This window comes from Procambarus clarkii, chromosome 78 (assembly GCF_040958095.1).
Source record: "Procambarus clarkii isolate CNS0578487 chromosome 78, FALCON_Pclarkii_2.0, whole genome shotgun sequence".
Taxonomy (NCBI): Eukaryota; Metazoa; Arthropoda; class Malacostraca; order Decapoda; family Cambaridae; genus Procambarus; species Procambarus clarkii.
Genome location: NC_091227.1, coordinates 16,484,637 through 16,556,725, shown reverse-complemented (window position 1 = coordinate 16,556,725; position 72,089 = coordinate 16,484,637). Strand labels below are relative to the sequence as shown.

The 72,089-nt window shown below is 43.4% G+C and overlaps 1 protein-coding gene, 1 long non-coding RNA gene and 1 pseudogene across 3 annotated transcripts in view; all 3 read left to right on the top strand.

Moving 5' to 3' along the window:
• The window catches only part of LOC123746120 (salivary peroxidase/catechol oxidase), a 22,126-nt gene extending 6,846 nt beyond the window's left edge, over positions 1 to 15,280 (top strand). The window contains exons 6-16 of the mRNA XM_045727400.2: positions 345 to 556; positions 2,450 to 2,626; positions 4,774 to 4,970; positions 6,748 to 6,934; positions 7,261 to 7,458; positions 7,653 to 7,800; positions 9,878 to 10,052; positions 10,301 to 10,453; positions 11,771 to 11,969; positions 12,791 to 12,896; positions 13,474 to 15,280. Of these exons, the coding sequence (XP_045583356.1) occupies positions 345 to 556; positions 2,450 to 2,626; positions 4,774 to 4,970; positions 6,748 to 6,934; positions 7,261 to 7,458; positions 7,653 to 7,800; positions 9,878 to 10,052; positions 10,301 to 10,453; positions 11,771 to 11,969; positions 12,791 to 12,896; positions 13,474 to 13,555 (1,834 nt within the window). The 3' untranslated portion in view covers positions 13,556 to 15,280. The remainder of the gene's footprint in view (positions 1 to 344; positions 557 to 2,449; positions 2,627 to 4,773; positions 4,971 to 6,747; positions 6,935 to 7,260; positions 7,459 to 7,652; positions 7,801 to 9,877; positions 10,053 to 10,300; positions 10,454 to 11,770; positions 11,970 to 12,790; positions 12,897 to 13,473) is intronic.
• A 5,929-nt stretch (positions 15,281 to 21,209) lies between these two features.
• LOC123745930 (uncharacterized) lies at positions 21,210 to 47,695 on the top strand. 2 transcript variants are annotated; one of them, XR_011224960.1, is made up of 3 exons: positions 21,210 to 22,313; positions 34,059 to 34,151; positions 44,928 to 47,695. It is a non-coding gene; the product is annotated as an uncharacterized lncRNA (long non-coding RNA). The 2 variants fall into 2 exon arrangements; XR_011224959.1 differs by having other exon boundaries at positions 34,056 to 34,151.
• A 320-nt stretch (positions 47,696 to 48,015) lies between these two features.
• Positions 48,016 to 70,650, top strand: LOC123746119 (uncharacterized; annotated as a pseudogene).
• The last annotated feature ends 1,439 nt before the right edge of the window (positions 70,651 to 72,089 follow it).

Sequence of the window (72,089 nt, the reverse complement as noted above, 5' to 3'; positions counted from 1 at the left end):
CTGATTAAATTATTCCATCTTTATAAGGAAAGTCATGTCTGCTTAACAATGTAAGCAGTTGTACTCGTGTAATTGTACTCATCTTTTGTACTCATGTAATCATTTGTATTAATTTAATTGTACTCATGTAATTTTACTCATCACTTGTATTAATCTAGTTTTACTTATGCTTTTCGAGTTCTACTCATCTAGTTTTATCCATTAAGTTAGGCTCATCAAATTGAACTCATACCAATCACACCTCTATTTGAACCCATGCAATTGTAGTCATCTAGCAAGTCTCGTCGAGTGGTACTTGAGTAGATTGAGTGAGTAATCCCCTGACCCCTTCCTGACATCCCCAGCTTCAACCTAACCCCACAGCAAGGGGGCTTCGGTCTGAGGGGCCTGCAGGTGGGCGGCACCAGCCTCGCCCACACCTGCCCCCGGACCCCCACCTGTGACCCCAACAGCAAATACCGTACAGCTGATGGCTCCTGCAACAACCTCAAACACCCGACCTGGGGCCAGAGCAACACGCCATGCCAGAGAATTATGGCTCCCACCTACGCTGATGGTGAGTGAGTGAGTGAGTGAGTGAGTGAGAGAGAGAGAGAGAGAGAGAGAGAGAGAGAGAGAGAGAGAGAGAGAGAGAGAGAGAGAGAGAGAGAGAGAGAGAGTGAGAGAAAGAGTGAGAGATTTACCAATAAATATGGCATTTGTGACTATTAAATGTTAACACAGTATAAGTACTGTTTTAATAACAATTATAATTATTATTTTTATTAATGTTATAATAATAACATTTATTATTATATTATAAAAATATAATATAATAGTAATATAATATTATTATAATTAATCATAATAATAATTAGTTACATTATATGGAAGTACTAGACGGGGAGGTACCCGGCGGTGCCTGGGTCTGTATGTCTGTCTCCCATCTGTCCATCTATCAATCTATTTAATTATCCATCTATCAATCTATTTAATTATCCATCTATCAATCCATTTATCTATCCTTACCTCAGTCCTTATATTTTTCATTCGTCTGTCTATCCACCCATCCATCTAACCTTCTATCTATCCATCTATCCGTACATCTATCCGTCCTTCTATCTGTCCATTTATCTTTATCGCCATCCATCTATCCACTTATCTAAACAGCTATCACTATCAATATACCTATCCGTCTACCCATCAATCTATCCTATTCATCTTTAAAGCTACAAAGCCATCTTTCCATCTACCAATATATCTACTCATCTGTCTATCCATCTATCTATATATATATTCATCCATCTATCCATCTACCAATATATCTACTCATCTGTCTATCCATCTATCTATATATATATTCATCCATCTATCCATCTACCAATATATCTACTCATCTGTCTATCCATCTATCTATATATATATTCATCCATCTATCCATCATCTATCCATTTATATATCCATCAGCTATCCATCTATTTATCTATCAATCCTTCTATCTATCAATCCTTCTATCTATCAATCCTTCTATCTATCAATCCTTCTATCAATCCTTCTATCAATCCTTCTATCAATCCTTCTATCTATCAATCCTTCTATCTATCAACCCGTCTATCTATGAACCCTTCTATCTATCAACCCTTCTATCTATCTACCCTTCTATCTATCAACCCTTCTATCTATCAACCCTTCTATCTATCAACCCTTCTATCTATCAACCCTTCTATCTATCAACCCTTCTATCTATCAACCCTTCTATCTATCAACCCTTCTATCTATCAACCCTTCTATCTATCAACCCTTCTCTCTTATATCATACATTTGTTATAATAGGGCATCCAAATTTACCTCACAGTACCTCGCCACCGGTATGTACCTCACTGTACCATCACCCCAGATGTGCATCTCACTGTTGCCTCCCCCACAGATGTGTGTGTACCTGAATGAACCCCTCACCACAAGTGTGTGTACCTCATTGTCCCCTCACCACAGGTGTGTGTGTGTACCTCACTGTACCCTCCCTACAGGTGTGTGTGTGTGTGTGTCTCACTGTACCGTCCCCACAGGTGTGTGTGTGTCTCACTGTACCGTCCCCACAGGTGTGTGTGTACCTCACTGTACCGTCCCCACAGGTGTGTGTGTACCTCACTGTACCGTCCCCACAGGTGTGTGTGTACCTCACTGTACCGTCCCCACAGGTGTGTGTGTACCTCACTGTACCGTCCCCACAGGTGTGTGTGTACCGCACTGTACCGTCCCCACAGGTGTGTGTGTGTACCTCACTGTACCGTCCCCACAGGTGTGTGTGTACCTCACTGTACCGTCCCTACAGGTGTGTGTGTGTACCTCACTGTACCGTCCCCACAGGTGTGTGTGTACCTCACTGTACCGTCCCTACAGGTGTGTGTGTGTACCTCACTGTACCGTCCCTACAGGTGTGTGTGTGTACCTCACTGTACCGTCCCCACAGGTGTGTCAGCGCCACGCACCAGGTCAAGCGACGGATCACCGCTGCCCAACGAGCGACTCATCTCAAACGCTGTCATTCTGGACCTGGACAACCCCGACCAGACCTTTACACTCTCAGTGATGCAGTGGGCGCAGCTCATAGACCATGACGTGGCCCACGTTCCCTTCCCTTCCATGGGTAAGTTATTCACGTTCCTTTCGTTGCTATGGGTAAGTTACTCACGTTCTTTTCTCTTCCATTGGTAAGTTACTCACGTTCCTTTCCCTGCCATGCGTAAGTTACTCACGTTCATTTCCCATCCATGAGCAAATTACTCACGTTTCCTTCCTTCCCATGGGTAAGGTGAGGCAAATATCAGGAGAAAATGCCAAGTCCTAACTCTATAGCATTAATATAGACGCCAAGACTATAACACTTGGAAGGGGTCAGGATAAGGATTTGAGAAGTGAAAGGAAGGAATGATGAGATTGATCGCCGACCAGCATGAAGCCAGCCCGAGAGGTTGGGCACGTTCTGGACCTTCCTATGGATAGGATGCCAACGTTCTGTTAAATGTGACGGATAAGTTGCCCCACGACTCGTTCTCAAAAATGAGTAGGTTGGCAATGTGTCTTTACTTGCTAGGGATAAGTTGCCAACCTTCCTGTTCCCTGGTATGGGTAAGCTTCTTCCTTCCCCTCTCTCTTCCTTATCTCAGGCTACTCCCAAGGTTGGCTTTTGTGGTAGATTTTAGGGAACGTTCCAGTGGTAGCCTTGAGGAGTGGCTGGGGGAGGCGGAATATGCTCAAGGTGTTGCTGAGGAATGAAAGAGAAAGTCACCCTTACAGTCTCTTCAAGGTTACTGTGTCACCGAGGTTACTGAGTCCCCCAGGTCACTGTGTGTCTCCCCCCAGGTCACTGTGTGTCTCCCCCCCCAGGTCACTGTGTGTCTCCCCCCCCCAGGTCACTGTGTGTCTCCCCCGCAGGTCACTGTGTGTCTCCCCCCCCAGGTCACTGTGTGTCTTCCCCCCCCCAGGTCACTGTGTGTCTCCCCCCCCAGGTCACTGTGTGTCTCCCCCCCCCAGGTCACTGTGTGTCTCCCCCGCAGGTCACTGTGTGTCTCCCCAACAGGTCACTGTGTGTCTCCCCAACAGGTCACTGTGTGTCTCCCCCCCCAGGTCACTGTGTGTCTCCCCCCCCCCAGGTCACTGTGTGTCTCCCCCTAGGTCACTGTGTGTCTCCCCCCCCAGGTCACTGTGTGTCTTCCCCCCCCCCAGGTCACTGTGTGTCTCCCCCCCCCCAGGTCACTGTGTGTCTCCCCCCCCCAGGTCACTGTGTGTCTCCCCCCCCTGGTCACTGTGTGTCTCCCCCCCCCCTGGTCACTGTGTGTCTCCCCCCCAGGTCACTGTGTCTCCCCCCCTGGTCACTGTGTCTCCCCCCAGGTCACTGTGTGTCTCCCCCCCAGGTCACTGTGTGTCTCCCCCCCAGGTCACTGTGTGTCTCCCCCCCCAGGTCACTGTGTGTCTCCCCCCCCAGGTCACTGTGTGTCTCCCCCCAGGTCACTGTGTCTCGACCCCCCAGGTCACTGTGTCTCGACCCCCCAGGTCACTGTGTCTCGACCCCCCAGGTCACTGTGTCTCGACCCCCAGGTCACTGTGTCTCGACCCCCCAGGTCACTGTGTCTCGACCCCCCAGGTGACTGTCTCGACCCCCCAGGTGACTGTCTCGACCCCCCAGGTCACTGTGTGTCTTCCCCCCAGGTCACTGTGTGTCTCCCCCAGGTCACTGTGTCTCCCCCCCAGGTCACTGTGTCTCCCCCCAGGTCACTGTGTGTCTCCCCCCTCAGGTCACTGTGTGTCTCCCCCCCAGGTCACTGTGTGTGTCTCTCCCAGGTCACTGTGTGTCTCCCCCCAGGTCACTGTGTGTCTCCCCCCCCCCAGGTCACTGTGTCTTCCCCCCAGGTCACTGTGTGTCTCCCCCCAGGTCACTGTGTGTCTCCCCCCCAGGTCACTGTGTGTCTCCCCCCCAGGTCACTGTGTGTCTTCCCCCCAGGTCACTGTGTGTCTTCCCCCCAGGTCACTGTGTGTCTTCCCCCCAGGTCACTGTGTGTCTTCCCCCCAGGTCACTGTGTCTTCCCCCCCCCAGGTCACTGTGTCTTCCCCCCGGTCACTGTGTCTCCCCCCCAGGTCACTGTGTCTCCCCCCAGGTCACTGTGTCTCCCCCCAGGTCACTGTCTCCCCCAGGTCACTGTCTCCCCCAGGTTACTGTGTCCCCCAGGTCACTGTGTTCGAGGCCTGAGCTATACCAGGCTTTTCCTAACTTGCCGGATTGCTTTCACATTGCAGAGAACGGTGATGGGATTCAGTGCTGCGTCAACGGGCAGGAGGTGACGGGTCCTCTCCGTCACCCACGCTGCTGGCCCATCGACACCAGAGGAGACCCCTTAATGGGCTCTCAGGGAGGTGGAGGCTGCATGAACTTCGTCAGGAGTATGGTCGGTGTGGGCGCCGGCTCCGACTGCACCTTTGGCTACGCAGAACAGGTCCGTGGCGTCCAGAGAATTATTTAGACTTGAGTGTGATATTCGTTGATACACATGTAAACTTCAGTGTGATATTCGTTGATACACATGTAAACATATGCATTTTGGTCATGCATCTACTTGACCAAAATCGACCAAAATCAACCAAAATCAAGCAAGCAAAAGCATATACTTTTACGAGATGCGCCATGATATAACACGTTTCGGTAACTTACAAAAATACACTAACAAATATTAATGGAAATATACGGACGAAGTTAGTGATATCGGTGTAATCGTCGTTATGATGCTTTCATGGCATATTTACTTAATGCAAAAAAATGCTTGGTAATTTGCGCATGTGCAGAGCTGTTATAGAGGTATGTCCAGTCCAGGGACATGCGAGGTTATAAAAGGCAACTGCAGCAGGGACATACAGTCATTACAGTAAACCACATGGGACACAAGATATACGAGACTACTACAGTGACATGCAAGAGCCCAATGTCACGCAGAGCTATTATAGAGAACAGCCGGGACCACCAGGCATACAGAGCAATTATAGTGAACAGCAGGGACTTACAGACATGCAAGAAATGCCAATGTTAAATCAGCAATGTTAACGACATTTTACTTGTCTTTCCTTTGCTCGTCTGTCTTGACAAAAGAGCTGGTCAAAGAATGATCTAGAGGAGTAACGTGATTTTCTTGACAAATCTGCTGGGTTCAATGTGACTAAATTTTATTGGTCGGAATATCAGGGACAGGGTGCCAGAACCAATTGGCCGGGAGCCAGCACGCACAGGGACCAAGGATTGGGACACTTGACCAAAGTAAGCATGATAAGATTCTAGCCTAGGAGTCTTTAGGGCAAGAATGATGTAGTCTTCATACATCATGAAGAAAGGTAGAAGATTTCCTTCATGATGTAGCCCATGTTCCTACATCATGAAGGAAGGCTTTCCTGTGTATTAAGGCCAGCGATTCAGCTGAAGTTTTGTAGAAAACTCATCTACTTGAAGCAGACATATGAGGCTGCATTTACCAGAGACAAGCAGAAAGCAGGAATACCAGGGGTGACATGAAGCCATCCACTGCGGGATTCATACAACTGTTTTTCCGTGAATGTAATGTAGAGAATTGCACACTGCATGTTGCACATAAGCGTTGTCTACGACACAACACTGTATTGAAAGAGAAGTTTACTGACATATTAACATGAGAATCAAATAAGTGTGTCCGTAATATACCAAATGATTGTTTGGTAAAAGTAGTAACCTAATTGGTAGTGAACCACACATGATGAATTTACCTACGAGCGTAATATACAGAGTTTACTAGAACATTCCAGGCGGAGCGGAGCCTGCAGTGATTTTTCCGGAAAGCCTAAGCATCTTCAAGCAAGACGGCAACGAGAGCTTAGAGTTTGGGACACAAGTGAGCACATTTCAATGTAATGTGAGGATGTGTGCTTGTAGCAATTGGCACAGATGATACAAGGGATAGGGACCAGGTGGAGTACGAGGCACGAAATTAGGATTTTATGTTATAAAATAATTGTGAGATCGTCCCTGGAGATTATCCTTACAGCTGGCATACATTATGATACATTCTCCTTACAAGTGATACAAGTCAAGATAACATCCTCTTTACAGCTGACAAACATAGTAACACATTTCACTTTCTATCCCCAGACTAACACCTCAAAGATCAAACGACTGACTCGAAATGATCCAATGCTCCCTCATCCTAAACTCCAATGACAAACTCGAGACTCTAAAAATGCTCCCTTTTACAGCTGAACCAGTTAACTCACTGGATAGACGGATCGACGGTGTACGGGTCGGACGTGGACCAGCAGCGGGCGCTGAGGGAGTTCAGGAACGGTCTGCTCAAGACCTCAGGAGACAACCTCCTCCCCATCAACCCTAATCAGGGAGGCAACTGCGAGGGTCGACAGCGAGGCGTCCTCTGCTACCTGGCAGGTTGGTACTGGGCGTTCATCACGCTGGTGTAAAGGCATAGCTAGTGTATGAGTAATGTTGGTGTATACGTAGTGCTGGTGTATGAGTAACTGTGGTATACCTCACTGTTGTGGGTTAGGTTTGGTCGCCAGTAGCACTGTTGTCGTCACATTGCTGACCTAGTCTATCTCTTAGCTGAGTTTCCTATTAAATAATGAGTGAGCAATTATTGTTAACAGATCCCACAGCGACATTCGCATCCCACGGTATTTCCTCTATACGAATCCGCAACACTGATACACATTACTAAAAGGAACCCCAACTGACATGCTTGTGTGTGATGGCAGGTGACTCGCGGGTGAACGAGCAGCCCAGCCTCACTGCCATCCACATCCTCTGGCTGAGGCAACACAATCTGGTGGCCAGGAACCTCCAGAACCTCAACCCGCAGTGGTCGGACGAGGCCGTCTTCCAGGAGACCCGCAGGATCATCATTGCTCAGATCCAGCACATCACCTTCAACGAGTGGCTTCCTATCATTGTCGGTGAGTGTGTAGTTTTTCGTGTGACGGAGATAGAGAGAGACAGAGAAATATGTAAATTGTTGGTTAAACAATTACATCTATCACATTTGTTCCATAAACCACTAGGATTCATCGGTCACAATAATGCAACACTTATACAGTATATAGTTAAAAATCAGTTATAAAAACGGATTAAATTTACTCTATACTTTCAGGGGAGAGTTTCATGAATTCGTTTGGAATCAGATCCTTGCCCTCTGGCTACAGCTTCGACTACAATCCTAACTTCAACCCAAGTATGAACAACGAATTCTCGACGGCTGCCTTCAGGTTCGGACACACCCTGGTGCAAGGGACAATGAGGTGGGTGTACGTTATTAACGACACTGGTTACTGGTATTGACTTGGGCACACAAACACACACACACACACACACACACACACACACACACACACACACACACACACACACACACACACACACAAACACGCAAACACACACACGCGGGTAATTAATGGAAACACAAGCTCCATACTTTGGACTCTTACAGAAGATGGGAAGAAAATTGTATTCTTGATAATCTATAATCACCTGACAAACAGTAAAATATTCTAGAGGGGCATATGATGATATCAAGAAGACATTTATAGATGAGGGCAGATGGCAGAAACAACAGCTCACAGAATGAGAGGGAACCTGTTGGTCATGGGGGACCTTAAACACGGAGAGATCGATTGGGAATCAAGGAATTCCCATGGTGGGGAAGAAACGTGGTGAGCACATTTAGTGGAAGTTATTTACATGAATTTCCTAACACACCATGTGAAGGAAGATGCAAGGGGAAAGAGGAGTGGATTCACCGAGCCTATTTTACCTGATTTTCACCCAGAATGAGGAAGACGCCCAGATTTGCGAATATGGAACATTAAATACCTCTAGGAGCCAGTGACCACTGTTTCATAGTCTTTGACTACTTTAACGAACTTAAAATTGTGACCACGGGATAAGAGGTCTGGGAAAGGAGAGTTGATTTCAGGAAAGGGGACTTCAGGAGAATAAGGGAATATTTGGGAGAAGTACAGTGGGTGAAAGAACTTAGAGGAAAACAAGTACAAGATATGATAGACCTAGGCATGTGGAAATGGAAGGATAACCTAAATCACTACATAGTCATATAATAAGGAAAATGTTCGTGAACGACCAAGTGACAAGACTAAGAAACAACAAAAGGGCCATATACAGAAAGCGACAAGGAAATCTGCGGGGTACTGAATGCCAGTTTCCGTGGAGTGTTCACAACCGAACCTGAGAAGCTCCCATTGTTAGAAGAGATGATGTTAGGAAGAGCACCCCAAGCACTGTGCAGCAGCTCGGTCTACAATGGGGCCATCCCAGTTGGATTGTCTTACGAGCTTGCGGGTGATTGGAGTGAAAGACATGTCCAGCATGATGACACAGACAAGGCAGCGAGAACTGTATGTGATAAGCCTGAAATTGAGTTGGAAAAGGGCATTCTAATCTCAGCTGTAAAAGTCCAATATTTCAGGAAATTGGGGACGACAGATGAGCAGTTACTGACACTCAAAGACCAGAAAGCACGAGTATAAAGAACTATGACCTGTTTAGAACCGAGAATTGTATGTACGGACAGCATAAAACATCCACCAGACAGTGTGACATTGGCATTGCCAGAATTAGGCTGGGATATCGATATCTAAGGCAGGTGGCTGCAGATAATGAATCCCCAATGGGGAACATTCTAATTGTAAACTATGTGAACAAGAGCTAGGACATACTCTCCAACACTTTACCTGTGATTGCCCTGTTATCAGTAATTTCAGACCAAATGGTATAGGGTACTTTGAGCACTGTAATTACTTCATGCACACAGGAATATTGGAAGATATTCTTGTGCTGTACCCAGATTTTGCTAGAGGAGGCAAATAAATTAGCTTGGCATTTGATGTTCTCTCCTGATTCCATGTATGACTAATCATCCTATGAGATGGGGATATTATATGAAACTTATAGCTAGTTTGCCTCTACACTGTGTAATCTTTCATATAGAGTAGGGTAGTAACACATTGCTGTGTATACATACCTAAGCGTGTTAAATAAAAAATTTAGACTCTCCAGTAGTTTTCGGCAGGTGAAGTCCAGATATTTTTTCTTTAACAGCTTCACTCAATCTGTTAAGTTTTGCTTTCAGTTCGGCAGTAGTGTCCCTAGTGATTCTTTAGAATTTAGTTTGATCCGAGAGGATGAGGTTATTTTTTCTCAATATATTCTCTAATTTGTCTATTAGTTTGAAAGTATTGTGATGCCTTAATTTAATATTTTGGTAAGAGCACCCAGTACATTTGTCCTGGTGGCGCTGACAACTGCACGGGAGCACCCAGTACACTTGTCCTAATGAGGCTGACGGCTGATCTTTGGCAGGTTATTTTCGGCGTCAGGCGGCGTCAGCTCGCAAAGGATGCGAGACCACTTCAACTCGCCCCACCTGATCCAGACTCATGGCCTCCTGGACGACATCGTCAGGAGCCTCACTCAGCTCCCCATACAGAGCTTCGACCCCTTCGTCACACATGAACTCTCCAATCATTTGTTCCAGGCGAGTTTATTTTTCTTATTATCTAATCTACCTAATTATTTTTCGTTTAGCTTTCTAATAGCCTGTTCTGGCTATGTATCTCGGTTCGCTATCTCCCTCTTGCTCAGACAGATATTAAATTTCTGATATTCTTACTGATTTTTAACCCGCTTGCCATTCTTGCTAGAAATAATTGTATTGTGTCTCCAACGATCAAATCTGAAACCTTCTATTAGATAATATATTGACACGTCTGAACATACTTGCAGACGCCGAAGTTTCCGTTCGGCATGGACCTGATGAGTCTGAACCTTCATCGAGGGCGGGACCACGGCATCGCCACCTACAACGACATGAGACACGTCTGCGGCCTGCCTCGGGCCCGCACCTTCAACGACATCAGGGACCAGATCAGTCCTGAGGCAAGTCCGGACGGAATGTGGGGGAGTATATAATGAGTGTGGCTTTGATGAGTGTGTCATTGATGAGCGTGGCTTTGATGAGCATGGGTTTGTTGAGTGTGTCTGGGTAAGGCTTTAATTTATTCGTTTTCCATTGAAAATAGTTAGCTATTAAGCTATTTTGATTCAGTTTCTGATTCAGAAGTTGTGAACAAATAAATTGCTCGAGAGGTTCACTAAGAGACGAGAGACAATGAGAGAGATGTTCAAAAGATTCCATAAATATGAAAGGACTTATTCCTAAGTCGCCAAGACATCATAGCCATGCAGAAACCTAATAAACAGAAAACAGACCAATGAGAGGAAAGATCATAGGAAGTCAATGCCAAACAAATGAGGAAGACCCCAGAGCCAGTCTTAGGACCCATGATGATGTGATATTTATCATAGCTTTTTTTGGCTTGTAATTATATCGAAACTCAGCTGCAATAGACATGTTTTAATCATCAAACCGGATGGTAACATACATGAACTAAAGACAACTTCACCCATCATATAACATAACCCCCAAGGGACTCAGAAACTACTCTAATCAAGTGCATCCATAGGTCAGATCTCTCCCGAAAACAGCATGGCAACTAGTGTTTGTACTACTGATAACCACCTCAGATCACACACATCACCCACACTATAACCGCTCAACACAGATCAAAGACCTCAATCTCTGGATGAATACTAAGTATTTTTATTATATATTACTTATAGAGTGATAACTCCTATATTTATTCATTAATACGTAAATTAAGGTATGACTCAGTTATTTACTCCATAAATATAACTTGGTCATAACACTCGACTGTTGCACTACAACGGAGAGGGAAGAGTGTGCGAGATCACCACATCACACCGGTGGTTACACACAATATGAAGCTGATGATGCCTAGACTCTCTGTATTCATATAAGCAAATACATTTTAGAAGCCAGATTCGTGCCGTTTTCTTCTACTGACTTACACGCGATACTATGCTATTTCCGACAGGAACCAAATTAAAGGTCGAGTAATTATCATCTCTGCGAAGAGATCTCCCATGAACAATATTGGGATCCCTAAGTTGGGATTGCCAGAAGCTTGTGGGGCTCCTGGCAACTGGCTAGCGTGCTCATACATTAAGACGGCACTAACTCAAGGGAAATCGACTAAGTACTCAGGGGGGGGGGGGGGGTGGTGTCGACCTGGTACTCAGGGGTGGTGTCGACCTGGTACTCATGGGTGTCGACAAGGTGCTTAGGAACAATAAAGAGTAACTGCTGATCACAGCAATCACCTTCCCCTTCAGGTCGTCCAGAGGCTCTCCACCATGTACAAGACAGTCGATGACATCGACTTCTTCGTTGGGGGACTCATGGAGCGGTCGGTCTCTGGTGGTCTATTGGGCTGGACCTTCCTTTGTGTCGTGGGAGACCAGTTCGCACGACTGAAGAAGGGAGACCGATTCTTCTACGATATCGGAGGACAGCCAGGCTCCTTCACTCTTCGTAAGTTGCTTGCGGTTAACCGGAGAAATAGGAGTATGAGCAAGGTACTGGATACTCTAAGATGTGAGGGTATTGTAGTTTGATGAGGTTATTGTCTGAAGTATTGTAGTGTTAGATAGTTAGGGTGTATGTACTGATGTAGGTTGTATGTTCTGTGATAGGTAGTATAAGCTATGGCTGGGGTGCATGTACTGTGATAGATAGTATATACTGAGGTAGGGTGTATGTTGTGAAAGGTAGTATATACTGTGGTAGGGTTAAGGTACTATAGCAGGGTGAAGGTACTATGGTAGGATTAAGGCACTGTGATAGAGTGAAGGGGACAAAGATAGGAATAAGGTACTATGGAAAGATGAAGGTACTATGGAAAGATGAAGGTACTGTGGTAGAGTGAGGGTACTGTTAAGGAGTGAAGGTACTGAGTACTATATAAGGCTGAAGGTACTATGGAGAAGTGAATGTACTGAGTACGGTGAAGGTAACGCTTCACTAGTCACTCTTAATTCTTTTTTCTACATGGTCATCACCGTCCACCAGTCCTGTTCCTCACTGTGCCTATCCCATCACCGTCCACCAGTCCTGTTCCTCACTGTGCCTATCCCATCACCACCCACCAGTCCTGTTCCTTACTGTGCCACTTCCACCATCGTCCACAATTCCTGTTCCTCACTGTGCCTATCCCATTACCACCCATCAGTCCTGTTCCTCACTGTGCCTGTCCCATCACCACCCACCAGTCCTATTCCTCACTGATTATGCCCGTGAGGTATCTTGCCTCACACTCACGTGGTGCCGTGATCAACACCGGTGTTCTCCTGCAGCCCAGCTTGAGGAGATCCGCCGCACCTCCTGGGCCAGGATCATCTGCGACAACGCCAACATCCCGGCCGTCCAGCCCTTAGCCTTCCGCCAGGCCAACACCAGACTGTGAGTTGTGGACTGTGGCCCTGGTAGACCAACACGTGGGTCTGCCATGGGCCTGGTAGCTATGATGTTCTGACTCGTGTTTGAGCTTCAATTAAGGTGTACTGACTCGTGTTTGAACTTCAGCTGAGGTGTTCTGACACGTGTTTGAACTCCAGCTGAGGTGTTCTGACACGTGTTTGAACTTCAGCTGAGGTGTTCTGACACGTGTTTGAACTTCAGCTGAGGTGTTCTGACACGTGTTTGAACTTCAGCTGAGGTGTTCTGACACGTGTTTGAACTTCAGCTGAGGTGTTCTGACACGTGTTTGAACTTCAGCTGAGGTGTTCTGACACGTGTTTGAATTTCAGCTGAGGTGTTCTGACACGTGTTTGAACTTCATCTGAGGTGTTCTGACACGTGTCTGAACTTCAGCTGAGGTGTACTGACAAGTGTCTGAACTTCAGCTGAGGTGTTCTGACAAGTGTTCGAGTTTTCCTTGTCTTACAATAGGAGCCATAAAACAACTTCGTTTTGTCAATATTCACATGTTACCGTTGTTTATGTGATCCCAGACTACTCCTCCGTCTTCTCTTGACAGGAACCAGCCGGTGTCGTGTCAAGGTCCCAACATCCCAAAACCCAACTGGCTGTTGTGGCGTGGGGAGCGGCCAGCAGCCTAGCCTCCTACCCTCAGTATGCCTAGCACATCTCCTCACTACGCCTTGTTTCCTCCACCAGCACACTTCACCTGTCCTCAGCACGCCTCGCCTCCTCTCCTTAGCATGTCTTGACCTCAACCGTGAGCACGTCTTCCAGGACCTGCTGAGGACCACGGGACGTGTCTCAATGCGCACAGAAGAGTGAATATGACATGTAGATCTGAATGATGCAACATTTCTTTTGATATCTACCAGTGTTGATATCTGTAAATAATATATACAAACTTATGTTGGCTTCTAGTGTGTGTGTACTCACCTAATTGTACTCACCTAATTGTGCTTGCGGGGGTTGAGCTCTGGCTCTTTGATCCCGCCTCTCAACCGTCAATCAACTGGTGTACAGGTTCCTGAGCCTATTGGGCTCTATCATATCTACACTTGAAACTGTGTATGGAGTCAGCCTCCACCACATCACTTCCTAGTGCATTCCATTTGTCAACCACTCTGACACTAAAAAAGTTTTTTCTAATATCTCTGTGGCTCATTTGGGCACTCAGTTTCCACCTGTGTCCCCTAGTGCGTGTGCCCCTTTGTGTTAAATAGACTGTCTTTATCTACCCTATCAATTCCCTTGAGAATCTTGAATGTGGTGATCATGTCCCCCCTAACTCTTCTGTCTTCCAGCGAAGTGAGGTTTAATTCCCGTAGTCTCTCCTCGTAGCTCATACCTCTCAGCTCGGGTACTACTCTGGTGGCAAACCTTTGAATCTTTTCCAGTTTGGTCTTATCCTTGACTAGATATGGCCTCCATGCTGGAGCTGCATACTCCAGGATTGGCCTAACATGTGGTATACAAAGATCTGAATGATTCCTTACACAAGTGTCTGAATGCTGTTCTTATGTTGGCCAGCCTGGCATATGCCGCTGATGTTATCCTCTTGATATGGGCTGTAGGGGACAGGTCTGGTGTGATATCAACCCCCAAGTCTTTTTCTTTCTCTAACTCTTGAAGTATTTCATCTCCCAGATGGTACCTTGTATCTGGCCTCCTGCTCCCTACACCTATCTTCATTACATTTGCTTGGGTTAAACTCTAACAACCATTAGTTTGACCATTTCTTCAGCTTGTCTAGGTCTTCTTGAAGCCTCAAGCAGTCCTCCTCTGTCTTAATCCTCATAATTTTGGCATTGTCCGCAAACATTGAGAAAAATGTGTGTGTGTGTGTGTGTGTGTGTGTGTGTGTGTGTGTGTGTGTGTGTGTGTGTGTGTGTGTGTGTGTGTGTGTGTGTGTGTGTGTGTGTGTGTGTGCGTGCGTGCGCGCGCGCGCACACACGACTCTAAAAGCAATTTCATTAAGTGATGAGCACCACAGCAGGCAACAGAGGTCGAGTTACAATATATTTATATGGCGAAGCTATATGACCTCCCTGGCCCAACAATCAGAGTCAAGTCATGCATTTCATCACTATTTTTAACACAGAGGCCAGTTTGTACACTATCGCCAACATATTAATACTTCGCCTAAAGCTATCCTAGAAGTAACAGTACTGCTAATGATTTGTTAATATTATTTGATATGTATATGAAGCCCATTGGATGTTTGCAGTTTAGATTCCTACCCAACTGTATTGCTACGCTTGTTGCTATACTTAAGATGTTTTATTTATATATCCAAGCTCATATCTGTTTGCCCTGTAAATTATATATATTACCAAATAAATAAAAACCACACTATTGAGCAAAAATGCATTTTATTAGCATATGGTGATTTTAGCTTTGAGATTTTATTCTAGCTAACTCATACTACTTTGCTACGTGATGAGCTGGGTCTGTTTTATGTTATACTTTCTTCAATGTTGTTTATGTTCACAATAATGAATTACAAAACAATGAGCTTAACAATAACTAGTATTTTGTGTTAACCCATTTATAACATGGGGCCATATGATAGCCAACTCAACACATGCAGCACATGTTAGTCAAAGTCAACACATGCAGCCTTTCACAGTTGTGGGGTATTTTTACCAGCAGGATTTATTTGCTAATTTATATATATATAATATAATTATTAATTTATTGAACTTAATTTATTAATAATAATAAAGAATGGACTGTATATTTAAAAGTGGACTGTATGTTCTAAAATTATACTAATTTTGTTTTTATTATTTTAATTCAAACACAGTGGTTTCATTCTAATACCCTTAGATATGACTGAAGTGTGATAGGCCTCGGTGAATATTTAACCCAGTGACGAAAGCACGAGCACAGCTCTAGCAGCGGAGGGTAACAGCTTTCTGACAGAGGGGCTTTGAGACTTGGGCGGTTCACCTCAAGGAGTCGTGAACCTGTGGTAAACAGGGCTCGAGATGCCTAGGAAATCTATCTCTAGCGCATGGTTCATGACGTAATTCATTCTACCATTTAGATAGAGACCGGGCCGTATGGACGCTGATCCTCGGAATCACCAACAGCTAAATGTCCAAGATTCATTTACCATATAAATAAATACTCAGATCAGTCGAAAATCCTAAAAAAATAGTCATCAAATAGCATTAAATTGCGTATTTAATCAAAGAAATTCACTTTGGTTGAGTAGCCCTATTTTCCAAACAGTTAAGACTTATAGCTGACAGATTCTATACGTCTGTCCTTTTACTTTTGATTCAGCTATATATATCTCAGCCTATAGAATTCAGGGTCTAATTCATATCCTTACGAAATAATAGAAATAATTCTGTATAACTCTCTTGAGCACATCTTATCAGACGACACAGTATAAAAGAGACATTCATGCCCAAGACTAATCCATAAAATTCGTCAATCTTTCATAATAAGATAAAACTGGTTAACTTGTTCTTCGTGAATGATGGGGATTTTATAAGTACACTGGGTACACTGGCACTTTTTCAGAATGGAATACCTCAAGATGTTCAGCTGTCAACTTAATTTCAGCCATTTGAGAGTCAAATTAAAAATTTCCGAATTTTTTCCTTTGCAGTCTCTTTCTACCGCTGCAAGTTTTGTTCTGATTGGCTCTTTGTTTTGTAACTTTAGATTTGCTATATAGAAAGGAAGGATGAGTGAGAGGAAGAATGAGGATGAGTGAGGAGGAATGAGAGGAAGAGCAAGGGAATGAAGGAGGAGTAGTAAAGAAGAACAACAGGTGACGCGAGAGGAGTGCGTGGAATGTCAGAACAACGTAAATCATACGCAGTAACAGGAGGAACCTTTGACGCAGAAAATGCCGCCAGACATCAAAGGATAATATTTATAGGATGGAAGCGAATGCATATTGCAGGATTGATCTATCAATATTCACCGTGCCTTCACACACGCTCTAACGAAATGGTATTCAAGACCTTGAAGGCTCCGACGGAAATAGTGTACGATCATTTTTTATTATGAGGGTTGCGCTATCTTGCTTTGATGGACAGAACGCCTGCTATCCTTGTTGTGGTCTTACTGAGCCAGCGAATGAACTTCCCTACGATGCAACTCACAACAGTGGCCTAACTCACGGATATATTTATATATAAATATATATATATATATATATATTTATTGCTAAGTGAACAGAGGTATCAGGTATAGAATCGCGAGTATATACACCCGACCTCAAGAATGAAATCGAAGGCCTGGGGGATGGGGGTCAATCAGTTGTGAGCCGCCTGCGTCGACCACTGCGCTACTACTGGTTGAGGGGTAGACATACCGATGACAACGCCTGGCCTTTATTAAATCTGATATGATGAGGCCATAATTGGTGACAAGTCTTTTCAAGTAAAGTCTATGCTCATTTTGGTAGGTGAGGCATATATATGAACTAGAAGGATACCCAGCGGTACCCGGGCCTCTGTCCGTTTATCTCCCTCCCATTCCTCTATTCTCCCTCTTTCCCATTCTTCTTCCCTTCCATGCTCCATCCCTCCCTACATCTCAGTCTTCCTCCCTCCCTCCCATTCTTCCTCTACCAACCTCAGTCTCCCGTTCCCTCTCCTTTTCACTTTCCAGCACAAAACTTGCTCGAGTAAGGTTGAATCAACGTTATCGACGTTGAATTAACGTCGATAGGAGCTGATAAATAAATTGGAAAGCACTCTATGGACAATAAAACCTACATTTCAGAGACTTCCACAGAACTCGTTGGAAAGCAATAGAAGTCATTCCTAGTTAAAAAATGGCACGGGGGTCGACCACTACCATGCTATGATACTGGCCATACAATCCCAAATCACCCTGCAATGTTTGGTGAGGCTAGTCCCAAGCGTCTGGCACCAGACAAGAGCATTTAAATCGTTCATATTGTTTCCTAGACTCCTACTGTTTGTGTAATATACCTTAAGTGTACTGTTATTCTGATGCCCTTCTCTTTCCCTGTTCATTTTGCAAGTTTTTTACCCCACCAACACATACTTTTTTTGCCACCTATCCCAATGTAAATTTCCCATTCCACTATCTACTAACAGTTTAAACCCAAACAAACCCCTCCATCCACAGATTCCAATGAATTGGTAACAGCAACAACTCCAGTATTAGATAAATGCACCCAATTCAGTTCTTAAACCGATTATGTGCCTCCATAACCCTTTCCACCACCGCCCACTAGATGAGTATGGGGTGTATAATAAAGAAATTGAAATTGGATTATTATCAAGTCGTATACGCACCAGTAGAATATCGCCGGCAGTGTATGGCAAACCTTGGGATAAACTTCAGAAACTTGAGCAAGGGACTCTTCCAAGCGCTATATACATACTAAGTAAGACTCATTGTTGAGTATGCTGCCCCGGCATAGAACCTTCACTTGAAGAAAAAAAATCCAAAGCTTTGCAACGAGACCCGTTCTTGAACACAGAGAACAGAGTTATGAAGCAAGTCTGTCGTGAGAAAGCTGCGCCTCATCACACTAGGAGAGAAAGAATAGAACACATATGATAACGGCATAGAAGAGTCTAAGAGAATTTGGCCAAAAAGATATAGAACCATTGACCAAGGCAAAGTTATAAACGCATTTAGGTAAGTACATCTATGTAAGCACACACACAGAAGGGAGTGTGAGAGTTTGGAGGAGGGAGGGGAGGGAAGGGAAGTAGGTGAGTGTAGGGATAGGAGGGAGGAGAATGGATTGGGAAGTAGGAAGGATGAAAAATGAAAGGTTAACGAGAGAGGATGAGAGAATGGAATAGATGAGGAAAGGGAGAAAGATAAGCTTACAGAAAGAAAGATAGGATGGAAGGTTTGTGAAATGCATAATTGGATTTAAAGAGAGTGGGAGGGGGAAAAGGTGAGAGGGAAGGAGGGAGGGAGGGAGGAGGGTGTTGGAGGGCAGGTGGGAGGGAGGAGGGTGTTGGAGGGCAGGTGGGAGGGAGGGAGGGTGTTGGAGGGCAGGTGGGAGGGAAGGCAGGGTATTGGAGGGCAGGTGGGAGGGAGGGCAGGTGGGAGGGAGGGCAGGTGGGAGGGAGGGCAGGTGGGAGGGAGGGCAGGTGGGAGGGAAGGGAGGAGGGTGTTGGAGGGCAGGTGGGAGGGAGGGCAGGTGGGAGGGAAGGCAGGTGGGAGGGAAGGCAGGTGGGAGGGAGGGCAGGTGGGAGGGAGGGCAGGTGGGAGGGAGGGCAGGTGGGAGGGAGGGCAGGTGGGAGGGAGGGCAGGTGGGAGGGAAGGCAGGGTGTTGGAGGGCAGGTGGGAGGGAGGGCAGGGTGCTGGAGGGCAGGTGGGAGGGAGGGCAGGTGGGAGGGAAGGGAGGAGGGTGTTGGAGGGCAGGTGGGAGGGAGGGCAGGTGGGAGGGAGGGCAGGTGGGAGGGAGGGCAGGTGGGAGGGAGGGCAGGAGGGAGGGAGGCTGGACAACGGAAGCGCACTAGTCTGCCTCGCATGAATTTCCGGAGTAGCGTCCTAGCATCCGGGCTCCACCCTTCCCTCAGGGGCGCCGCACATTCCCCTAACCACAGGGGCGTCGCACGTCCCTCTTCCATCAGGGGCGTCGGACGTCCCTCTTCCATCAGGGGCGTCTCACGTCCCCCATCCCTTAGGGACGTTGCACATCTCCTTTCCATCAGTTCCCTGGAGGAAGGGTGTTATCCTATGGTGTTATCCTATCCTCACCCAGTATACTTTCTGTCTAGCTAATAACGTGTTATGTTCACTGAGGTGATGTGATGAGAAAGGCAGTTCTCTTTGGGCAGTCCAGAACTCCTGACTTTGTCCTGTGAGAGGACAAAGTGGCTACCGTCGGTAGTAGCAGTGTTAGCTGCTGGATTTATGCAGTGTAGTTACATGACGACAGTAGTGCGTCTGTTGAGAAGGGCTGCTAGTGTGTTGTTAGAGACTTCTGCCAGTGTGTTAGCTACCCCTGTACGTGATTATTTGAGACCCTCATCAGCGTGTTGCTGAAACCCTCTGAACAGTGTGTTTCTGGAGAGCGGATGGTTGGGGTATTAGGCATTGTGCCGAGATGGTTTGCGAACTGGCCCATGTTGAGAAAGGTGAACTCTCTGGTGATTGCCATTGAGTGTGACCGACGTTTACCTAAACGTAGTGGACTTGCCGGGATTTGATGAACACTGCCGATCTATTGGGTGTCCTGAGCGAAAGCGACAGTGTAAATATGTGTAGTAAAACTCAGATATATAATATATATATTGGTGAAGGTGTAATTGCATACTGTTTATTCCCTCCACCCTTTATTCTTTGTACTACTACTTGCCACAGCCAGTTCTTGAAAACTTACCATCGACTTGAAATATCATCAAGATGAAGAGGTTATAAGACACGTTAACAGAAAGAACCCGGTTACTGGCCCAAGCTGGCCGTAACAGCCGGCCAGTCGTGCCCAACAAGGATTAGACCAGTTTGGGCCTATATATATATTATATATATATATATATATATATATATATATATATATATATATATATATATATATATATATATATATATATATATATATATATATTTATTAGATAGATATAACAGTGTCAGACCATGGAGGAAGAATTGAAACAGGAATTTCCTTAAGTACTTTCGTATATTTATACATCTTCAGAAGGAATGAAGAATTCCTTCTGAAGATATATGAATATACGAAAGTAGTTAAGGAAATTCCTGTTTCAATTCCTCCTCCATGGTCTGACACTGTCATATCTATTATATATATATATATATATATATATATATATATATATATATATATATATATATATATATATATATATATATATATATATATATATATATACCTTCTGAAGATGTATTTAATATACGAAAGTACTTAAGGAAATTTCCTGTTTCATTTTTCCTCCGTGGTCTGACATTGTCACATTCTTAATCACGTGTTTATTTTCGTGATATACACACATATATATATATATATATATATATATATATATATAGAAAGAGATAGAGGGAAACACAAAGGTATAGATAGAGTGAGATAGAATTTTGTGAGGTGAGAGGGGAGGGAGGGAAAGAGAGAGATAGCAGTTGAAAAGCGTGTTACAGTTGACTCTTCCCCCCCCCCCCATCTCTCATCCCTCCCTCCTGCCACCTGGGTCCCACTCACATGAATGAGGAAGCCTGTCCTCATTATCAAATCGGCGGACAACACCCAAACACCCCGCCCAATGGTCCACCCTCCACCCTCACCACCCACCACATCCAGAACGCAAGTGGTGCTCCCAGTGCCTCGTACTGCTCCCAGTGCCTCGTACTGCTCCCAGTGCCTCTTGCTGCTCCTCGTGCTCCTCCCAGTGCCTCGTGCTCCTCCCAGTGCCTCGTGCTCCTCCCAGTGCATTTCCCACATGTGAGATATTCTAAACTTTTGTTTGAGGGAATTTGAAGTGGCGGGAAGCCTGAAGTTGCTGCGGCCACGACACCCTGACCTTTAAGTTGCTGTCTTACACTACCACAAGCAACTGGGGAAAATAAGTGGTGAGAACATTTTAGAGTAACGAGTTTAACCGAGAGACGAAAGTTCTAGGTTAGTAGCGGTGAATTGTCTCGTATTAAGTGATTATATCTTGTGTCGAGGAGAGAGATGAGGTGAACCACCCTCGAAACTTTAACAGAACCACAACGAACCGTTCCTTATGCGGTGCTAGAAACTGATAGTTATAGTCACATAAACAAAGACTTAAGCCAACGGTCTGTCGAACATTCAGATGAACAAACGTCTGATCAAACATGTGAACCAACAAACTCATAAAGGAGGCGGGTCAGCCCTGATTGCTGAGTGCGGTTTAGTTGGATTGTCTTAAGATATTGTGAGTGACTGGGCACCAGCCAGGCGAGCGCTGCTGCAACACGATGCCAGCTGACACAGTCTAATGATTCTAATGGACTTGAGGAATCACGCTCTATAATGCTTTCCGTGTCTGTTGACACAAGCCTCTCAGAATGAGCATACTATTTCACATGTGTGATAGAGCAATGTGTCTCATGCGTAACACTCGGAGCATGCTATGTTTCCCATGTGTAACACTCAGAGCATACGATGTGTCTCATGCGTGACACTCAGACCATACTATGTCTCTCATGTGTAACATTAGCAGCATGCTATGTGTCTCATTCGTAACACTTTGAGCATTTCTCATTAAACTGGAATTCTTTCACACTGAGAAATAATGTATCTCAGGGAATACCTTGGAGTATATGTCTGGCTTAAGCGTGTTTAAGAGAGTGTTAGCAAGGCAGCACATCATCAGAGAGTGTAGTACGAGGTGGACCTACTACTCCAAGGACCACCTCCAGCACCAGGACGGTGTAGGCAGTCCTCGCAGGCTGAAGGTAAGTCTTCACCGCACGTTCTGGACCAGATAACACAAGGATTGTCAATATTTGCTAATATTATTATCATCATCCACATCATCATTATCTTTATTATCATCATATTATTATTTCTAATATCATTATTATTAATAATGAAATTAGCACTGCATGTATCGTTGCTATTGATGTTACTGTTGAAATTATCGACGTAATTATCATTTCTGACATTATTCTCATATTGTTAATGTCTTCTGACGTTATTGTTATCTGTGATATTGACGTCATCAGTCCTTATTGTTGTTAGTGACGTCATCAGTCCTTATTGTTGTTAGTGACGTCATCAGTCATTATTGTTGTTGTTAGGATGTTAGCGACGACTACATTTACCTACCACAGCCTACACTACGCTCCCACAGCCTACACTAGGCTACTACAGTCTACACTAGACTCCAACAGCCTACATTTCACTAATACTCTCCTATTGCTCTAGCAGTCTACTCTTACTTTTCTAAAACTTTATGTCTTTTGCATTCTTATTTCTTTTTACATGTTTATGCCCAATTTCCAGGCGGTAGGAGTGTGAGCGTGTAAGTTATGGAATGCGCAGATTTTCCCGATAATTAAACCATATTTCTTCTTCCATTGGCCGGCCCCTTCAGGGCGCCGGCTCCCAATGGTCTGGAGACTGGATTTATATCTCGTTCAGGGCGGCGTTGTCCAGCGCGCGGTATCGTTCGCTTGACATGTTTCTCATTGATTTTTGCCCAAGTGCAGTAACTGGGGATTTGAGTATGACATATTGGACCTCTGAGTGCGATAGTGTGGGTTTAGAGACCGACATCCTTAAGACCTCACGGTGTGATGTCGTTGGTTTTCACTGCGAAATATTGGCCCCTTATGAGTGCGATACTGAAGGTTTAAGGTCAGGAACTAAAGCACTTGACTGCGATAGCTTGAATTTGGATCGCCGCAGCTTAGAATATTAAGTAGCATAGCTTTACGAAATAATTGTGACAACTTTACCCATTTAAAGAACCAACTTCTTGTTCTGAAGGAATCAATTTCTCGCAAAGAAAGAACCACGCTCTCAAGGAGAATAGTTTTCGCATTAAAAAGTCAAAAGCATTCAAGGAACCAGTTTGTCACATAGAAGTAGTAACTGAAGCCACTGATCAGGATATTCCGTTAAGCCCCTACAATGGTATTTTATTAAAATCCCTCAAATTTTACCACAAAGTTATATATATATATATATATATATATATATATATATATATATTATATATATATATATATATATATATTATATATTATATATATATATATATATAGGCGATGAGTCACAATAACGTGGCTGAAGTATGTTGACCAGACCACACACTAGAAATTGAAGGGACGACGACGTTTCGGTCCGTCCTGGACCATTCTCAAGTCGATTGTGAACGTCGTCGTCCCTTCAATTTCTAGTGTGTGGTCTGGTCAACATATATATATATATATATATTATATATATATATATATATATATATATATATATATATATATATATATATATATATATATATATATATATATATATATATATACATCTTCAATCTGGTGCCATTAGGAATCACATGAGACAAGCCCATGACATTACTCTAACAAGAGAAATGTTGAACAAGAATACTTGCATAATAGACAAAACCCAAGATTCAAGAAGATTACAAATTCTTGAGGCAATTCACATAAGAATAGAGCGACCTACCATGAACACCCAAATCACGGAACTATTTACTCTACCCACCATGAGAGTAAGGACAAGACAAGAACATATCGATGCCAACACAGAAGACAATGTCCAACATAACAGGCCAATTACACTGGATTAATCTTTGTGTTTAGATAGGAGATGCCTCGTATGGGCCAATACGCCTTCTGCAGCCCCTATGTTTATCCCTTATGTATCCCCCCATGTTTTTCACCTTCATTGTATTATCACCTGACCTAATGCGGGTATAAAATCAACTAGTATTGTAAGATCTGTTCACTTGAGAATGAACCATGGAGGTTCGAAACGTCGTGCAAATTATACAAATAAGTGTAATACACACTATAGTAAATCACTTCTTTTCTTCACCTTAAAAGTACGAAAATGAGCTTTGGAGAACTCCTATTCCAATTAAGCCCTGATGCTAAGAAAATAGTTAGAGGGATAGAAGCCCTAAACCAGAAAATAATAAATACAGAATATGCGGTCATATTCAATGAAACATATATATTATATATATATATATGCATGCATGCAATTGACGATCACAAAACAGAAGCAGTAAATATTATTTACATGCTTGTCCTCCTACACTCTCAAGGTTAGGTAAGGTCTTGGTTTTCTATACAGATTTTCAGGCAAACTTTAATATTCACAATATTTTGGTGCGATGCTGGCGTTTAAGTGTATTTATGTACTATGCCGATAGTCGGGATTGTACTTATTACATAGTATTAAAACGTACTGTCTATTCGGAGGATGGGCTGATAAGAGGACACAAATGGAAACTGGAAATACAAATGAGCCGAACGGTTAACTACCCTATACAGGTAGTTAAAAAGTGAAATGCTCTAAGTAAAATTGTGGAAGCCATCCATCCACAACTTTAAAGCCCGACAAAGAATTGGAATGACATAATAGTTAAATTGAAATACAACGGGTACAAGGGTAATAGCCGGGGCATAAAGAGCAAGACCTCACCTATCGATCAGTGTCTACGGGGAGTAAGTACCGGCAAAACTAAGATCAACATCTTACAGTACTGCGGCTCACTTTTCCACCGCCACCGTCTTAGACATCATCGGCCAGCGGAGTTCCCCTTCCTAGCGTTGACGTCTGTATCCTACACAACCTGTCACTATACCACTTTTTTAATACTTGTGTTTCATATCCCTTGTGTGGTAACCCATGTAGACCATTAAAATATTTATTATATCTGAATTCAGCAGTGAATAAGATAATACCATAGACTCCCACTCATTATATTTCGGTTGAAGCCATTTTCTATGACAGCTTAGTAACGCGTCCTTGGCTGTCCTGCACCCATATATACCTTCACTACTCTTCCCCACTCTCGTAGCCTGTACGGGTGTGTACTCACCTAGTTGTGCTTGTTGAGCTAGCTTGTACTCACCTGGTTGAGCTTTGGCTCTGTGGTTCCACCTCTTGACTGTCAAAAACTGGTGTACAGATTCTGGAGCCTATTGGGCTATTATAAAATCTACACTTGAAACTTTGTATGGAGTCAGCAATACACAGTGTTTGTGGTAGATCTCTGCCTCCACCACATCACTAATGCATTCAATTTGTTAACAACTCTGACAGTGAAAAAAAATATTTATAATGTCTCTGTGGCTCGTCTGGGCACCCATATCCAACTTATCTGAGTTTATGAACTCGCATACCAATCCTATATGTGGTTGTGGACCCCATACCCATTATGGGTGGTTGTGGACCCCATACCCATAATATGGGTAGTTGTGGACCCCATACCCATCGTGAGAGTGGTTGTGGGCCCCATACCAATCTTGTGTGTGATTGTGGACCCCATACTCATCCCATGTATGGTTGAGGTCAATTTTTTCCATTCTGTGAGTAGTTGTGTACACTGATATCAATCCTGTGAGTTGTAGTAGGGCCCATACCCATCCTGTGAGTGATAGTAGATCCCATATCCCATCTTGCGAGTGGTGGTAGACCCCTTACCCATCCCGTGAGTGACAGTAGACACCATACCCATCCTGTGAGTGGTAGTGGAAAAAACATTACAGAGGCACATAATGGGCTCAGGAACTGTACCCCCAGAATCGTTTAACTAAGCAGGTTACAGAAATTATAAGCTACTTACAGATTTTAAGTAACATATCAACAGTCTACTTACAGTTTACAAAATTATTAACGTCCTGAATATTAAAGACATTCGGGCACCATTTTCACATTTCCAGTTTTTTTTTTATTTTTACATTATTTAAACCAAGGATATTTGAAACAGTTACTTCACTTGTAGAAATACACGAAGTAAGTCACATTTTCTTTTTTTATATCTTCACATGCAGTCGAGAGGTTAATACATATTAGATTCATGTATTAAAAAACTATTTTTTTTATAATGGATAAGCTAAATATAAATTCAATGTAAGCTGTCTTCCCTCCATCCTAACCCATTCTCTTCCTTCCCTCCTCTCCCATTCAGTCCCAGAGCCCATTATGTGCCTCTGTAACCCTTTCCACTACCGCCCACAAGATGGGTATGGGGTGCATAATAAATGAACTAAACTAACTCCCCCTCCCCCACCCCTAATCATAATGTTTGTCACATTGATGCTAATTTTATGTTTTAAATACCCAAACCGAAATGCTCAAGGTTGTGAGAGGCAAAATAATAGTGGGCCAGGGTTACTACTCCCAGTACACACCGGGATGTGACACCAGTAAGGTATTAGGGCTAGGGTTACTACTCCCAGTACACACCGGGATGTGACACCAGTAAGGTATTAGGGCCAGGGTTACTACTCCCAGTACACACCGGGATGTGACACCAGTAAGGCATTAGGGCCAGGGTTACTACTACCAGTACACACCGGGATGTGACACCAGTAAGGCATTAGGGCTAGGGTTACTACTCCCAGTACACACCGGGATGTGACACCAGTAAGGTATTAGGGCCAGGGTTACTACTCCCAGTACACACCGGGATGTGACACCAGTAAGGCATTAGGGCCAGGGTTACTACTCCCAGTACACACCGGGATGTGACACCAGTAAGGCATTAGGGCCAGGGTTACTACTCCCAGTACACACCGGGATGTGACACCAGTAAGGTATTAGGGCCAGGGTTACTACTCCCAGTACACACCGGGATGTGACACCAGTAAGGTATTAGGGCCAGGGTTACTACTCCCAGTACACACCGGGATGTGACACCAGTAAGGTATTAGGGCCAGGGTTACTACTCCCAGTACACACCGGGATGTGACACCAGTAAGGTATTAGGGCCAGGGTTACTACTCCCAGTACACACCGGGATGTGACACCAGTAAGGTATTAGGGCCAGGGTTACTACTCCCAGTACACACCGGGATGTGACACTTCCCTTATAAGCAAGCAAAATTGTTAATTCTTCAGAGGACAATAATTATGGACCATGGTTTATCATACTAAGCTTTTTTTAGGCCTAACTATGCATAACCAAAATACATAACAAAATTAATTTATTTTAAGGAAAACTCCCACAACACCATACGAAGAGGTTGTCCTTTTGGTTGGTTTCCTGATGTGTATATTACAAACTTACTTAATAACGTTGGCGATAGTCAATATGTGTTCTATTGTCTCGGGACCTTGGTGGAATAGTGTACTAAATCTCGCAGTTACGACGCATGGAAATGAGCCTAAATCTTCCCCACAATAGAGACTGAAATATAGTATGTGGGATGCACAACTATGACACTCAAGACTTATTGTTGAGTTCTGCTCCCTACCTGCGTGGCCGGTCCTCCCTCTCTATACCGTGGAGGATCAACCACCTACACCCAGAGTGATTGATGAAGATTAAGTCACTCAAGAGGTGGCACGGGCAAGAATAGCCCGTAACCTGCACCAAAGTAGTAGTAGTTTTAGATCCAGCTACTCGGAACAAAAGTTCCAAGTAGCTGTGATGTTCCAAAAGTTCTAAGTAGCCCGTCCACTACGGGCTGTGATGAGCCCGTAGTGGTCTTACCTGGCACAGGAGCGGGGTTTTAACTTGTGGCTCCCTGCACCCCAGTGGAAGCGCTCCTAATATACTGGGGCACCCCTTCCCCCAGGCACCCTCCTGGTGAGGGGGGGGGTCCCTGAGGGGCGACCACTACCCCGTCACAACCGTCAATATCACTATGTGGCGAAATATAAGAGTTCTTAAGCGCTCCTCCTGATCCTAATTTTCCACTTGTCTTCTCCAACCATCTAGTTCCTCCGTCTCCCTCACCTCAGCTTTTCTCTTCCACTTCATCATCGTCCGCACTCTTCTGCTGCCTCCTCCTTGTTTTCATATTCTTGTGCTCCAAAAACGAGAAATGACAGGAATTTTACAAGAAGGTTTCTTCTGTTTTCTTCCAACTCAGAGATTTTGAAAAATATGGAGGAATGTGCGAGCAGTTGTCCAGGCTCCCAGACTCACCAACGCTGGCATCAACACTCGCATTTCACCACATTTTGAGATTCTCGCAAATTATATATCATTTTTCTGTCCATCTCTCCGTCTATTTGTTTGAGTGGTTGTCTGTTAATCCATGGTCTGGTAATATAATTATCTATCTGCCTTATGCCCAATCCATTTATCTAGTAACCAAGGTGTATCAAGATCTACTATCAATTTAGCAAACTAAGCAGAATTTATCAACTTTGTTATATATTTGCATAGCAGTCTATATGCATAGAAATCTATTTAAACTTATATGTCTTAGTATTTTTTGGTTGGTGTGTGCATTTAGAATTTAAAATCTTCATGATCAATTTAGTGGTTTTTCTTGTTCGCTCGTGTAGTAAACATCTACTTGTTTGAATATGACAACATTAGGGCTCAGGAAAGGTGCCTTTAGTTTATGCTTTCAGTAGCTTCATAAGTATGCATTCAGAAATGTCAAGAAGAGTGAAAATTAGATCCTGATGAAATGTCCATCAATATAATTCCACTTGTTTCATTAATGTGGATGGTGATGAGCAGCGACTCAACAGCCACAGATCTCACAGGCCATGCCTGCGTTACTTGCTGTAAGTCGACAGATTCCTTCGGAGACTCGAGGCTGCAAGAGCATGACACGTATGTGGTCAGCTAGGTCTTGAGTCGCTAGTTAAGACTAGTATTCTTAACTAGTTTGTGCGTGCGTGTATGTGGGGGGGAGGGGGGCTGATGAGCGGTGGAAACGGGTTTCCAGATTGGGCGGGGTCGTCACAGTTCCATAGGCATATATAGGTTCCTACTGTCCAGTAGAATTCGGCGGGTGAAGTTCAGATCCTTTGGCATTAACAGTTTCAACTAAACTCTTGACCTTCGTTGTCAGTTCGGCAGTAGTGTCCCTAGTGATCCTTTGGAATTTAGTTTGGACAGAGAGAATGAAAAATATTTTCTCAACATATTCTTTTTATTCCAGAAGGACAAATTGGCTACTTATTATTTCTTCTAACAACTGCATTTATATTCTTCCCGAGGTTCTTAGCTTCCCTCTGAGCTCAGGAGACAGCTTGGTGATTCTGTAGTTACCTTGAGTCATTTCTCCTTCAGCCAAAAGTTCTACTTGCAAAGTATCCTCGGTGGAAGCCTTCCATTGTGTCTCAAGGTGGAAGATGACGCCCGGCTTGCTCTCCAACGTCACTTTCGGGGCCATCTCACTTGGACTGGACCCGAATGTGACAGTCCTTGGTGAGGATGATTCCGTTGAGATTGAGGAAGCCATCTCTGGATCCAAAGACGTCATTGTTTATGGTACTTGTCTCGACATTTTGGCGATGTTGGTCTGCAAGTTCGCCGTGCCATCGGTCGATGGAGGTCCGGAGGCTGTTGTAGAGGCTGGCTTCCATCCAATGGTCTGCATCATGATACAGCTGCGTCTTGAATACACTCATCTCATTTTCAGTTTGGTGAATCTGATGTCGAATTAAACCTTATCAATACTTTACAATGAGGGCTTGTATGTGTGAGTACTCACCGAGTTGTGCTTGCGGGGGTTGAGCTGCGGCTCTTTGGTTCTGCCTCTCAACTGTCACTATACTGGTGTACAGGTTCCTGAGCTTCTTGATCTCTATCATATATGCATTTGAAACTGTATATGGAGTCTGCCTCCACCACATTACTTATTAATGCAGTCAATCTACTAACTATTCTGACACTTAAAAAGTTCATTCTAATGTCACTGTGGCTCATTTGGGTACTCAGCTTCCACCTGTGTCCCTAAATAAATAAATGTGTTAAATAATCCGTCCTTATCTACTCTGAAGTTATTAATGGTTGACCAGTCCAGCAACGAGGAGGCCTGGTTAAGGACCGGGTCGCAGGGACGCTAAACCCCGAAATCATCGCAAGCTAAGGTAACCTTTTCAATTTCCCTGAGAATTTTGTATGTGGTAATCGTGTCTCTCTGAACTTTTTTGTCTTCCAGCGACTTTCACTATTTTCAAGATGCCTTGATTGTCTGGATGGACAGAGACTATTCAGCCTCTGAGACTATGGCCACTCTGAGCATAGTCCATCCAGAAGAACATCATCAGGCTTTAGTTTGATCTTATTGTAGGAGTGATTTGCCCCCATTGTGATACTTCCTCAGAGCAATTAGGTATTCTCGAGTCCAAAGTTCATTCCACCGACTTATTGTTCATGGCAGGTGTTTTAAGCTCTGCACTAAGTCACTCTCTCTGACATACGAAGGATCTTCTGTTCCCTCATCTTTAAAGGATGCTAGAGGTTTAGCATTCTGTGTAATCCGGCAGATTACACAGGATTTTATTATAGATTTTACAGTCTGGCGACCCTGACGAAGCCAGAACTGCTGTCTTAGGTCAGTGAGGGTATCAGATCCGCTCCATGTAAAAGATCCGCTCCATGTAAAATGCAGCATTCGTGTACATATAGCACAATTATTCTCCTTACTGGGTGGTCAAACCAGAGGCCCAGATCATGCGCTAACCATAGTAAGGCTGGCTTAGCTCACGAGGAAGGTGTCTAGCCATATTAAGACTAGCTTAGCTGGCTTGGCAAGTGGGAGGGTTACCACCAGTTTAAGAGTCGGAGTTTACTTTTGTGTTGATCTGAAGAGAAAATAAGAGAAAGTTCACAGGAAAGTCTGATAACTGTAGACCTATTGGCCCACGGCTCTTATCAGCCACGGAGGAGAAAGACTGCTTTCTACTGTTATCTCTAATATGACTGAGGCCGGGACAGCAGAGAGAGAGAGAAAGACATATTCCACTCAGTATTAACTTAAGGTTTGGACCTGAATGTAGGTATCCGAGCCTCCATTAACTCTCACTTCTCCTTGTCTCTCAATCCCTCACTCCTGCTCTTTCTCAGCCACAAACACGGTATCACGCCATTCCTCACTCTCTCACGCACTATACTATACTCTCTCACTCTGCAACACACTATCTCCCACTTACACTCCCTCACATGCTATATCCTCTCTTAATTTAATTTTATGTCTGCCATCCTCCCTCCCTCCCTACCTCCATTACTCCTCCCCCTCTATCCCTCTTTACCTCAATCCCACCCTCATTCCCTCCCTCCCTCCCTCCCCCCTTCATCCCTCCATACCTCACTCCCTCCCTCCAATACTTTTTTTCTCCATCTCTCACAGCCGCTCGAGGTCACAAAGAATTACGTCACAGAAATTCTCTACACAATATACCCAGTAACCTGTCTGTGGGTTGCATCCTTCATCCTTCTTTCTCCCCATCTATACCTTGTACCACTACGTCAGTTATGCTCCATCTACACCTTGTACCACTACATCAGTTATGCTCCATCTACACCTTGTAAGACTACGTCAGTTATGCCCCATCTACACCTTGTACCACTACGTCAGTTATGCTCCATCTACACCTTGTACCACTACATCAGTTATGCTCCATCTACACCTTGTACCACTACATCAGTTATGCTCCATCTACACCCTGTACCACTACGTCAGTTATGCTCCATCTACACCTTGTACCACTACATCAGTTATGCTCCATCTATACCTTGTACCACTACGTCAGTTATGCTCCATCTACACCTTGTACCACTACATCAGTTATGCTCCATCTACACCTTGTACCACTACCTCAGTTATGCTCCATCTACACCTTGTACCACTACATCAGTTATGCTCCATCTACACCTTGTACCACTACCCCAGCTATGTTCCATCTACACCTTGTACCACTACCTCAGCTATGCTCCATCTACACCTTGTACCACTACCTCAGCTATGTTCCATCTACACCTTGTACCACTACCCCAGCTATGTTCCATCTACACCTTGTACCACTACCCCAGCTATGTTCCATCAACACCTAGTACCACTACCCCAGCAATGTTCCATCAACACCTAGTACCACTACCCCAGCTATGCTCCATCTACACCTTGTACCACTACCTCAGCTATGTTCCATCTACACCTTGTGCCACTATTCCAGCTCTGATCCATCTACACCTTGTACCACTACCCCAGCTATGATCCATCAACACCTTGTACCACTACCCGAGCTATGCTCCATCTACACCTTGTACCACAATCCCAGATATGTTCCATCAACGCCTAGTACCACTACCCCATCTATGCTCCATCAACACCTTGTACCACTACCCCCAACTATGCTCCATCAACGCCTAGTACCACTACCCCCAACTATGCTCCATCAACACCTTTTACCACTACCCCCAACTATGCTCCATCAACACCTTGTACCACTACCCCCAACTATGCTCCATCAACACCTTGTACCACTACCTCCAACTATGCTCCATCAACACCTTGTACCACTACCCCAGCTATGCTCCATCAACACCTTGTACCACTACCCCCAACTATGCTCCATCAACTCACAAGTGCAATTGTATCTTCCGATGCGGACCCTGTCACCAGGTGAAGGCAGTTAAGGAAAGTCTTTGGAAGATAATGATCCTTGAGTCTATCGGCCATTTGTTCTCTATGACGGCTTATCTTGAAGACCCGTAATTGTGGGGAGGGAGAGAGAGAGAAGAGGGGTGGGAGAGAAGAGGGGTGGAAGAGAGGGGAGAGGGTGGAAGAGAGGGCAGGGGTGTAGAAGTGGATGTAAAATGGGCGGAATGTTTCTCTTTGTCTGGCTATCTGGCTGAGTGGGCGGGCCGCCCCGGGCCAGTGAGCGCGCCACCAGACGCTATGGACTCTCACTGCTCAGTGCTAAAGCAACTTTTGCGCAATTTTAACCTTTCGTTTGAACATTTTCGTCTGCTTTTTTTACATTAAGTAACACCTTTGACGTCAGAGACTTTGGGTAATTATTATTTGACCTTGTCATTCTTCGAGTTATGTTTATCTCTTTTTCCCACTGGATATGAGTGATACCCTTCCCACTTTTGTAGCACCCCTTACCCAGTTTGGATTTTTTGAGTGTTGCCGCCAGAGGCGGCTAGTTTATTGTGCACCCCATACTCATCCTGTGAGCGGTGGCACAAAAAGCATTACAGAGGGCACAACAGGTCTTCATCAGACCTCAACGGAGATTATTACATAGACAATTTCATCTATCCTTTACACCCTATAATTAGTGTCAGCTAGTTACAGAGAATGTTCTATTTCAAGAGCTATATATTTACAGTAAGTCAATATACATTAATGGTAGATCTTATCGCTAATACATAATTGTTTGAACAATGGAGATATTTCAGTCATAGGAGAGCTGGGCGATATCGAAACAACTTCATTCTTGGATATCGTGCCCACTGGAAGAATATGTAGGAGTGCCGTCTGGTGGTTTAAGACTTATAGGAAGTATATACGCCCTAATTTTAGTCACCTAATCAGCCATCTAATTTAGCCATCTTGGACGGTTAATTTTAGCCGTCCGAGGTGGACTGGGACGTCCACCTCCTGGCGCTAGTGCGAGCCAGGCACTAGCCTTCAGGAGGCTGGGGTCGTTCTTGCCCTTGCTCATTTTGTTTTCCTCTTAATTTTTCATCCTCATTTCTTCCATCTTCCTCTCCCTCAGTATAACAACCCTCCTCCTCCCCCCAGCAGGAGGGGGTGGCGGCCAGGATGGTGGTGAGACTGGGACGCTGCGGCCTGCGGTGTGGCAAAGCTGTGCTTCTCGTCTTCAACCTTGTCTTCTTTGTAAGTATTATGTCTTTATTCACAGTAACGGGACAGTAAAGTCACAGTGACGGGGCTGGGACAGTAAAGTCACAGTGAGTGACTATGAATCTCTCACAGGAGATGGGTAATTAGTCTCTCAGGAGGCGGTATGTAATGAGTCTTTACCAGAAGGAGAATGATAATGAATCTCTCCAAGGAGAAGATGGGTAATGAATCTCTCACAGGGAGGAGATAGGTAAATCAGTCTCTCCCAGGAAAAGCAGGAAGGAAAAAGTTAATTAATTTGCGTCCCTTTTGTAAAAGATTCGACGGACACAAGTTTCAAGGCTCCTCTCCTCGACAAAGCATGAATTTAATCCCGTAACGTTCAGCTATGCACACAGCCGTTCACGGCTGTCGTCTATGGAACAGTCTTCTTGCTGCCCGCAAGCAAAAGAGAATTACCTACCTGCAGGCAGATTAAGGCAACCGCGTAATCCAATTTCGTTCCCCTGCAGCGCACGCAAGAGATAGCTTCCCTTCCTGCACCTCGCACCGGGGAGCCAACCCAATACGCTGTGGCGCCGCTGTTTTCGTTGGTCCAATTTCCTTGCAACATTGTGAGGAGAGCCTTGACTATAGATTACCTCGTCATTTGCGTCCGGGAATGAGTCCTACCCAGTTGGAGAAAGAGAGGGGAAAGAGAGAAAGAGAGTGATAGAGAGACAGACAGAAAGATGAGGAAAAGGGGGGGGGGGTGATGGAGAGAACTTACTGCCAATTCTTTCACTCACGACCGCTACTGTACCTGTAACCCCCTTATAAAACAGCCACTAAGTCCAGGATGCCGCGTATCTACGTCCAGTCCACCTTCACCCTTCTTCAATCCAGTGTCTGATACAGCGATACACAGTTGTACGAGACCCACTTCGGTCCTTGTGTCATCTAATGGCCAATTCTTCAAGATCTTTTTGTCATTTAATGCCTATAATTCTTCAAGGTCCTTGTGTCATCTAATGCCTATAATTCGTCAAGGTTCTTACATCATCTAATGCCTATAATTCTTCAAGGTCCATTTGTCATCTAATGTCTCTAATTCTTTAAAGTTCTTTTGCCATCAAATGCCTATAATTTTTCAAGTGCGTTTCTTCATCCAATACCTGAGACACACTCATCATAAATGTTGTATCAAATGCTTGAACAATCCCACCTCCATTAGATATGGAGTGGCCCAAGTGCAAAACAAAGTAAAGGTGAAGAGCTTCGGAGTTCACTACACCAGTGCTGATAAAATGACAAAGTCGAAGAACTACAAGATGGACCTTGAGGGCAGTGTCTAGAAATAATATAGGTGATTGACAGATGGGTCTGTTCATCATTGATCAGCCTGTCCTCTCGAGCATTCACAACATCACTTAACTATTGTACTATATTGCCCGAACCTAACCTAACTGAGGACCCATAAATACTCATACACCTCCTTTGACAATTGCCGATGCCGTCTGTTGAGCACACCCGACCCCAAATTATTTTAGGAGGGGAGGTGTAACAATGTCGACGCCATCTGTTGAGTGTACCCACCCCCATTTTATTTTCATCAGGAGGATGACTGTGATCTTACTGACATTTGTATAATTTCTTTCTTACTATTCATCTTTAATTCCTAAGAAGTGATGTGGGTGGAATCTTGGTCGACAGGAATCAGTTCACCCAGGGCAGTCCTGAACTCAAGACGTTTTCCAGTGGGAACAAATGGCCTAGTCAATGTAGACTGGGATTTGTCTGTGATACTTAGTGAAGAATTTATGACTCGACCGACGTATCCTGGGATGGCCAAGTTGAGTTACGATTTGGAATTAATGTCCATCTGATAAGGCTTTTTATAACTGAAGCCTGTGTGGAAGTCTGCCAATGTGTTGCTGGAGACCCCATGCCAGCATGTTGCTGGAGACCCCATGCCAGCATGTTGCTGGAGACCCCATGCCAGCATGTTGCTGGAGACCCCATGCCAGCATGTTGCTGGAGACCCCATGCCAGCATGTTGCTGGAGAGTAGAAGTGATGTTTTGGCATAGTGACGATACTGTGTAAGACTGGCCCAAGATTTACTGAGAAAGGTAAACTCAAAAGCGTGAGGATTATAAAAGACAGGCGCAGGGAAGGAAGCTTGAGTGTTGTACGATGGAAGATAGGAGTGGACTCGCCGGGTTAGAAGATCGCAGACGTTCGTTTGTAGTGTCCTGTGTAAAAGTGACACTTGCAGTGTTATATTATGTACATGTGTGTATACATGATTAAGGAGGCACTTGGTGATGGTTCGGTTTAGTGTTGTTTATCCACCTTTTCCTTTAGATGGACTATTACTGGCAGTTCTTAGTAACTCAAGGTTGGACGGAGTAAGAAGAGGCATTAAATCCCCATAAAAAGTTTGATATGAAAAGAACCTGCTTACAGGCTAAGTAAAGCCATAACACCGCTTAAGTAAGACTGAAACGAGTAACATTTAGTGGGCCAGGCAGAGGCTTAGGGACCCACTCAGGAACATCCCTGACAAAAAAAAAAAAAAAAAAAAAGCCACACTTGTACAATGTCGCATTGAATCTTGCATGATGTTGCCCACGCATGTGTCGCATGTGCTTCAGCGCTGGCTGTAAGTTGTGATAATGGTGAGGGTTGTGATTATGGCGGTGAGGGCTTCACCTGCTTGGCAGTGCCGGAGTCGGTAGCTCTGATGGTACTGATGAAAGATTGGTAGGATGGAGTTGGTCCGTCATAAAGATGGGATTGTGATGGTTCAGTTCCAGTGTGACTGACGTGATTATGGTGGTTGGTGGCCTTAGTGGGGAGGTGGTTGTAAGTGTCTAGGCACTGGCTGTGTGGTGGTGTCATGTACATGGTGTGGTGGTTCTCTTGTTTGCGATGTTGAGGGGGTAATGATGGCGCTTGAGCAGTTCGGTGTTGTTTTGAAGCTTCTGTTATTCTGCTGTCGTGTTGGTGGAGTCAATAAGGCTGTGTTGCGCGCGAATGGTGAGCTCCCTGTGTATGTGTACTCACCAAGTTGTACTCACTTAGTTGTGCTTGTGGGGGTTGAGCTTTGGCTCTTTGGTCCCGCCTCTCAATTGTCAATCAACTGGTGTACAGATTCCTGAGCCTACTGGGCTCTATCAAATCTACACTTGAAACTGTGTATGGAGTCAGCCTCCACCACATAACTGCCTAATGCATTCCATTTGTTAACTACTCTGGCACAGAACAAAATTCTTTCTAATGTCTCTGTGGCTCATTTGGGTACGAAGTTTCTACCTGTGTCTCCTTATCCGTGTTCCACCCGTGCTAAAGAGTTTGTCTTTGTCCACCCTGTCAATTCCCCTGAGAATTTTGCAGATGGTTATCATGTCTCCCCTTACTCTTCTGTTTTCCAGGGACGTGAAGTTCAGCTCCCGTAGCCTTTTATCGTAGCTCATACCTCTCAGTCTGTTACTAGTATGGTGGCATACCTCTGAATCTTTATAAACTTTGTCTTGTGTTTAACTAGGTATAGACTCCAGGCTGGACCTGCATACTTCAGAATTGGTCTGACGTAAGTGGTATACAAGATCCTGAACGATTCCTCTCACAAGTTTCTAAAGGCAGTTCTGATGTTGGTCAACCTAGCATATGCTGCTGGTTATATCATCTTGATGTGGGCCTCTGGGGACAGGTTCGGTGTGATATCAATCCCCAGGTCTTTCTATTTGACTCTTGCAGGATTTCACCTCCCAGATGATACCTTGTGTTTAGCCTTCAGCTCCCTTCGCCTAATTTCATTACTTTACATTTCCCTGAGTTAAACTTTAGTAGCCATTTTCTAGACCATTCCAACAGTTTGTCCATGTCATCCTGTAGTCTCTGTCTGTCTTCATTTGTCTTGATTTCTCTCATAATTTTTGCTTCATCAGCAAACATTGAGAGGAATGAGTGTATACCCCCGTAAGATCGTTTACATTTATCAGAAACGGGTTGGGGTCCAAGTATAGAACCCTGTGGGACTTTGCTGGTGACATCTCGCCAATCTGATGTCTCCACCCTCACTGTTACTCGCCGTTTTCTGTTGTTTAGATACTCCCTTATCCATTGTAGCACATTACCTTTTACTCCTGCCAGTTTCTCCAACTGTTGTAACAGATGTTTGTGGGGTACTGTGTCAAAGGCTTTCTGTCAGTCTAAGAAAATGCAAGTCTGTCCATTTTATTCTTTCTTGCCTAATTTTTGTCCCCAGGTCATATATATTAAGCCTGTGAGGCACGATTTTCCATTCCTGAACCCATGCTGGTAGGGTGCTACAAATTTCTTTCCTCCAGATGTTCTACGAGCCTTTTTCTCACGATCTTCTCCCTCACCTTGCATGGTATACAAGTTAGGGAAACTGGCCTGTAGTTCAGTGCCTCTTGCCTATTACCCATTTTGTATATTGGGACTACATTAGCTGTCTTCCAGGTATCAGGTAGGTCTCCTGTTTTCAGTGACCTGTTATACACCATAGAGAGTGGCACACTTAGTGCTTCTGCGCCCTCTTTTAGTATCCATGGTAAGATTCTGTCACGCCCAACAGCCTTTGTCACATTCAACTCCAACAGATTCCTTTTGACCCCATCACTGGTGAGGTCAAATTTCTCCAAGGTTGCTTGGTTTGTCACATCCTCTCTTAGTACAAAGGTTTCTCCTTGCTCTATTGTGAAGACCTGAAATCTCTTGCTCAGTTCTTCACACACCTACTTGTAATTATCTGTGTATCTGTTCTCCCCTTTTCTCAGTTTCATCACTAGTTCCTTCACTGCTGTTTTCCTCCTGATGTGGCTGTGAAGCCGTTTTGGTTGGCTCTTAGCTTTACTCGCGATGTCATTTTTATATTGTCTCTCTGCTTCTTTCCTCATGAGGTACTCATTCCTGGTCCTCTGGTATCTCTCCTGCTCTCTGGTTTTCTGTTATTCCTGCAGTGTATCAATGTAGCAACGTACTCAACAGTGAGTGGCAATATATATACAACAATGAGGTACATGTACAACAGTGAGGTGTAACATATACAACAGTGAGGTACAACAAATAACAGTGAGGTACAACAGTAAGTGCAACATATACAACAGTGAGTGTAATATATACAACAGTGAGGTGCAACAGAGGCTCAGAAAACAGACGGGACTCTGTGAGAACAGTTGGATGAAGCTCTTAATCCTCATGTTGAAGTCGGATCCATGCATGCGCTATATTACTGGATCAAGTGCAAATATTACAGGATTTATGTTCCTACTACAGCGTATCTAATATGAATACCTATGAGAAAGAAAGAAAGAAAGACAGACAGACAGACAGACAGACAGACAGACAGACAGACAGACAGACAGACAGACAGACAGACAGACAGACAGAGAGAGAGAGAGAGAGAGAGAGAGAGAGAGAGAGAGAGAGAGAGAGAGAGAGACTAGTTATAGAAATTGGTTTTGAGATTAGCAAGCATTTTACCGCCAGACAATTTGTATTGCAAATTAGAATTTCTTTTTATTTAGTATTTATGAACTGGGGCATCGACCGCCAAAATAGACACGAATTTATAACTGAAACACAAAACGAAAATACAAAAATATGTATGAATAAAATTGATAATCAAACACTTATAAATTCCTGATCTGCCTTTTGCTACCAAATAACACATGATTTTTGCTTTAATATATTATTTTTGCTTAATTTTGTTTAAATACTTCTATTTTGTTATTTTTTCTTGTTTTTTTTTCATCAGTATTTCAAGTGAATGCTAATCAGTATTTCATCCCTTTCTCAAGCAACAGCATGGACAAGAAGTTGCCAATCCATCCACATATTTGATAGATCATCCATATAATATATATTTTGCCAGCAGTGTTTTTAGGAGTTGTGGCATATATATCTGGGGGTGAAACATGAAATCTAGGCAATCAATATTTTTTGACTACCCTACATATTATGTTTAAATTTATCTTTGGGGTTGGCAACTGCTTGTCCAAGCAGTTGTCGACCCCAAAGACAAATTTTTAAATTTAAGCGTCCATGTGTAAGGTGGTCAAAAAATATTGTTTGCCAAATTTCATGTCTTCGCACCCAGAAATATGCCAGAACTACTAAAAACACTGCTGGCGAAATATAAATTATATGAACGATATTTGGTGTTTTCTGAATAGCATAAAGTTTGTTAGATGTAACGAATATTATTACGATAGCCATCCATATAACTATAGTTTGAACAATTGAAAACGTGATATATATGGTTGATTTAACATTGTAAACAAAGACTGGTGACTTCTTGCGATTGATGTCTTACACTTTTTTTTTTTTTTTTTACACCAGTGGGTACAGTACTATACGACTGCTGACCGATGAGCGCTTTCCCATCTCATAGCTCATGATATACCTTACACACTAGTTCCCTGGAACACGACCCACAAATCGTTTAACAACCAGCTACCTAATTACTGCTGGATGAATAGGTGCGCCTAATCCTCGCCGGCCAGAATACGAATCTGGGACAAATCACTTGCGAAGCGTCGGGTGTTTGTCACCAATGTGTCGCTACTGACTTCTTAGTGTTTTTCATTATTTGTACATTTTATTGGGCATTGCCTATCTAAATGGTCTACATGTGTTTAGGTATTAACCCATCACTAACGGATCATATTTTTCAAGTTTTTTCATTAGCAAGTGTCTTAAAGCTAGTTAAATCTGAAATATTGAAACTGTATCTGGATTATATGGTAATTCTCTAAACTGATTTATCATATTTATTATGCTGGTGCTTATTCATTCTTACACATTACTGACAAATTTATTATTTTTATCTTACTTTACCAGATATTTTAGTTATTTATAATGGTTACAAAATCCACAGAAAAAGTGAACCTAATAGGATGATTGGCAAAAGTAATTACTGCTTAAAATCTGCCTTCATAGCTCCAAGTTCTGGGTTTCTTCATGAAACATTGACATAAAGTCATTCATTGACATTAATAAAGTCTAAAAGAGATGCTTCTGCTTCGACAATAGATGAGATTAAAATATTTTGGCAGAGAACGAAAATTCCCTTGATAGCAAAGCTCCATTGTCAGTCCGAAGTTGAGAAAGTATTTGAAGAGTTGCGACTACTGAAGAAGGATTAGACAAAATAAAAAAAGGAGGAAATCCACTTGAAAAAAAGAGAGGAAGCCTTTTGCTGCTTGCTTTGAAGATTTGTTTTAATATAAAATAATAATTCATTGTGTCGTGGGACAGGAAGCCAGAGTGTATTCATACACACTAGGCTTTTATCAAGGTCTTCCCCCCCCCCAGGGCCGAATAACTGACCCCCGCCCAGGATGCAACCCCATAACAAGCTGACTAACTCCTGAGTACCTATTTACAGCTAGGTGAACAGTGCGTTAGGTGAAAGAAAATGTGCCCAACCATTTTTGTTCCGCCTGGAATATTCGATAGCGCGTCGAGAACGAACCCAACTGTACTACCGGGACCTTCTTATATCTTGCTCATGCTAATGCTGAGAATTTGATCACAGTACAGGAGGTTAAAGATGTCTTAACGTGAGATGGCGAGGTGTGGCTCCACGGCTGCCACGGACACTAGGCTTTCACACAAGAAAAAGTAAAATTCTGTAACAATGGCTCAGTAGGCTGCAGGGCGGACCGTGGACAGGAGACGCCAGAAGCCTGCACATCTGAGGGCACCATGATGCAAGAACCGCCACTTCCAGAAGCAGCTCGGGATCTACAGATGATTTTGACAGTAATAACCACGGGGAAGCGTTTTGAAAACTTCACCTTGTAAAAAGCGAAATTATTATCATCAGGGGAGTGGTGAAGCACAATAGATGCTGTGATAAGTTCGTTAAATGAATGGAGAATTGAGCACTCTGTTTGAGCTTCGAGTTTTGATGCAACAAGTCCATTGTAGACAAGTCACGAGGAGAGAAAAACGGTTTACACACGACTCAACTGATGACGTCCGAATACTTCCGGAACAAGTGCTTCGCTGACGACTTTTGTTCGAACTACAACGCTGTAAATGCTTCACCTACGTACTAAAATTCAAATAATCGTCAACAGAGCCTAAACACTTAACCTAACCAGTGCTTAAATACGTGCAATATACTAAAATAATATTATTTTATATTCGAGAAAAACTCTGTTTTGAATGAACAGCATGTTAAAATTGATGAATGCGTCTTTGGGGTTGACCCAATGGATAGAATGGACTTGGTCTGAGGAGGGGTTGTATAAACATAGGGTTTGGCGGGTGCATGGAATTGACTTTGGCCTTCGTTTATGAGGATGGGCTGGCTGTTTTATTGATTATCATTTCTCGAACGTTGTTTCGTTCTTTACCTCTGTTCGAGGCTCACCTTTATAACTGTTTCACCTACATGGTGGAAATACAAATAATTGCCAACAAAACCTGATCACCTAACCTCGGTCTAATACAGGAAAAATTCATATTTAAAATTATGGCTTAATATTTTAAAATGACCGATTTTGAATACAAAACTATATGATAGATTACAATATGTCGAGTGTTTCGACATATGTTTCGAATGTTTCGAGTGGATAAGAAAGTTTATCGCTGCCCGTCCTCATAAACAAAGGCCAAATGCTCGTTAATCCAGCCGCAAACTCCCCTGTTTATATATGTATACCGGACCCCCTGTTTATGAAAGAAAAACGGTTTATACAGGACTCTTACTGATAGCGTTTGAACATTTTTCGAACCTTGCTTCGCTGACTCTCTCTGTTCGAATTGCAATGCTATAAATCAGCCCGTCCTCCAAACAAAGATCCAAAAGTGATTCCATGCACCCGCCAAACCCCCTGTTTATGAATGAAAAGCGGTTTACACACGACTCACAACTGCTGACGTTCTAACATATCCGGAACAAGTGCTTCACTGACGAATTTTGTTCGAATCGCAACGCTATAAATGCTTCACCCACGTACTACAAATACAAATAATCGCCAACAGAACCTAAACACCTAACCTAACCTATCCTATGCCTATATATACACAATATGCTAATATGTTATAATATTAATTTATACTTGCGAAAATTCTTGTTTTGAATGAACAGCATGTTAAAATTTATGAATGCGTCTGTGGGATTGACCGCTGAATGTAATGGACTTGAGTCTAGGACGGGTTGTATGAATGCGTCACCTGTGTACTACAAACACAAATACTCGTGAACAGAACAACCTAACCAACGTCCAACTATACATTGAATTATATTATCTAATAATATTGATTTATATAGCAAACCTAATTGTATTACAATGTGTCTTAAAATTGATGAATGCGTCTTGGAGGAACGACCGCTGCTCTAACAAGCTTGACCTGAGGACGGGTTGATATCTAGAGTGTCATCGATATTTTGTGTGTATGAATGAATGTTTCGGACGAGGTTTATGCCTCGTCAGAAACGACGAGACGAGGATCTCTTTCTCGTCGTCACGCAGCACTTCCTCATAAACAATGGCCAAAGTCCATTAATAAGGACATGCACAAGCCAAACCCCAAATTTATTGACGAAAAACGGTTTACACACGACTCGACTGATGACGTCCGAACACTTCCAGAACAAGTGCTTCACTGACGATTTTTGTTCGAACCACAACGGTGTAAATGCTTCACCCACTTACTACAAATACAAATAATCGCCAACAGAACCTAAACACCTAATCTAACCTAACCAATGCCTAAATATGCACAGTATGCTGAAATATAACTATTAATTTATATATGAGAAAATTCCTGTTTTGAATGAACAGCATATTAAAATTGATGAATGCATCTTTCGAGTCGACCACTGGATGGAATGCACTTTGTCTGAGGACAAGTTGGGTCCAGGAATATCTTTAAAATAACAGTGACAATAGAGAAAATGACAATAATAATAATAATGTTTTTACTTAAGCCACTAGAAGTAGCAGTAATGACTACAACCACAATTACTACTAGCAGTTAATGACGTTACTACAGCAACAACTACTCACAGTAGCAGTATGTGAACTTCTTTGTATCGACATCTGGTCCTAAAATAGTTATTTATGACCAGTGCATATTTATAAATTTACTCTGGCTGCCTGTCCCTCGACACAATGAATTATTTAATTATTAAGGTTTCATTTAATATTACTGTGAACTGTGAGGCCTTAACACTACTAACAAGTGAATCAGTAGTAGTTAAGGTTAAGTGTACATGGAATAAATGTAAGTATCTTAGGTGTCCATTGCCCCACACTCTGCATCTTAACTTTCCTGGCCTCACATTCACTCATAGTCTTCAAGAAATATCTCACAGATGACTAACTTCATTTTTTTGGTTACAAAGGAACCACTGATCCTGTTAAAGAGCCTCAGCGGTTCATTCAGGCCTTCTCACAGGATTGGTAACCTCTTGATTCTTGCTTGAAGGATCAACACGGTTGTAAGACAATGGAACTCAAGAGTGAGTGACAGGAATAATTATTCAAGGCACAAGGATGTAATGGTTCAACTGCTGGTCACCGGAGACGGATCCTACTTTATATTATTTGAGAATTTTTGTCATAATGAAATAATTGACTGACAAGCGCACTAAATCCCTGCAGACATTAATAGTAACGACACTACGACCACCACTAACAACAGTAGTAACGACACTACTAACAGCAGTAGTAAAGACACTACTAACAACAGTAGTAACGACAGCAACACATGCCTCGAAGTACCACGCACTCAACAAGACAAGACAGACATATAACGTTTTAATATTCCAACTACGTTTCAGGTAACGGGTCTGGCGGTGGTGGTGGTCGGTGTGTGGTGCGTTGCTGGCGAAGGTCGCGACGTGATGCTGGTCCTGGCGCCCACGCCAGCCCACACGCCCACGCTCACCCACCTGGCCTATGGGCTAGTAGCGGTGGGCGGTGTGGTCCTCTTGACGTCAGCGCTGGGGGTGTGGGCCGCCCTCAGGGAAAATCAGTGTGGACTCGGCCTGGTAACGTATCGTAGTGCTTGTTGTCTCCGGACGATGCCTAACGATTATGTCAGTTCTTCCTCCTGGAACGTTCTTGTTGAGGTGTGTGCGTGTGTGAGTGAAAGTTACAGTGTACAGTGAAGAGAATTAAAGAAGGAACGTAATGAATGTTTAGGCTGCTGTCGACTGATGTGAGCTAGGACGCCTGCACCACCAGCGCTGTGAGGCTTGGTGGGGAAATTTTGACCAGCTTCAAGAACAAAGGTTATTACTTGCGCTCCAACGAAAGCCCCAGGGAATTTGGCGCTGTTCAATGACTCTTGTAGGAAATGTTCTTGGTCTTGATGCCTTCCTCGATCGAGGGAACATCGCTTAGATCTCTTTGATGAGACGGTTGCGTTTCTTCACCACACACACCTCATCTTACCACACACACCGGAAAGCAAAACACACTAACCTGACAACACACAACCAAATACAGTTAACCTCCCAACTCAAAGACACCAAACAACCACAAGCACTTGACCTCCACACTCAACCACACACACACATTGACATCATCACACAAACATATGACGCTATCCCAACACCACAAACACGTTATATCACAACACAACCACACAGATACCACACACAAACCTCACATCACCACAAAACCACGCTCGGCCTCCCCGCATGCACACGAGAGCTCACCCAGCGGCTCAGTGGCGCGTTGGTGACTCTTAAAACATCGCTTGGCTGCTCTCCTTCGACCTTCCCGCCTTCAGAATGTCGCCGGATTACCCCACACGACGACTGGCATGAAGTCCATCACGCGTGCGTCGGGACGCTGAGCCTTGCAGAGTATATCCATAGCAACAGAAGTATTTAAGGCAGTGAGTGACGAAAGCCCCATGTCAACTGAATTCTTTAAGTCAATGGAAGCTTTAAACCCGTGGCAAATGAGGCATTCAAGCTATGGAGGCCTTAAATCCATGGCAACTGAGGCATTTATGTCATTGGAGGTCTTAAACCCGTGGCAACTGAGGCATTTATGTCAGTAGAGGCCTGAAACTCGTGGCAGCTGAGGCATTTATGTCAGTGGAGGCCTTAAACCTGTAGCAACTGAGGCATTTAAGACAGTGGAGGCCTTAAACCCGTGGCAGCTGAGGCATTGAAGAGAGTGCTGTATCAGAGTATGAATGAAAAAGTGCTTAGTGAGTCCGGACCCGGATGAGACGGAATGTGGATGTGTACTCTTCTACAAACCTAACCTAGCTTGGATGTTATGTTGATGTGTGACCTGCTTTCTTGACGAGCGATTCTACTCATATATTCAACATTGATTAGTTGGATCATCTCATTTATTATGCATACTCATACTGTGAGTTGTAACGGATTCTATATCCATCCTGTGTTTTTAATTTACCCCATAATCATCCTGTGAGTTGTAAAGGACCCTGTGGCAGTCCTGTGATTTCTAATGGACACCTATTCGTGGTAGTGATCTTCATACCCATCCTGTGCTGGGTAGTGCACCCAATATCCATCTTATAAATTGTAATGGACCATATATCCATCGTGATGTTTGTAATGGACCCCCAACCCTATTATATGAGTAGTAATGGACCCTGCGTCCCTCCAATAAGTTTTAAGTGACCCCATGATGTTTCTATGAGTTTTAATAGATCCCTTGCAATCATGTGAATTTTAATGGATCCCATACTCATATAGTTATTGAAAGTTGTCCTCATATCCATCCTGTAAGTGTCAGAGAACCCAATATCTATTCTGTGAGTGAAATGAACCTAATAGACGTCTTTTAAGTGGCAGTAAACCCCATACCTATCTTGTGCGTGGTTGAGGACCCTACACGCGTATTCTTAGTGTTATAATGGACCCTCTGCTCGTTCAGTGAGTGTTAGTCTACCATATATTCTTTCCTGTTAGTAGAAGGGCACCCTAAACCATTGTGTGAGTGGTAGTTGACTCTATAACCATCTTATGACTAGTAGTGGATATCATACTCCTCCAGGGAGTGGTTACCTTACCTTGAGGTTAACTTGAGATGATCTCGGGGCTTAGCGTCCCCGCGGCCCGGTCCTCGACCAGCCTTCCTGGTCTGGACCATTGTAGTGGACCAAGTGTAGTGGTCTGGTGGTAGTGGACTATTGCCAGCTTGTAAGGTGCTGTGGACCCCATACTTGTTCTGTGAGTGGTAATGACAGCAATACCCATCCTGTGAGTGATAGTGTACCCACTACCCACCATGTGGGTGGTAGTGGAAGCGGTCACAGAGCCACACAAAGGGTTCCAGAACTGAACTCTAGTATTGGTTTGGTAATCAAGCTACAGCATTCATGACCTTGATTCAGACTTTCCTAAAATAAATAATCAATTTACAATACTGGTTTTTCTTAGCTTAACAGGAAGGTTGGAGAGACAATTGATAGCTTGAGGAACTGAGCGTCAGTATTTTCTTGCAACAGCAATTGACATTTGTGCTGTTTATATAGATTTAGTTGGTTAAGTATTTTGGCTGAGATTATAAAACTTGTATCTCCCGATAGAGAGATTGTGGAGGGGAGCCTTTGTGTGTGACGGTGGCGGGGGAGCCTTTGTGTGTGACGGTGGCGGGGGAGCCTTTGTGTGTGACGGTGGCGGGGGAGCCTTTGTGTGTGACGGTGGCGGGGGAGCCTTTGTGTGTGACGGTGGCGGGGGAGCCTTTGTGTGTGACGGTGGCGGGGGAGCCTTTGTGTGTGACGGTGGCGGGGGAGCCTTTGTGTGTGACGGTGGCGGGGAGCCTGTGTGTGTGACGGTGGCTCGTCACCCAAGACACAGAGTGTGACGGGAAGCTTGAATGTTTACAGTACGTGATGGTGGTGGTGGCGGTGGTGGTGGGGGAGGTGGCGGTGGGTGTGCTGGGGGTGGTGTACCAGATGAGGGCGGTGGAGAGCCTGGCCGTCTCCCTGGCCTCCAGGCTCAAGGCTCACTACGCCGCCTCGGGACACGAGACTTTCACCCTTGCCGTCGACTACGTCCAGTATCAGGTGAGTGGGGCATTATAGTCCTACGCTCGTAACTCTTTCTAATAGAAAGTGTAAATATTGTCTTCCTCCTCCTCCGCCTCCTCTCTCTCTCTCTCTCCCTCACCACTAATTATTTAACTGTTCACGCTGTACTCTTTCTCCTTTCAATAATGGTAAATTATTCTGACAAAGCTACATAACTGTGCAATATAATGAGGATGTAAATTACCCTTTTAAGTACAACTATTATCATGAAATCAAACAGAAATTGGTTTAGCTTCATTTCCATCTTGGTCTGTAGGTGATGGTTGAGTTTGGTGTGGGGCTCAGGGCTTTTATACCCCGGGAGGCTTATTGGGGCCAAGAAACCAAGTGTAGTTTATCCCAGCACGAAGGTCAGTAATAAAGGAAACTCTTGCTGTTGCTGAGGCGTGAGGTAAACCTCTCAGTGTATGTTCCTTAATGAGTAGTTAATGATTTATATTTGCTAGTTTATGATCACATACACTTACGTTTTCTCCCCTCTTTCCATTACCCAAATTTACCATAGCATGTAAAACTCCTAAAAAAATATCCGTGGAAGGGTTCAATCTCACCGTAAAAGATGACCAGTGAGGCCAAGCAACGTTCCCAGTGAGACTCGGTGGAGTAGTTATACACAAGGCCACACAGATGACATTGCCTGCAATCTTATCCTCGACCATCGCTACAAGTGTATTAATGAAAGAGATCCTTGCAGAGTACTGAAGAGACTCCATTGGGATTCATGATCTAAACTCACTAAGGCAGCCAGCCAGTGGGACACTCTTACAGGCACTTCACCCAGACCAACTTTTCCAAATGACTTCAAACAGGCCAAATGGGATAACCCCGTAATGGAGAACATCGGCTCAGCAATGCTGGAGGCAGCTTCTGGGAAGGACAAAGCACGCCTCCTTGCTGTGCAAGCTCCCCATACTAGAGACTTCCTGTTGGCTGTCTCTAATTCCACCTTGGGCACCCGCCTGGAACATTGGGACCTAAGTATTGGTGTTGCCCTGCGTCTTGCCGCCCCTATCTCCACCGGACACTGGCGTATCTGCGACTGTGTCAGCAGACCAATAAGGTAGCCATGGTCCCTTTAGTCATAAGTCAGAGGGAAAGACTGCCAGACATCCTTCTGGGGTCAAGAAAATTATATTATATTATATATATATATATATATATATATATATATATATATATATATATATATATATATATGCAATTCACGATCACAAAACACTGATCATTTTTATGCGGAAAATCCACAGAGAAATGTGAAAGGAAGATGAACGTTTCGGCCTGATTAAAGCTGTTGTCAACACCAGACTGACTAGAGGGCCTCTAGCCTTTAATATATAAAAAATTGAAACAGATGCTTTCTGTCGTCGCCAGCCTCCTCCCCCCCCCCCAGCTATTAATCATAAGCTCATACAATACCGCCACTCCACTACATTCTCCCACTGCACTCCCCCCTCTCACACCACTTATTTCTCCCACTCCACTCCCCTCTCCCTCTCCCACTACACTCCCCTCTCCCTTCTCCTTGTCTGTTTTACATTCATCTCCAGAAAGGATCAGCTTTTTTCGAGGGCCAAGTTCCGGGTGGCATTGTGGCCTGCACACCGGAATGCATATTTTGAGCTCGTCTTTGTAGACCAATGAGGCTGTTTTCGCTATTTTTAATGTTTGCCTTCAACACTCTCTCTCCTTCCCTTTCTCCATATTTTTTATCTCTCTCTGTAACAACGTTTACTGTAGGGTGAGGGACGTGTGTTTGCCAGACAAGTTATTTCCCTTTATGAAGTAGTTGAGTATTTGAACCTGTATTCAAAGCAGTTTAGGTAAGGATAGGTGGGTTAGCTGCTGTTATATTGGTCAGGCAAGGTGTTCTAGCTAATAACCCAGGAATAATTACATACTTTTTGACAGACCGAAATAGGGACACAACAAAGAGAGAGACAGTAATTTATGTCACAGTAATACATGGTTTGGTCACACAGAGACAGACGCAGGGAGATACATGCTTTAACCACACAGAGACAGACACAGGGAGATACGTGGTTTAGTTACACTAAAGCTTTGGCTAAGAATTATAGACCAGTTGCACTAATGTCCCATATAATAAAATTATTTGAGAGAGTGATGAGGAGTCAGGTTACCAGTTTAATGAAGACCAATGACCTCCACATCCCAGGCCAACACGGATTTAGAACGAGAAGATCATGCCTCTCACAGCTACTTGATCACTACGACAAAGTCACTGAGGCATTAGTAGAAAAACAGAATGCAGATGTGGTATACACGGACTTCGCAAAGGCATTCGATAAATGTGACCATAGAGTGATAGCACACAGAGGTCAATGGGGAAAAACAGGTAAAGTAGGACGGCGGATATTAAATTTTCTGTCGAACAGAACAGAAAAAGTAACATTCACCCATATAAAATCGAGTCCAAGCGCAGTTAAAAGCTCTGTACCTCAGGGTTCAGTCCTTTCACCACTGCTTTTCCTTATTCTCATATCAGATATAGCCAAAATACAAGTCACAGCTTCGTATCATCCTTACCAGGACACAAAAATCAGCATGAAAATTACCTCTGCTGAAGACATTTTAAAACTACAAGCAGATATTAATGAAGTTTTCGACTGGGCAGCAGAAAATAACATGATGTTTAACAGTGATAAATTCCAGGTACTCAGGTACAGTAAAAATGAGGACATTAAACAAAATACAAGGTACAAAACACAATCAAATCTGTCCATAGTAGGAAAGCAGCATGTAAAGAATCTGGGAAAAATGATGTCTGACGACTTAACGTTTAGGGAACATAACCAAGCAAGTATTGCCTCAGCCAGAAAAATGATAGGATGGCTTACGAGAACTTTCAAATCCAGGGATCCCATCACAATGAGTGTACTATTCAAATCACTTGTGTTGTCTCGTTTTGAGTACTGATCGATACTCACTATACATCCTCCCAGCGAGTAAAAGAAATATTGCCTAGACAGCCGTGGACATCTACATGAGAAAACTATCTAGTTTTCTTCAAGAAGTGCCGAACAAACCGGGCTGCGGTGGATATGTGGGCCTGCGGGCCGCTCCAAGCAACCGCTTGTTAGATCAAGCTCTTACAAGTCAAGCCTGGCCTTTCACTGGCCTGGGAAGAAGAATAACTCCCAGAACCCCATCCAAGTACAATCTAGATAATAACCGTATACACTTCAGATGTAGACTTAGCAGCTGGGGCAGGTAAAGTCAATTTACTCTACTAACGTAAACTCAGCACCTGGGGGTAGACAATATCAGTATACTAATATATACTAACAGAGGAGTCACAATAACGTGGCTGAAATATGTTGATATTTCACAATCGACTTGAGAATGGTCCAGGACGGACCGAAACGTCGTCGTCCCTTCACTTTCTAGTGTGTGGTCAAGTCAACGTATACTGACCCTTGCGCATGCTCACTTGACCAACCGAACACCTGAAGCTCTCGGTAATTAATTCACCTGCCCAGGTAATTGATGAGGAACGTCAATCCTGGCGCTGAACCCATTGTTCAGAGCAGTAATTACATACATATATGTTATGCAGATTATAATATTACAGAGTTATATATTGTTACAGAGGTAAAAATTGTTACTGAGATATATTTTGTTAATGAAGTATCTATTGTTACAGAGGTATATATATTATTACAAAGCAATATATTATTACAGAGGAACATACTATTACAAATGATAAAGTTATTACAGATGTAAATACTTCTGCAGAGCTTTATTTTGTATTACTTCTAACGTGTATTATATTATATATATATATATATATATATATATATATATATATATATATATATATATATATATATATATATATATATATATATATATATGAGATTCTCCATTACAATTACAATAGAACTATATAGTTGGACTACTACAATGGAACTATCTAGTTGAACTACAATAGAATTTCTGACAATGTACTACTAAACTAGAGATATTAACTGGAACTAACTTAGACTATTGCAGTAGTAATACTACACTGAAACTGCTACAATAGTTATAGGTTCATATTTTAATCAGTTGACATTGTACTTACACAAAGACTACTGTACAGGGGTTGGATTTATAGAGCAACACACACTTATACAGCTTGACTTATCTAAATATATTCATGTTTAAACTGTAATACCCGATTCCACTCTCTTCCCACAGCTGCAGTGTTGTGGTGTAATTGGACCTGGTGACTGGGTGGAGTCCCTGTGGCATGTTGAGGGAGTGGGTGGGGGTGGGCGGGAGGTGCCTCTCACCTGCTGTACTCTCCACCCACGCCCCGCCGCCCATATCAACCCGAGCCCTATCAACATCACCCTGTGTCAGAGCACCAACTCCGCCTCTCACCATGTGGCCAGGCATCAACAGGTGGGTGTGTGTTTGTGTATTCATCTAGTTGTGCTTGCGAGGGTTGATCTCTGCTCTTTCAGCCCGCCTCTCAACTGTTACTAACTACTAACCAACTAATTTTATTTTCCCCCTCTCTCTCACACACACACACACACACACACACACACACACACACACACACAGGAAGCAGTTTGTAACAGGTACCTATTTACTGTCTAACTCCCAGGTACCTATTTACTGCTAGGTAACAGGTGCATCAGGGTGAAAGAAACTCTGCCCATCTGTTTCCGCCGACGTCGGGAATCGAACCCCGGAGTGCTGGACTCCGAATCCAGAGCGCTGACCACTCAGCTACCGGCCCCCCTGGCAGGTAGAGTGAGTGTGTGTGTGTGTGTGTGTGTGTGTGTGTGTGTGTGTGTGTGTGTGTGTGTGTGTGTGTGTGTGTGTGTGTGTGTGTGTGCGCGTGTGTGTGTGTGTGTGCGTGCGTGCGTGCGTGCGCGCGCGCGCGCTACAGTTAAGTTTGATCGTTTTGTTACACTATTTTCTGTCGTTTGTAGCAAATCGAGAGGAAGGTCTGCACTAATTCCTAGAACAATGCACTAGTATCCCCTCCAATACCTAAAACAAACCTCTAGAACAATGCACTAGTATTCCCTCCAATACCTAAAACCAATATCTAGAACTATGCACTTGTATCCCCTTCCAAATATATTTTATAAAACCAGTTTTTCAATGTCACGTTTTTACTGCCCCAACAACCGGAAATGTTGCACGCTCGAGGACCCGCCATGTCCGGACACCATAAAAAATAGCCAGCAGGTTCACCTGTGTCCTGGCAAAACACAGGGCGGGCGAGACGCACCTTTATTACTGGACTCTGAGTTCAACATGTGCGTGGCTCCCCGCCGGCCTGGCTCATGCCTGTTGTGAATCCGTAACTGATAGCTAAATGGTAACTAAGTGAAATTTTATGGGGTGCGGGGGTATAAAGTCTGTAGAAACATGGCGAGAAGTCATGTTAGAGGTTAAGAGGAATGAGCTAACTCGTTCAGTCACCGAATGTCAGGTTCTTTTGTATAAAATATTTACAAATTGAAAAACTGTTGCATAGATGGATGGATAGATAGATGTATAGTCATTGGACACACAGATGGAATGGATAGATAGGTTGATGAATGGGTAGATAGATGGATAGACAGACAAACCCGGGTGTCGCTGGGTAACCCCCCCCCCCCCCCCCCCCCTAGTAAAGCAGCACGTTCCGAGGGTAAGTAATTAGACTGAGACACCAACTTCCTTCACAAACCACCTGGATAGTTGTGTCTACATATTAGTGGAGGTCTGAGCACCGAGGATAAGTCAAGAGTCAAACTTACTCATGCATAATTTTTGAGTGCAAATCTGGCATTGAAAAAAATCATTAAATCTTCATGAACAAATGGTAGATATTTAGATAATATGAATTTAATTCTGAAATGTATAAATACATATCATAATTGGAAAGATTTTTCAATAAGTAAAAGTTTATGTAAAGCTATGTCAATAAAATAGAATGTCTGTGTATCTGTCTGTCGGTTTTCCGAGGTATAAGGCCTCACAGAACCTTGCATGGTGCTGATTGTATGGCGAGTCATAGGTTGGTGAGGGCGAGTCATAGGTTGGTGAGGGCGAGTGTCCACACCCATCCCACTCTTTTAGAAAGGATCGGTTTCTATTCAGAATCCCAGCTACTCTTTTGAAGTATGAAATGTGGGATTGGTTGTCTATAGAGTCTTTAAACAGCATAAATAGATGTTGTCAGCTTTGAATGAGTGTCGATAACATTTACTGTTTCACGAACATCTTTTGCCCACTGGGAGATGGAGAACAAGAAGGAAAGAGGGAGAGAGAGGGAGGGAGAGAAGGACGAAGGGAGAATGTGAGGAAGGGAGAATGTGAGGAAGGGAGAATGTGAGGAAGGGAGAATGTGAGGAAGGGAGAATGTGAGGAAGGGAGAATGTGAGAAAGGGAGAGAGGCAGAGAGAATGGGTGGGAGAAAGGGAGAGAGGCAGAGAGAATGGGTGGGAGAAAGACAAGGTAGAGACAATGGGGTGGATGCAGAGGAAATGAGATAAAGGGAGGGAGAGGGGGAAGGGGGAAATGGAAGGAAGAGATGAATGGGGTGGAAATAAGGGGAAGAGAAGTTGATAAGGGGGTGAAGATTTTACAGTCAACCCGACCAGACTTAGACATACAGTAATGACGTTCACACTCTTATGCACATACGCCCCTCTAGATCACAATGAAATCACAATGTCGTGATATATAAATGAAAATCCTTTGGAGTCTATGGAGTTAGTGCAACCTATGCAGTCCATATTGATATGCTTCCACCCTGTTACAAACACACTTGCATTCTCTGTAAAATGAGGCACCAAAAACGAAAGGCCAGTGCTACACTAAGGGATTCTGGAGCTAAACGCGTGGCTGTTGCTGACAAGGTTACTGCTAGAAAATGTCCCCTTCATGGGGGGACAGGCACCGCTCTGAGGCGGGCTGTCTCCCTATCTGATGCTGCAACGCTGAGCATAGGCATCAGCTTTTTTCTCACAAGTGGGCTTGTCCCAGCTGGACTGTGTTTTTTGTTGGATCTATGTTGAGTTCTGTGGATATATGAATCTATCTACTCATCTATATCCATCCATCTACCCATTTATGCATTCATGTATCTATTCCTTTATCCATCTATCAATCTAGCTATCCACCCATCTATTCACTGTACTCATCTAGTTGTACTCAACTAGTTGTGCTTGCGAGGGTTGAGCTTTGGCTCTTTATTCCCACCTGTCAACTGTCAATCAACTGCTGTACAGATTTTTTTTAGCCAATTGTGCTTTATCAAACCTACACTTGAAACTGTGTATGGAAGTCTTTATGTCTCTGTCTCAGTGCCTGTCTGTTTCTCTCCCTTCCTCTCTCTCCCTCTCTCATCCTTTCCTTCGTATATCCTCCCACTCCTTCAATTCCCCGACAAGCAAGTGCCACCATTTGGTCAGGAGGTCTCCTCGTGGAAGCCAGAAAGTGTGGGACCAGACTGCCAATTACCTTCACCTGTTGCCCGGAACTTGGGTGCTTGCTAAGCGCTGTTTTCCCTCCCTGATCTCGTAACGCCCCAACTTGGGAATATTAGAACCCCCTGGGTCTCCCAGTGGGCGCTCTGCCCCCCTCCCCCTGGTATGTTTCCCCGTGGTGACGCAGTGTTATTGAACACTCACTCTGCGTCACGCAAGGGTTCCTTAAGGCTGCTTGTAATTATTTCCTTGTTAATCAGAATGTCACACACACACAATAGAGTGTGTGTGTGTGTGTGTGTGTTTCAGCTAACATGGTCGTTCTTCAGCTAACATGGTCGTTCTTTCAGCTAACATGGTCGTTCTTTCAGCTAACATGGTTGCTTTAGCGATCGTGGTCATTGTTTTAGCGAACGCGGTCGTCGTTTCAACGCGGGTGCTTGTTGCTTCAGCATTCGGTGTTGTTATTTCAACAATCGTGGTGTTTTTTTAGCGATCATGGACGTTATTTTACTAATGTTTCTTTTTACTTGGAACGTTTTTCTAAGAAACACTCGACTTCCGAACGTTTTACGAAGGAACACACTACTTGGGAACGTTTTTCTAAGGAACACTCAACTAAGGAGCTTTTCAATCAAGAACTCTCGACAAGGAAAGTTTTACGAAAATACCATCGAATAAAGAGCGTTTTATTAAGCAACCCTCTACCCGGGAGCGTTCTCTGAAGGAGCACTCGGCTCAGGAACGTACTACGGAACATTCAACTACCAGGGAAGGCTAGACTGAGGAGCAAGGGGTCATGCTTACATATAAAATATTAACCCAAACATTCTGGCCGTATTGATCACTATCACCTGGGAATTTCCTACACTATCCCTGAACAAGCGTTTAGAGTTACTGATTCTTCTTTATGTCCCCGCCTGGAATGGGGAAGACTTTGGTGTGTTTAGGTAGACACCTGGCTTAGCTTGTGCTTAAGCTCTTGGGACCCACATCTCATATATTAGTTGAATGTTTTCTTTCTACTTTCCAACTTGACTTTCTATTTTAATCTTTTTTACTTCTCTGACAATAAAGACATTCTTCCTGATATCTTTGTTGTTCAACTGAGTTGTGAATCTATGTCCTTTCCTGCATAATCTCGTCGACCTCGTCAATTCGCCTGAAAAAAACTAATATGTCGTGATGATGTCTTCTGTTCATCACGGTTCATGAAAAAAAACGTGATCAGCGGTTTAGTTCTTTTAAAATATTTTCCTTGCTCATATCTCTTGGTTCTGAGCCAAATTTTGTGGTGACATCTTTTTATGTTTATCGTGATTTTGGCATCATACGGCCACTGCATATTTAGTACATGCTCTAATATGTAACATGCGGAGATATTAATGCATATTTATTAGTATTTTTAAAGGCAATACATGTGTGTGTTGTCCATGTACATGTCGCTGGTGTTCCCGTGTTGTTCGTCCCTCACCAAATGGATTCCTTAAGATGTGAATCTCCCGTCATTTTCCTGTCTGACTACCGGGATATTTTTATTTTCAGTTCGTTAATTGTATCCGGCCTCCTTTCCCTGGTTATCACCCTTGTAAGTTTGCATGTGCTGGAATTGAACTCTTACAACCATATGTTTACTTTTCTTATTGTATATTCAGGTTTTCAAGTAGTTTATTGAGTTTTCCTCAGTTCTCCATATCATCTCAGTGGTATACAAAACAACCAGTCCTCTCGAACAATACAACGCAACAAAATCCCCTACGGACAAAATATTATATTACAAAAATCATAGCGTCTCACAAACATTCCCGTTTTCTATGTGTGGATTGCTCGGTTAGGTATGATTAAAGTTAGGTTTGGGTGTTTTAGCACACCGTTTTCTGTCTGTTGTGGCAACTCGAGAGCGCGGACTGTACAAAAAATAAGAAGGAATCATTCCTCTGTGTGAAAAGTGGGTTGATGTCTTGATAATAATCGTTGTGGGATCCCCCAAAGTAACTAACTCCTCTCACCTGAATATTTTCTAACTACAGCTTTGTGCTAGCTATTAGTTAAGGTTCTCCTTGGTGCCATGAAGCACCTTCCCCCCTCCTCCAGCCTGTTTCCCTGCCAGGAGGACTGGTCTCCTGTATCTTATGTATCAAATCAATTGTGTCTCCTTTATCTTGACACTGAATTTATGAGGTCTGTAAGGGCAAGTTTCCTGGCGCTCAAGTTACAGCTTGTTCACCGTTTATACACAAGAGGAGACCTGTTTGGGTTGTAGTTAATCTTGTCTGTTTCCCTGTGTGTGTATTGACACTATGACTTTCAAGTGTGTGATAGAACACCTGTTTCCTATTTGTTTATAGGTTAGAAAGTATTTTACTGACTCTCACAAGAGTGCCATTCACATCACCTCTCACAAGAGTGCCATTCACAGCACCTCTCACAAGAGTGCCATACACAGCGATCTCTCACAAGAGTGCCATTCACAACTACTCTCACATCGAGAAACATTATCAACAACTCTCACAAAACGTGCCATTCACAACGCCTCTCACAAGGCCCCTCACCAAAGGTGCCATTTTACTATAACCACTGCATAAAGCATCTCAAAACATGCAAATTTAATAAGCTCAATCTTACTTTTTAATGTTCCCCATCATTAGTATTTTTCAATGTACCATTGATGTATTTTTAACCCTCGAGGAGTTTTACCTTAATAGTTCCACGCAAAGTTTGGTTAAAAATGTTGAGCACGTGAAGTTTTCTGAGGGAGCGAAATTTTTAAGTGTCTGATGAATGCAAAGGATATAATGATTTGTTTATCTGATCGTCATACATTACATGATATTATATTATATATATATATATATATATATATATATATATATATATATATATATATATATATATATATATATATATATATATATATATATATAATTGTTATTTTTATTATATCACTTTTTTATCATAATTACTTTGTCTTAATTTTCAAGAAATATTTCACAATCTCATTTTTCTCTTAGATTCCATGTGTTAAATTTAAAAATTCCTTTACGCTAGATCACTGTTTCATATATATGTCTATATATATGAAATACATATGGCATATAGTCAGACTGACATAGTCAGTCTGTCTATATGTCTCCCTTTCTGTCTGTCTGTTTCCATGTGTGACTGTCCCGGTCCATCTCTCTCTGTATAATGTCATGCAAAGCTCTACTCCATCACCAGAAACCTTCAACAAGAGCTCCGTGCTCTCTAATTTTATGTTAAGTTCTCTGACTCACGTCAACTTCTCTACGCACACATGGGAGGCCCTCAACACTTCATGGGAGGCACTCGACACATATGGAAGGCCATGAACACACATTTGGGACCCTTAACGATTATGGAAGCCCCTCAACACACAGAGGGGGCCTGTCAGCACTCTAGGAGGGCCCCTGGACAGACAGGGGAAGCTTCTCAACACACAGAGAGGGCCTGTCAGCACTCTAGGAGGGCCCCTGGACAGACAGGGGAAGTTTCTCAACACACAGAGAGGGCCCGTCAACACAGAGGACAAGCCCCTCAACACATAAGGAAGGTCTGTTAACACTTAAGGACGGCTGCTCAACACAGGGGAAGCCCCTCAGCACACAGAAAGTGCCCATCAACACACAGAAGGGGCCCCTTCACTACACATGCGAGGCTCTCAAAACTCATGGAATGCCCTAAACAAACGGACAGACATATAAACATTTCCATTTAATGATATAGATTATTAATCTTAATGTAATAGATGTATAAATACGTTAGAAAACCAGAAGACTAAACTGTCCAGATAAATAAAAAATGCATTATTGAGAAAGCTGAATAATTAACTAAGCGAATATAAAGAGTGTAAAACCAGGCAAATGGAAAATTCTAACCGAAATTAAAATCCTGTAAAAGCGTAATGGCCAAGAAAACAATGATAATAAAGCGAGGGAGATAAGAACAAAAGCTGAGAGAGAGGCTGAGATAGTTGGCATAAAGCTCACTAATGATCTTAATAAACGTCGCTTGAGGGAGGTATGAAGCCCACTGCGTTATGCCGACTCATTACCCCCGTCAAGCCTGAAGCACGGTGGGCTTGCCAGCCATCATCCCACTGTCTCAGTGGGATGGTTTTCCCCCTGTTCAGTCTCAGTGGGATGGTTTCCACCTGTCCTCTGTCTCAGTGGGATGGTTTCTACCCTGTGCAGGCGATGACTCACAATAACGTGGCTAAAGTATGTTAGCCACGTTATATCGGCTAACATACTTTACATGTTAGATCACAATCGGTTTCCACCTGTTCACTGTCTCAGGGGGATGTTTTCCCCCTGTCCAGTGTCTCAGTGGGATGGTGGAAAATAGATAACTAAAATTATCGTACGGTGCAAATTACCCAGTGAAGAACTGAATAAGTTGTGTACTTTGCTTAACAAATCCTCGCTGACAGTGCAGGAGATTACTTAAGATTTTACACTCCGTTGTAGAAAGACAGGGAGCAAATACAAATGGTAAACCAACAACTAAACCTTCGTTAACCATCCATAATAAACCATCGAGTACAACCAGTACTCCAATATCATCTAAAACATCTACCGCCACTCCAAGGTAGAGACAAGGCAGTGTGGGCCCACGTTGCAACCCGTCCTCTTAAAAATAACGTCACTTTTCGCTGGTATGCGCGCTATGGCCAAATTTGGACGTAATTTGAAATGAAATCGACTCACAAAAGTGATGTACTGTTCCGTTTTCTGTTTGAGTCGTCCGGCTTACTCGGCAAGCTTAGAAAAGGCAACTTTCCATTAACGTTGTTCATACCGTTTTGAAGCTTTATGAGAATTTCCTGCCCACCTAACCTATCAAAGGACCCTTAACTTACTGTTGTTGAAAAAAAATCCCAAATTTATTTTCATTTTTTTTTTTCATTTTTAAATTACGTCCATATTCGACCACACGGGCAAACGGCCAAAAGCGACGTTCCTTTTAAGAGGACAGGTAAATCCACTGTGTTACCCAAGGCGATGACTCCTAAAGTTGCTAAGGAGGACGTATTTGTTCTGCAATGAACAGTATTCCATGTACAACTGCCCAAATTACCCTGATCGTACTGCACGTGTAAAGCGACTCAGAGTTGTATAAGTGCACCAGCTGCCTCAGGTCACATGCCAGCAGTACCTGTACTACCCAACTGCGCACCTGTAACAGGTGCAATAAAGGACAACATCACACAGTGCTGTGTGGTCCGCTTCAATTAGAAATTAATTTATTGCTAAATAAAATAATTTCATAAAATAATTAGTAATAAAAAATAAATAAATAAAATTCTGCTAGGAGATTTTTCCCCACATTACCACCCACGGCGCTAGTGTGAGCTAGTTTTACCACCCACTGTGTGCTAGTGTAGGCTAGTCTTACCACCCACTGTGTGCTAGTGTGAGCTAGTTTTACTACCCACTATGTGCTAGTGTAGGCTAGTCTTACCACCCACTGTGTGCTAGTGTGAGCTAGTTTTACCACTCACTGTGTGCTGGTGTAGGCTAGTCTTACCACCCACAACAGCCGGAGTTATCAACAATGTGGGTGAGAGAGAAAGTGACGTTATTTACCTGACTGAGAATTAACATACCATCTGGTGTCAGGTACGTGAAACCAATATGAGCCATTATGCCTTCAGCAACTTCCGTTGTCAATCATGCACCTTTATAAACCTTCAGTATCTCTAGTTTCATATATCTTAGATGAAAATATTCAAAGCTAATAATATTCTTTGCCACCATAATTAGTGTTGCAGAGAATAAGTCACAATAACGTAGCTGAGGATATGATTTAATAAACGACATATTTTGCTTTATTTTCACTAAGATAAAGTTGCAATTACATGGCGGCCACAGTACAAAAGGTTCTTTGTTTTACAGAATTTCATTATTACATTTATAGTTCAAGTCACACAATGGTTTCAAAACAAAAATATGTATATATGATGCATATACATTAGGGGTTTCCTCCTGCAACACTTTAATTATGTGCGATAATTTACTTGCTTGCAAATAATGTATTACTGTGACAAAGGATACGTAATTTGCATGTATATGTTGCAGGAGATATTACACCCGGTGCTGGCTGTCATTCGTGACTGTTGCATCGACTTGACCAGAAGTCTGCCAATGGTCCTGTTGTTGCTCATTCAAACTTTGTATGTCAGTTTGCAATTTTACATGAGTTATCAACTGTGTTAACACAGGAGATATCAATTGTAGCACTGCGCTGATACAGGTGGGTCAGGCAGTGACACTGGTAGGTCAGGCAGTGATATGAGGCACTGTTGTGACACAGGTGGGTCAGGCAGTGATATGAGGCACTGTTGTGACACTGGTGGGTCATACAGTGGCACTCTTGGGTCAGGTAGTGACACGAGGCACTGTTGTGATACTAGTAGGTCAGGAAGTGATACAAGGCACAAGTGGGTCAGGCAGTGACATGAGGCACTGTTTTGGCACTACTGAGTCAGGCAGTGACGTGAGGCACTGCTCACTAAATAAGGGTCTCAAAAGTACATACAAGAATCAATCCACAATATTGAAGGTAAAAACCCTCCATTTGTCCGGACGCCCACCGCCCTCACCCAGTACATAGGCAGTAAACACAACACATTTGTTCTCCAAAAACAGATTGGACAATTCCTTACCTCCAGCCTCCCTGCTAGACCCGCAGCGCTCCAGATGGATGTAACTACCTATTTCGCGGATTGTTGTTCTGATCTATCAGCCTGTGATTCAGATACTTTCCCAAAAACGAGGAACTAATTTTGGTTCTCTCGATGAGACACCTTGAACAGCCACACTCAACTCTCTTAACCATCTCCTTTGACATATTATATATATATATATATATGGGGCCCGCCAAACACACACCGAAACTACGACGTTGGTACACGTTCGAACAAGTTTTGACACCATCTAACCAGTTATAACAACCAATATAGCAAGTTGTAACAACGTTCTAATACGTCATAAACACGTTAAGCCAAGATGTAACAACTTTATTACAAGTTGTAACAAGCGGAAAATAGAGACAGTTACGATTTGTTTTTCCAGGGGGGGTCACCATATTATGGGGGTCTGACAAAGGTTGCCACAATATGCAGCTAGACAGTAACCATTCATTCAAACAGGTAAAGGAGACTATGCTATGAAGGTATGGAGACAGGCAGTGACTACACTCTCAGAGTCCTTCCTTGTAGGTCCCAATAGAGGAACAAGTTAGGTTCGAGAATAAAACACATGGTCAAGAAACAGACAGGAGAGGCTATGCGAAGGAAGTAAACAAAAAGACTGTTTCCATGAAGGCTATAAGTAAGAAGATTTAAGATTGTGATTTTTAAGTAAGAAAATTCTGGCGAGTTGAGAGAACATTCAAATCCTGAAGATAGAATTCACTCCTTGGGGATGAAGAGGCTCAAATTTTATGTTATAAATCATATCGGAATTTTAGAGACTAGAGGAAATAATAGTGGCATGCCTGGAGGGGTCAATAGAACCTGTCCTCTTAAAAAGAACGTCGCTTTTGGCCGTTTGCCTGTATGGCCGAATATGGACGTAATTTGAAAATTAAAAAAAAAAAAAAAAAAATTGGATTTTTTTCAACAACAGTAAGTTAAGGGTCCTCTGATAGGTTAGGTGGGCAGGAAATTCTCATAAAGTTTCAAAACGGTATGAAAAACGTTAATGAAAAATTTCCTCTTCTAAGCTGGCCGAGTAAGCCGGACGACTCAAACAGAAAACGGAACAGTACGTCACTTTTGTGAGTCGATTTCATTTCAAATTACATCCAAATTTGGCCATAGCGCCGCGCATACCAAACCGAGGGAGGAGGTTGAGGACGTGTCGACACTGGGAAGACCACGTGGTCGCCAGTAGTATAAGCTACTACAGGACTTTAAGATAGCAAACTGATCGGTGAAGCTTCTGTAGACATTTCCTGTCTCCTCCTCTTATTAGCAGAGAACTTAGCTTTATTTTGACAATATAATTAGGTAGTGCAGAGGATCCCAGTACTACAGTCGGGTTCATTTTCGACTCAAAATCGAGACTTCCGGGTTCGAAAACCGGGCGTGACAGAAATGGTTGGGCGCGTTTTCTATCACCTAATGCCCCTGTCCACCTAACAGGGAATAGGTGCCCAGGAGTTAGTCAGCTTGTGGGGTTGCATCCTAGTGAGAGTCAGTAATTCGCCCCTGGGGAAAGGGGGGGGGATTTCGATTTAAGCCAAACATGTACTCTATGTATAAATTGGCTGCCTGTCCCCCCCGACACAATGATTGCTCTGAATTATTACAGTGGTTCTCTAGTTATTGTGGCGTGTCAGGCCTAGATCATTTCACAAGGAGAAGAGGGTACGGAATATTTATCATTTTGCTTCTTATATTGTCTCATTGTTAAAACACATTCAATGTCAATTCATTGTTTTGATATCGCGCGTTTGGCCACGTAGGGGGAGGAAGGTCTGGTGAGCAGCTCGTCCATATGACTCCACAACAACCCATTATCGTGAATAGACAGTAGTTGGAAAGTCTTCCAGTGTAGCGGAAGCCTTATGCAGTGATCAGGAGACGTGGTGCTCTTGGCCGCCCCACAGCGTAAACCTCACCGGCAGGAACCGGGCGCAGGTAGCATGCATCTATACGTCATACACACACCACAGTCGACGAAACATCACATACACTCGAATACCAAAAAGCTGAGATGTCGTGGAGGTGGGCTCTACGAGCTCGCTGGCAAAGGACACTATTAAGAACGACAACATTGCGAGGATGGAGTATATGAATGACCCGTTGAACTGCAGTCATTAGCAGATCCTGTAGTGTTGGCGTCCACCATCGTCACCATGTTCCCAGTACTCCTATGTCCTCACTCATCGTCTACCCAGGGACACTGAAGTACTCGAGGTAATAATTTACATAATAACACCTTATTTGTTTACCGCTGTGGACACTTGTCTTGGATAATTTGTATTTTACATTAGCTTAAAAGCCTATTATGGTAATGCTCGCAGGGGAGAAGGGGGGGGGGGGGTGGAAATAAGATAAATATGGAGCTCCAGGAGCCAAAGAACATCCGGCTTTGAATTTATAAGTAACAATTAAGACAAAATATTTTACAAAGGTTTAAAGTGCGTTTCATCACCGAGATGTAATAACGATAAAGAATTAGATGAAATAAATGAGCAAGTGAAGTCAATTTATTTTGTTATGTTACATGACCATTTAAGTGACAATTTCCCATATAAAATACCCAGAAATAATTCCAAACTATAAACAATCTGCATCTTCAAATGCCATGTATAAGCATTTACGCACGACTCGCAGAATTAACGAAACCCGTCAAATACCAAAGTATTTTTACGACTCCGTGGCCATTCAAGAGTTGATTATATACAATAAATTCCAACGATCCTGGCAATGTGTCAGGGAATAACGCCACAGAGAACACAGCAAATTATACCACGGGAACCTATTCTGCTCCTCGTAGCTCACTCGCCAGTGGTGATTATATCTTGGAAATAACCCACAACGACCACACTTAAAACACATATTTCATGGAGCACGAGAGGGACACGGAGGTAAATAAGGAGGGGGACATTAGGTAAATAGACAGACTGGTAGACAGAAAGAAGAGACAGAGATACGCAAAGATATTAAAATATATTGATAGGTAGGGCGATATAGCATTCAGTCCTGCGTTTGAACGTAGTGTTAGTAAGGGAAGCAGGAGTTTGCGCACCTAGTTGTGTTCATCTAGTGGTTTTTTCAGGAGATGAGCTACGACTCTTGATCCCGCCTCTGATCCATTAATCGACTGGTGTTTAGGTTCCGGAGCGTTTTGGACTCTGTCACGTCTCTATATAAAGCTATGCATATAGTTAACATCCACCATGTTATTTCTAAGCACATTACGTGTGTTCATTGTGCTGACAATGAACAAATTATGTTGAAGGTCTCTGGCTCATTAGGGTACTGGGTCCTCTTGTGGACCTTCTTTTGGGACATCCTCACTATAGTGAGGATGTCACTCAGGATGGTACACATCCTCTATAGTACCACTCATGAAATAAAAGAGGGAAATAGTCTGTACTTGTTTGCCCTGTTTGTTCCACCTTATTACTTTGTTGTGGGAATCATGTCTGCCCTGTTCCATCTCTATGCCAGGAACGTGAGGTATAACTCATACCTCTCCGCCCCGGGACTAGTATGATGCATTACTCTCAATTTTTCCACTCATTTTGTGTTTAACGAGATATGGACTTCACGCTGTTGCCGCAAATATCAGAATTTACCTGACCTAAATGACATAAAAATCCTGAACGATTTATTGGTCAAATTCCTAAAGGCATTTTTCATATTAGCCAGCCAGCAGCTGAAAGATATTCTTTTGAAAAGGGCTTCTAGCGACAGTTTCGGTGTAATATTAACCCCTCCAAGACTTTTTCTCTGTATGATTCCAGGAGGATTTCCTCTCCCATGTCATTGTTTGGTGCCAGCCTCCTGTTCTCCATACCCAACATCATTACATTTGCACTTACTAGAGAGTGGAAATTAGTTAAAGCATTTGAATTCTAGTAACCTCTTGAAGAACAATGCTTTCCTTTAATCCAGGTTATTCTGTAGTTTAATGCAGTTTCCATCCTTCTTATCACCACATGTAATTTTTGGTAGCATGAGAGAACATTAAGAGGAAGGAATCGCGTGGATCAGGAATAAGACCGGACCCAATACTGACCCTAGTAGCTAGGACACCAGAGATAACATCCCGCCACAGAGAGAGAGAGAGAGCTCCTCTCACTGTAATTGACTTTTGTTGCAGAGGAAGCCTTCTGTCATTTTGATTACCTTCCCTGTAACTTCTCTGTTTCTCTATTTTTTTTATCACTGGTCTCTTGTGAGGTACTGTGCCAAAGGCTGTCTGACAGTCTCCGAATATTCAATTCGTTTACCCTTCTCCGTCTTGTCTGATATAAGTCGCCAGTTCGTAGAACTCCATAAATGTGCCATCTTTGAATCCATGCTGGTATTTGTGCAATAAAGTCCTTTTTTCTCTAGATGCTCTACTAGCTTCTTTCTTATACTTCCCATTAACTTGCAAGATATGCAAATAAAGGACACAGACCTGTGGTTCAATGCCTCCTGTTTGTTTCCATTTGTAAATATTAGTACTTCAGTGGGAGTCTTCTCTCAAGTTGTTCTGTTTCCAGTGATTTGTTACATATCTCTCTAACACACGCATCCCCATGATGCAGCCTGTAGCAGCTGTCTAATTCTCAGGTTCCTATTTACTGCAAGGTGAACAGGTACATCAGGGTGAAAGAAACTCTGCCCATATGTTTCTGCTTTAGCCGGGAATCTAACCCGGGCCCTTAGGACTACGACCCTCTTAGGACTGTCCTCTCAGCCACGAGGCCCGACCAACACACACACACATATAGGTGTGTGTGTGTGTGTGTGTGTGTGTGTGTGTGTGTGTGTGTGTGTGTGTGTGTGTGTGTGTGTGTGTGTGTGTGTGTGTGTGTGGATGGCGTGACAGGGAGACGTTCGAAATAATTAGTCCAGGACAGCCAGTTGTTTTAGCAGTAAAGCGTGCTAATGACACTTGTCTGGTTCTGTGGTAAACATTAAGACTATATTTCAGGCTTTCCCTCAAGACTTACCAGCCCAGGATGAGAAGCAAACGTTCGCGAACGTAATTCTATGTCTTTAAACAAAAATTGTAGGAGGGTGGACGGGGGGGGGGGAGTAAATTGGGTTTGTTTGTTTATCTCTGTTTGGTCGTTACTCTTAGGCTTGTGTTCGCACGATCTATCAGAGCCGCTTGTATCCTTGCAAGATTTACGGCTCATGTTATTGCAGGATACTGATCGGGCAACATGAATTGTTTACTGATGGTATTATATTGACAGCTGCATCGGCATTTGCCATATTATAGTATATTTATGTTGGAACTCTGGCTATTATATTATGGAAATATTTGCCTCCCGCAAAATTCCTCAAATGTACCCAAGCTGTGTGAGGTTTTTTCTTTACATAAATTCAGAACTGTACTCCAGGATACTGTATTTAATTTCATACCTCATTCATTTGCATAACTTAATTATTCTGTAGCTCAACTTTAGTGGACTTGCAGCTTGCTAAGACTTTTCTTTCTTTCGGCAGGGGTGTGTGGGTCGAGTGGTGGGCTGGGTGCAAGCCCAGAGTGGCATCATCACAGGCGTGGGTGTGGGCGTGGGTGTGCTGGAGGTGGCGGGGCTGGTGGCTGCTGCTTCACTCTGCCGCGCCATCAAGTCTCTGCAGGACTAGCGGCACGCCACCACGCCCACCCGCGACAATGCTCCCGCCGCCACCAACAACCACAAGACCAAGGCCAGCCTCACGTCCAGGACTCAAGACAAAGTCCAGCTGACTAAGGAGCGAGCCGATAGACGTCCCGCAAGTCGAAGATGGCTTCAGCTTTACTCCGAACGGCAGCAGGTGTGGCCGAGGTCGTGGACTATCCCGCCGAGGCGGGCGCAGGAGTGTTGGAGACGTTGAGGAGCTTACCAGGATGGAGAAGATCCTGGACGAATGGACGCCTTACGCCTCTCTGGATCACGTGCACACGGGGCACTGGCGCACTTCAGGCGTGGGTGGGCGTGGTGGTGGGCGTGGGACGTGGTGCTGAGAATAATGAACACTTTCGCAATGAGAAAATAGGTGGTTGCCGTGAATTTCGTTGCATCTCCCAGCAAGGTAGACGCGGCGACACTTCTGCAGGAGCCAGTCGACCCAAGACTAGCAGCCAAGAACCACGACGGGATAACAACGGATGAAAACGACGACTCGAGGGAGAGGCGACGAAGCTCGTGGAGGTACCGGCAGGAAGCCTCGGGACTGACGAGGGATCGGAGAGCCAGGTGTGGGAGTGCTGAGGGCAGAGCCGCCAGGAAGAATGATGGGCGCCTCGCAACCAGACAGAAACAGCGAACTCCGGAACAACTGGCTGACGGAAGGCCAGCGTCAACCACATCGACGACTTCCATAGCGATGACTTCACAGACAGGAATTCAAGTGACAGAAGCCTGATCAGAAGCCACAGAAACTTCCACAGTGATAACTTTCTCGGACTAAGTTCAAGAGAAAAAAATCTTGCTAGAAGCTTGAAGGATTTATATAGCGATGATGTTACCTTGAATAACAGAGAGCGACAGTACACAAGAAATCACGATAACTTCCACTGTGATGTCTTGTCCGATATCAATTCCAGGGACAAGAATTCCATGATATCTCTTAGCCATGTCACGCAGCGCACCAAAAGAAATCAATTCTAGCAACAAAATGCTGTGCGCGACGACACAAACTCCGCTGACGATGTCGCTGAAGAAGCCGACCTCGATTACAAGCCTTGACGTCAGAGAATTGAACGCGTGGATGTCAGGAAGCAACGCTGAGGACGAGGACGAGGACGCGGCCGATTTTGGCTACGTCAAGAGAGGAATAAGGTTCTGGGACGCCGAGCGAAGACAGAGAGAGGAGGAAAGGGAGAAGAAGATGCGAGTGGCAAAGTGGAGACAGAAGGAAGAGGAAAAACGTGTGAGGGAAGAAGAGTGGATATACAAGGAAGAGGACACAGTGTGGGTGGCAAAGGCAGATAAGAGCATACGACAGAAGAACCAGAGGGAGAGGCAACTACAAGAGGAGAGGAACGAGCGCTGAAGACAGCAGCAAGAAAGCCAGAGAAATGAAAGAAAGATTATACTCAACGCGTAAGGGCTTGCAGAGCCAAGGAAATTATTGGCGTATAGGGTATGGGGACAAAGCAATAAATAAGGAATTGAGAGTAGTGAGAATTAGCGACGAACAGCTGACCAGCTTTTGAGTCGACCACCGTGTAATGTTAGGTGAACACTGTTCATCCTCCTCCACACGCTGTATCACGCAGGAGATGGAAGCGTACAGAACTCATACGCTGCGGTACATTCTGCTGACGACGTGAGTTAACATTCAGCCATGCACACGGTGTGGGAGAGAAGGCCTCCAGGCCAGCATCATGAGGGATACGGCCTGGAGTTAACTATATCCAGAGGTCCTGGACAGAAATGGAAAGAATCAGCACACCGTGCGGACTGGCCACGGAGACTCACCGCACATATACTCATCTCCTGTGAGACGCAGCAGGGTGTTGCTCACTACTCACCAGTGCATGATACTTATCACTGTTAAACAAATGTGTACAGTACACAAATGTGTAATGAACACATTACACAAATGTGTAATGAACACATTACACAAATGTGTAATGTGTTATCACTCTTGTGACAACACATTACATCTTTGGGATACAGCAGTTTTTGTCCAGACACTTTTTCGTGTAAGTGGAATATTTAATTGTAGAGAACTCACTTTTTATTGTATTTGTAAATTTGTTTTAAGGTCTTGGAACGCATATTTATTGCGTTTCAACTGTCTCGTTGTATTTTTCCATCTCGCTTATGAGTACAATATACTATATTTGTGTAATGTTCAATATATTTCCGGATATATTTTAACTCACTAATTATCGTCTTAACCCCATCCAAAGCTGCCCAGTTCTTATGTTATATATGTTTATAGACCAAAATGCCTTGTCAGATGTCTGCTATTTTTGAATAGTAGAAAATATATTTTTATTTAAATTTTCATATGTGGTTTGTGTGGTGGAATTGTCCACATCTTATTTGGGTACAATTATAATAGACATTACTTTCTAAATGTAAACTAATTATTTGTAATTAGTTTACATTTAGTAAAGTGTCTGTATTTTAGAACATAGAATTAGAATACACGAGGGACTTAATGTAGCAAAATGTAATGTAGTTTAATATGTACTAATTACAAATATATTAAAAATAAGTAATGAATAGGGTAGACAAAATCAAAATGTGAATAAAATGTCAGCTGTTGATAAACCTTTTATATTATGTAATGTATAGGACAGATCCTGTCTGTCTGTCCTGATTACCGTTTATTAAATACCAATGATTTGAAGTTGTTTTATTTCGTGACAACATAAGGTATCCATTGTTGGTGTGCATGTCTCTAATAACACTGCCTCAGAGACAAGTGTGAGTGCATGTCTCTGATAACACTGCCTCAGGGACACCTGTCACATCTACAGAGGTAGAGGTGAATGAATACAAGTTATCTGGAGCAACCGACGACATTAAGGTAAGGAGACGCTAGGCGTTGCACGGGACAAAAGACCTTGAGTAGATTCTTTAATCACTACGTTGGCCGGGGCAGTGTGTGCTGGATATTCTGCCTTGGTCGTGAGGATGGAAGAATGTACCCTAGTGCGAGCTTGGCTGTACCCTAGTGTGAGCTTGGCTGTACCCTAGTGTGAGCTTGGCTGTACCCTAGTGTGAGCTTATCTTTACCCTAGTGTGAGCTTGGCTGTACATATACTGCCACCACATACTGCCCCTGCCACCGGAAGAATTATGAAATCTGGAGGCGGCCTGGTTGGCCTATGCGACACTTCACTCCTCATCCTACATGATTGTGTCTTCCGTTATTCCTCATAATCATGGTTCGACTCACCTTTGACCTTGAAAATTTTGACAGGATCAAAGAAACGCTTCCAGGCCAATAATAATAACTCTAAAAGTGCATTCATCTGAATATAAATATTATATATACATTATATACTAATTACCCCAGAAGGATTCGAACTCAGACAGCCAGGGGCTGCAAGCACCTTAGCGTGTGCAGAATTTTCACCACTAGGCCACAACGACTGTTAAAAGAATTGAAAGTCATCAGACCTTTAACACAATTTCCAACAGCACTCAAGTGACTTTTTTGAGCACAGATATTTCATTAAATCACCTCACATGCACAACATAAGGTACATGGATCCCCTGGCTGTCTGTTTAGAAAATATCCAAAAGAAAATGAATAATAGTCACAATGCTGCTGTGTTTAATGACATGTGTATTAGAGAAAACCTGTTCTTAAATATTATTATTATATATTACATATATATATATATATATATATATATATATATATATATATATATATATATATATATATATATATATATATATATATAACCACACGCTAATGTTGACTTTAAAATAAATAACATAAGGCATCTCACATTTTCATACGTAGTAATTCCCTAATACACATTTGGCCTGGGTAATGTGCCAGGCCGGGCGTTCCTCCTTTCCAGTCCCTGGTTGTAATTCACGTTATAATCTTAATTCCCGAGAATTTTGTGGAGGATTTATTCATTGATTTACGCAACAGAGTGCTCCGAGATCTGCCCAAATCCCGGAAACTAGAAGGTAGAGTGAGAACGTTAATTTCTGTGATTGCTCTAATCTTTTTATTTTTTTTTAATTTGACTTGAAATTACGAGGTAAATATTTGAATTTGTCTTGATGTGTTTGTGTGCGTCTGTTTCTTATGGTTCTTG